Genomic DNA, 72,089 nt, shown 5'->3' on the forward strand with positions numbered 1-72,089 from the left:
CCCCTAAATCAGTGATCTTTCAGAATCAACTCCATTTTAAGCCACAATAGCAAAGGTTGATTATGACCTTTCAGTGACAGCTTTGCTGTTATGTGTATAGAAAAAAATTTTCCTCTATTTCATCTATTTAAAATTGTCAGATTAATAAAAAAAATTGACTGCTTATAAATCAAGTTGAGTGAGAGAAACTGATTTAGAATCAGGCTCAACTTCATTAACTACCTGCCAATGTATTCTGAGTTCAATTACTCTCATAATCATTAAATTGTAGGAATAGGAAGGGAAAGTGGAGTCATGGAGGGAGGATTCTTGGAGTAACACTGGAAGCTGAGAATTGATAGAGAAGAGTAAAAAGGGCCATACTTCTGCCCTTGGTCCTTTTTTTCCTGATTGGGTAACTATAGGCACCATGCCCATCCCTGAGTTCAAGTTGTATTTGAACTGAGTTTAAAGAGCAGTTTTCAGTTCTGTCTGCACAGTCATTAATTAGATAGATGTGGCTTAAATACCATTAACAGAGAGATTAAAGGCTATAAAGCTTAAGCCTTTATCTCACACCTAGATTCCTTGGAGTTCCCAGCTGTAGTCAGCAAACTTAAACTCCAGCTGCTGAGGACCTAGTGAGAGAAGGCCAGCCTGGGAGGTTTAATTAGACTTTGGAGAGAGTTGTAAATTTAAACTGAGAGCCAAGTCATTTGTTAGTGAAGGCAGTGAATTGGAAGTGCCACTGCAGGTGGGGATATAAGATCAGGTACTTGGAGAATTTTTGCCTTTTTTTTTGGCAATCAAAAGTCTAGGAAATGTCCCAGAGGCAAAGCAGAGAGGATATGATATATATATATATATATATATATATATATATATATATATATATATATATATATATATATATATATATATATATATATATATATATATATGAGTGAAGTTCATTTATACACCCTCCAAACTCCCCATGCACACCTGAGTATAATAATAATAAAAAGCTGTTATTTATATAGTGGACAGTGGCTAGAGTGCTCACTTATCCTAGAATTAAGAAGACTTAATTTCAAATTTGACTTCAGACATTAACTGAGTGACTCTAAGCAAGTTACTTAACCTTGTCCACTTCAATTTTCTCATCTGTAAAATGAACTGGAGAAGGAAATGGCAAATAACTCTTTATCTTTGCCAAGAAAACATGAAATGGGGGGTCACAAAGAGTGTGAAGTGACTAATTGATTGAACACATATAATAATATAATAGTGCTTTAAATACCTTCCTTAGGGTCACACCACTAGTAAGTGTTTAATTATGGATATATGAATGGAAGGATTATGAACTCAGGTCTTTTTGACTAAAGGTCCAAAGCTCCAACCACTATACAAACTATCAACATTTTTTCCATTCACCTTTATAGTAAATTATTTTGAGTTTAAACAAATAGAAGCTTGGAAGTGGGTTGGAAATTTCACCATTTATAAGTCTAAGAAATTTTGAGGTTTACAGTGGTGAGGAGGTAAAGACCATTTCTTCTACTTGGCAGCCATCTTGGTCCTCCAGTCATGATTATAATTGTGGCAAAAAATACCAGATTCAGAGAATCTCCAATTCTCAGTATCTATCCATTAGGGCTTATGAAGTCTAAACTGTACCTGAAAGAAATAGCCTTTCCAAAATATTAAAGTCAATATTCTGTTAGGTTGGAAAAATAGAAAACTTGCAAGTGGTATATGATAGGTAGCTTTCTTCAAGTAACTGAGGGGTTGTTGATGAGCACAGGATTAGACTTGCTTTGCCTGACTCTAGTGGAACAAGACTAGTAGCATTAAATAGAAGCTGCTTGGGGACAGATTTAGGTTGGAAAAAGGGGAAATAATTTTAGATGTACAGAAGTTAAAAAGCTGTTTGTGAACACAGTGGGTTTCTACTCAGTTGAAGTCTTCAAGTGAAAGCTGAATAACAACATTTTGGAGGTTCTGAACAGTATAGGCAGACAGTGGTGTCCTCTATTGTCCAATCAAACTATGAGTTCCCTCACTCCCTTTTTTTTTTAGCAATTAATGAAAAGAGATTTGGTTATAATGGAAGACCATTCCACAATGAAATCCATCAGAGATATCCCAAATTATTTCACTCAGAGAAGCTCCTTTGCCTGAGTTGCCTATTATCACCTGCCAAACATCAAGGAGGCCCAACCCTGAGGATCTGATTTCATCACTTAAAGGAGAAGCAAATCAATCCACTTTTGAACTGTTCTAATGATCAGGAAATGTTTCTTTGATTCAAACCTAAAAGAACAATCTCTTCCTCTTTTGATTAAGATTCAAAGTTTTGAAGAAAATTCTTAGATTTCCCTGAGCCCTTTTTTTCTTCAGGATAAATTTAACTCATCTTTGCATGTGTAATAGAAGGAGTGACAGGGGAACAGGGGGAATGGAAGGAGAGAGATGGAAATAGGGAGAGAGAGAAATGGGGAGAGAGAGAGAGAGAGAAGATTCTTCTTCCTTTCTCTTTCTCTGGGAGAGAGGTAGCCAAGTCTTGTCTCCCTGACAGAGGGAATATGTCTCCTCAGTGGATAGTTCTGGGAGATGGAAGAAAAGACCTGCAGAGATTAACTTTGGTAAGATGACCCACTGCCTCTCTTTTCATCCCATATATTGTTGAGAAGCAGGATGGATTCTTCTTCCTCTGGTCTCCTTAGGGACACCCACTGTCACTTCCTTTCAGAAACCTGAGGTCCACCCCACTATCAAGGAGAGATGTTGTTCATTGGGTTAGGCAGTTTGGATCACTGGGATCCTGATCTAACCTTCCCTTTTTAGGGAGAGATGTGATTCTCCCCAAATCTTTTGCCCCCTTTTCTAGTATCAGAAACCAGACAGACCTAATTCTAAAGTAGTAAACAATTTTGGGGGGTTCACACAGGGAGGAGAGGTAGGGATGTAAGGCAAGGAAAGTGGGAAGTAGAAAACCCTAACACTTGTCCCCTCTGGCAGACTGGACCCCTCAACTTCTCAGGGTTCAAGGCTGAGTGCTTCCTTTCAAAGTCCCTGTCTATGGTATTTACAGATGACTCTGTGCTGTTGTTGAAACCAGGGAAGAGATGTCCAGGGATTCACAGGGAAAGCTGTTGATCGCCAGAGAGATCTGGCTTCTTCCCAGTTTGGGAGGTTTGCCTCCTTCCTCCTGCTCTCAGCTGAAGAAGGGCCTCAGGGACAGTTGGAGCTCACCCATCCCCCCTCTGCTCTCCAGCTAGAATCCTGAGTTTCTGCTTTTCTTTTCCCTGCACCTCTCCCATGCCTTGGATTAATTGCTTCCTTACACGTGTCATGTTGTTTTCAGCATCTGGAATAACATCACTTTTTATTTTGCCTTTCAGAAAACTTTTCTTCCTTCATGATATAGCACAGGTGCTATGACCTTCTCTGATCCCTCTAATTATTAGTCTATCATTCCCCACAAAATTCACATAAGATTTTATCTGATTTCTCTTTGGCCTCTGTCTCTCCCTACCCTGTATATTTTGTCTGTGGAAATGTTATATACTTATAATAGGACCTAAATTCCTTGTATAGATCTTTCAACTTTTGTTGTTATTGAAATATATAGCATTTTTAGTCCCTTAATAGTCTAGTTGCTCTCCTCTTCATTGTCAATTTTCCTCTTAAAATGTGATACTCAGAAATGAATAATTTGTTTCAAATATGGCAATCTCCTGATCCTCTGATGATTTCAAATGCGGAAGCATGATATACCAGAGAGGACTCTGGCTAGATGTGTGATCATATGTAAACTCCTAAAACTCTCTCAACTTCATTTGCCTCATCCATAAAATGGTGATAATAACTATAGCACATACCTCAGACAATTGCTATGAGGAAAAAGAAAAATAATGTATGTAAAGTACTTTGTAAATATAAAAGCTATATAAAAGTTCATACTTGTTATAGAATAGATATATCTCTAGCTATGTGTGCATATATACATAAATATGAAAATATGGGCATGTATAATGTTGCTATAGAAACTGTTCTCTGAATTCTGCTAGCATCATTCTGCATAAGCTCATAGAGACCTTTCCAGTATTCCTCTTAAACTGTCTATTTTGTCATTTCTTATGGCTCAATAATATCTCACTCTAGTCATATACAATAATTGTGGATAGCCATTTTCCAGTAGAATAGTCCTTTATATTTCATATGAGTTCTTCTCCTCTTTCTTTTATTTCTTAAGGTTATGGCCATAGTAGAGATATTACTAGGTCAAATGGTGTGCAGTTTTGTAACTTTTTAAATGTTGCTTCCAATTGCTTTTCAGAATAGCTAGATCATTCAATATATTATTTTCAAGGTCTATCAATTCCAGTAGGAGATTCTCAAGCCTAATTGCCAAGGCCTTTAGAACAATAAACAGAAACAATCCTAAGTACTTAACTAGGGTCCTCACACAATTCTTTCTGTTTTTTTTTTAATTTAACTCTTTAATATCTAGTCTTGGATCTTTCTATTAGACATCTGACTTTAATTTATGATGAATAATTCTTTTGTTGATTTATTTAATCTCTGAAGCAGACACTTGCATTTTTTAAATATATGTAATGCCTATTACCATTAACTACCAAACAACTGTGGGATTTCAGGTTCAGGACCATATTAATTCCAAATTTCCATTCTCCCATATGAATAATGTGTGAAAGGAAAAGGTATGGAGGTAAAGGAAAGCTCTGGGGAGTAAAGGTCAATTCTTTCCATCTAGTCATTTTTCCATTGTTTTGATTTAGTTAGAAAAACCTGAAAGAGCTTTAAACTCATAATTATCAGGAACTCCTTATAAGAAAACTTTGACCCACTGACCCAGTCTTCTGTAAATTTTAGGAGTAATTGCCTGGGGTACTTCAAGATTAGATCATATTCCCATGATGGTCCATAGCTATTAGATGTCAACGACAGGAAGGATTTAACCTAGACTTCCTGACAATATCTATTGCTGACCGAAATAAATCAATTTTTTGCTTATGTGAGAATCTTTTATACTTCTGGAGATCAGTATATTTCCCCTTGTTCAATTTAGATCAAATATCTCTAGAACCTGAAGTTGAAACTAACATGCCCTACTGTAATTCCTAAAAGACTATATTTCTTAGGTCATTTTGCCAACAAAAAAATGAGGCTGCTTGATTGTGTACTAAGGAATTAATTTAGATCTTGTCCAGGCATTAGTTTGTTGATTAAATAATTAATCCTGATTTCCCTACTTCAGTTCTTGATAAATTGCTTGTTTTTGGATAACTGAGGAACTGCTGACCACAAATAATTGTTTCATTAAAACAGCAGATTTTCTGCTCTTTAGTTAAGACATATATTCAGGCTTTCTATGGTGAATGTCTTCAGTTTAAATGAAATATTTCCTTACTGTTAAGTTTTTGAGAGACTCCAAAACAGTGTTGGTACTTTAAGAAATATTTGGACTTCAGAACAAATGTGAACATACCATTGGGAATCCTGAAAGGTTGAAAAGGTAACGATTTCAGTGAAAAAATGGAGTAAGAACACAACTCTGGCTATAGAGATGAGGGAAAATATTGATATATTTTATAATATTGTTGAACATGAATAGAGTCCATAAAAATGACTGTGCCTTTGATATAAAAAGTAACCTTCCAGTTATTTAAAATGTAATAAGGCCCTGACATTAAAGATCAAGCAGAGTGCTTGCACCCATCGCCTCTCCCTCTCCCCAAGTCCTACTGACTATATCACCTGCTCTCCTGCCCATCAGTCCAATGGGAGTGCTTCCTACCTCCCCAAGGTAGAGTAAGGTGGGGACGCAGTTTGACTGGCACTCAGTGGGGGGAGGGGCACAGAATGTGGTCTGAGGGGTGGGGCCTGGCACTCCATCTCTAAAAGCTTCCCCATCACTGCAATATACATTCTCATGTTCATTATGTTGTGAAACAAATACATATTACTTACACTAGAGAAAAATTCATGGAGGAAATAAGAGTGTCATGCTTCAATCTCATTCAGATTTCATATAGCAGTATAGCTTTTTTCATTATGAGTCCTTTGGAATTGTCTTGGATCCATTTATTGCTGATAATAATTGAATCATCTACAGTCAATAATGATACTTTATTGCTATTACTGTGTACACTATTCTCCTGGTTCTGCTCACTTCACTTTGTATCACTTCATATTAGTCTTTCCAGGTTTTTTTTTTTCTCGTGATCACCTTGTTTTTCATTTCTTATAATGTAATGTAGTATTCCATTACAATCACATACCATAACTTATTCAGCCATGGGCACCAATTTACTAAGAAATGACAAAAAAAGCAAAAGTCAGCTATTTTGAAAAGAACACATTTAAATGGTGTCTTCTTGATTCACTTATCCATGTAGAATTTAACAAAAATCTTCATAATGAATTGTGTACCAAACAAGTTAAAACAAAAGCTTTCACAACCAATTCTCTCTAAAACAAAACTTGAAAGCAACTTCTTGGTGTTTCCTTGACAATGCCAATGTGGGAGAAAGAAGTCTGCTCAGTGAGGAATCATCTGTGACTATTTTAGATTGATGTCAATTGCTGCAAAGGACAGTAATAGACTGATGGAGTGGCACAGTTTGATCTTGAAATCCTATAGACCATTTGCAATGTCATTGTCTTACTCAGCAGTGGTGTACCCCTCTGTGGCCTCAGCAGGGACACTGCCAAATAACTGAGCAAACAGACCAGGTTCAACAGCAATAAAGGAGCAGGCGAAATTGCTTAGTACAAATAAACCATAGAATTAGAAAGCTCTACAAAGAAAAAAACAAACAAACTTAGGAGTAAAGACTAGAATGCAGCAATATAGTTCCAAGGGCACTTGAGGAATGAGGTTGCCAGAAATAAATTGCCAGAATATTTTACTACTTTGCTTAGAAGCAGCAGGATGACCAAAAATTATTATGACCTATTTTTAATCTTTTGTATGTCCATCATTAGCCAGAAAAGACAATCATGTAGTGGATTCTGTACTATCAGGCTTACCTTGCTTCTGACCCAAATGTAATATCCTCAGTTACAAACACTAGAACACATGTGGGGAGAAGTACTGTGGATCAGCTAAGACACAGCTGTGATCTATAGTCAGTACAGAAGACTGCAGACACTAGAAATAGTATGGAATAGAAGCAAGAGCACTGAGTTTGGAGTCAGAAAGATAGTCAAGAGTTCAGGTCCAGGATCTGAAAATAATTAGTTATGTATTATCAGAGAAATTAATTTAGCTCAGAGACACTACCTGCCTCATAAGTAGGTTAAGAAGATAAAAACTGAAAAAGCTCATTTGTCAATTAAGAGGTTGTTAATAATTTTGGAAAGGACAATTTGGATTTGAAGCTAGATTTCAGAAGGTTTGACAATGCTGATCACAATCTCTTCCTGGAGATGTGCTTTTTTCAATTTTCATGGATTTTTTTTTTCTGTTTCTGAAAGTCTGTTGACTCTTCAGTATCCATTGCTAGATCATTATCCATGAGTTATGTTTATCTAGGAAAGCTCTAAAATGACTCCTTTTTCTCTATAGTATCCCTCTCAGTGATCCATCAGTTTCTATAGGTGCCAATGCATTTCTAAAATTTTGGCCATTTCAAATTGGATATCTAATAGGCATCTCATATTCAAAAAGTCCAAAATAGAACTAATTATCTTACTTCTACCCCACCTAATCTCCTTTTCCAAAGTTCTTCATTACTATCAAAGCATTACCAATTTCCTGCTCACTCAAGCCCCAAGCTTGTTGTCATCTTTGACTCCTCATCTTCACTCACCTAATATTTGTAATCTTTTCCCAAATATTATTTTCTATCTATAAAGCAATCATTAAATACATCCTTGCTTTTCTGTTCACATGGCCACCACCAGAGTTCAAGTCTTCATAGCCTTTCTCCTGGACCATTGCAAAAACTTTCCAATGGGTCTACTGACCTGTATTATTTTTCTGCTCCATTCTATCCTCCACACAAATGCCAACATGATTTTTTTCTTAAGTTCAGGTAACCATTGCCTACTTATTTTTCTGTCCATTCCACACTTCAAAATTGAACACCATAACTTCACATTGTCTTTCCTTTGCATGGATTTCTTCCTTTCCTGATATCTTTAGCTTAGTTTCTCTGGCTTCCTTCATATCTCAGTTCAAATCTGACTTTCTTCAAAAGGCTGTTTCTTAAGTAAATTGAACACACATTTTTGTTGTTGTTGTTGTTCATTGCCCTTCTGATTTTTTTTTCTCTTTGGACAATTTTGTCACATATTGCTTCCTCAAAAACAGAGAATTCTTTAATTGGATTAAAATATGTTAATTCCATAGAAAATGAGTGACTATTATATTTTAAGTCAGTAAAAATACTAATTTAGGAATCTTAATATTGATCCAGATATGTCCATTCTGATGATCTCATTTAAGAACCTTAGCATGTAATGGTTAAAATGCTATCTAATTTATTTTTTCAAATATTAAAAGTGCCAAGTAAGCTTTTGACAAGAATTGGATAACAATCAATTTATGATTAAGTTCTCTGAAGAATCACTGAAGAGCTTATACTTCATATTTTTGACCAACTAAAGTCATAGGAAAACAAGTTAAGGAGGCTTAGATGTATGCTTGTCCAGATAAATTTAACCATACTTTCTCTTACAGGTGGGTCACTGAGGGACCTGCACGTAGGGCTAACATAGTGATGTATAAAAGAACATTGGATTTTGAATTAAGTAGAACTGTATTACCATAGAGAAGTCTAATTTTTATAACTCAATTTTCTCATCTATAAAATGCCTTACAACTATATGATCTTAAGAATATTGGGCTTGTTTAAATACTTAAATTTGAGAACTTTTTTCCACGTAAAGGATAGAAATGGTAATTTGAAAATGAAAATATAAAACTAAGCTGAAACTCCCTTTTCCTATTCTTCCTTGGAGAATGTCTTGTTATGTTACTTCCTTACCCCCATCACTATCACAAGTCAGCTTTCCCAAAGGATCAGGCTTAGGTTGATAGTCCTAAAGCAATACAATAAAATTATTTCTTCTGCCAAAGAATCACATCAGACTACTTCTCTCCATTAAGCACACACTGAGTACAATTTTTAAAATTTGCTTACAAACTTAAATCAACAAAAGATTCATTTTCCCCCAAATGGATTTTGACTGCCATACTTGAAATTTTAAACAGAATGTAGAAAAAATAAATGAATGTTTGCAAGCAATACACGTAAATTCCCGTGAAAATTAATATTAAAGGCTAAACCTTGTCATAAATTCTGCCTCACTCTAAATCCTTTTCTTCTAAAGAGCGAAATTGTAAGAATGTTCATGTGTGTATATGCATGTGCATGTTTTAAGATCTGATTTACAACATTGCTTTTATCACATTCCAAATATTACTACCCTTTTGTATATCTCATCAGCACCATTTTATGAAGATATCTACAATACTCTTTAAAGTTAAAACAATAATTAATGAAATACTATGCTTTTGTCAATGTGACTATCAAAATCATGTTATTTGAAAAAAAATCATGTTTATCCAAAATCAATATCTAAAAAATATTCAGAAACAATGAGGAAATGGGATTCTGCAGAGATATGAACCTTGTGTCTATTCACTATGGGTCCAGAGGAATAATAAAAAATATTATAGAAAGGTTGATCTAAAAAAAAAAAAAGTAAACGTCTTACCTTTCTCTCCTGACAAATCTGTTGAAATTAAAGACATCAGAATCTCAGTAATTAATACTCACTCTTATTGTTTATGAATAGCTTATGAAGTTATGATCTCACTTACCACTTACAATATCTTCATGTGGTATGTAATATAGTACAAGTCATAATATCCCAACCTCATCACCTCTCACCCAGATTACTGCCATAGCTTCCCATTTTCCTTGCTTCTAAGCTTTCACCTTTTAATTTTATTCTATACATAGCTTTCAATTTTTTTTTTCTTGAGGAATAAGTTGTAAACACCACATTCATCTTCTTAGAAAACTTTATTGATCCCTTATGCCCAACCCTACAGGAACCAGGGTTCCTCTTGAGGTCCAGAAACTTAAAAAAAAAGATAATTATTTCAATGTGATTAGCTTCCTTTTAGTCTCATATATTTTACTTTGTGCATTTAAAATATGCTAAGATGGGATCCATAAAATTCATCAGATTCACTAGACTGCTAAATCTGATAATACAACAGAAAAATAGTTAAAGAAGAAATCCAAACCTAATTATAAGGCTCTCCATAATCTGAAGACATTTTACTTTTAATATTATTTTATATTTTGTTGTTGTTCAGTTATTTCAGGCTTTTTGTTACCATATTTGGGGATTTTTTTGGCAAAGATACAATAATGGTTTGCTATTTCTTTCTCTAATTCATTTTACAGACAAGAAAACTGAGCCAAACAGGCTTAAATGACTTATCCAGAGTCTCACATGTAGTAAGTATGTCTGAGATAGATTAAAAAACTTGTCCAGCATTGAATACACAGTGCCACCTAACTGTCTTGGAGATGATCAAATTGATTAAGAAGAACAACAAGATGAAAAGACATGAAATTATGAAGAGTGAAATGAGTGGAATGAAGAGAACACAGCTTTTAGAATTAATGTTTAAAGAATAACCTCTCATTGTCCATCTATGGAGAAGGAATTGATGAATAGAAACATGAAGGACCTAGTTAATAGTTAATATGTACATATATATACATATATATATATTTATTTTTTATTTTATTTTATTTTATTTTGCCAAATGATACCTACTCTAATGTGGGGAGGGGAGAGAAGGAATGATAACTGGGAATTTTCATGTAGCCAACAAATTAATTAACAAATGTATCCATTGTGAATTGAACAATATGTGATCAATAGAACACAACACATACAGAAACTAATGCTTTGATATTATTATTAGACGTAGATCAAAAAATACTAACTTGCACATTAATTTATCTGTGGGGGGTTTTGAATGAATATTCTCTTATAATAATGACTAACATGGAAACACGTTTTGCTAACCCAGATCAAATTACTTACCATCTCTGAGAAAGGTGGGAGGGAATGGAGGAAGGGAGACAACTTGAATCTTACAATTTCAGGAAAACATATCTGGAAAATTGGTATTACATGAAATTGGGAAAAGAAAGTATTTTTGAAATTAAAATCCATCAATGAAACATTATTTAATACCCTTACCTTCCATCTTAGAATCAAGAGTGTGTATGGGTTCTAAAGCAGAAGGGCTGTAAAGGCTAGGTCAATGATGATTACATGACTTACCCAAGGTCACACAGCTAGGAAGTGTCCGAGGACAGATTCGAATCTAGGGCCTTCTGTCTCTAAAACCACTGAGCCACATATCTGTCTGCTAAAACATGTTTTTTTAAAAGCCTGGTTTCAAAACCCATCTCCAACTAATTGTCTGTTAATACTTTAGGTTCCTAATATGTAAAATGAGGGAGTTGGACTTCAGAGACAATCTAATTTACCTTTCTTTACAATCCCAAGCTTAGCAGTCCCTGGCACATAATAGATGCTTTAATATTTATTGACTGATGATGACAAAGTAGATGTATTCTAATGTAATGGCCAATGGGGCTGTATCATTGAATATTCACAGTATACAGTTACTGATTGGTCTGTAATTTAAGACTTGGTAAGCCAACTTCTAGAAATATATAATGTAGATAATTGAAGAGTCCTGTCCCCAATTCAAAGGATGTGCAGGTATTCTTCAGCTGTGCTTACTGGGTTGGAAAATCTTTTAATTGTCTGCAAGGCTGGAACTGAATGTGCATACAAAGATATAAAGGGACAAAAAGCCTGCTGTTTCCCAGGTGGTTTTGAGTGAGGACAAAGAAATGCTGGAAGGCTCCAAGTTGAGAAAGAAGTCAAAAGGACAAGAAACTTGAGATTCTTTTTCTCAGGGAAATAGCTAACATTGTAAACTTTTGATTATCATTTCCATACAATTGCAATACAATACAATTCCAAAACTTCCCAATTGAAGTGACTTTCTGAAGAGAAACCTGATCAGACTTTACCTCAGTTACTATTGCCCAGGAGTGAGTCAACCTGACTTTCTCTCAGGGGGCTCAGGCTGCCAAGGCTTGAGTTTCCCCGCAAACTTGAGGAGGGAGGAAAAGGGTTTTAGATAGAGACAGGGACCCCCTTTTCCCATTTTCTTTTTCCCATTCTTCCCTGCCCGTTATTCCTTTTGTATTACCTGATTGAGTTAGCATTAAAAGTTATCTATTCCCCAAGTTGAGTGTGAGTGAATGGATCAAGGGGAGACCTTTTGGTCTCAAGTAGTGGAGGGGGGGGACAAGAGGGACAAGAGTGAATTGGGGAGAGCAGCTTTAGCTAAGGAGGGAAGGCAGAAGGGGGGAAATCTTCAAACCCCCTCTCCTTTCTCTGAGCCAACCCGTTACATCTGCTATCTCCCCTCAACCCCACTTTGTGGAAGGGGGTTCTCTTCTCTTTTCCCCCTCTCCATACTGAAAGTACAAGCTTCCCCATTGGGGCACAAAACTTCCTTCTTTTATTTTTTTTTAAGACAAACAGAGACCTTCTTCTTTGACCTCTCAGAGTCATTTGGTTGTAGGAAATTGCCATTTTGTTTCATTGTCTCTTTCAACAGCTCCAGATTAGGTTTATGTAAATTTTTAGGACTTTTATTTGTACAAAATTCAATCCCTGTGCCCAATCTGCACTGAAAAAAGTTTTCTAAATAAGTTTTTACTTGCTTTCTGCTTTTTTCATGAATGGTTACCTTGCTACTTTTGTCTGAGTCTCTTATTTCAGTTTTTATCTGAGCAATGCTATTTTTAATCTATTCATCTAGCTCCTGTACCTGTCTCTGCTTTTCACTTAATATTTTGTTTGGTTTTCTCTCATCATTATTCACTGTCTTACTACATTTAGTTTTCTACATCACCTTTGCATTTTCTCTATTCTGCTCTTTCTCATTTTGCTCCTTACTTTTGTTTTGTACCAGCATGTCTCTCACTGTTTTGCACCTCAAGCACTACTCTCTATCTCCATGTATCAACCTAAATAAATTATACTTTTGGTTTCATAACTCCCTTCTCATAACCTCTGAATACTTGGGTTTAGTCCCTGCATTAATAGCTACATGCATTTCCTGAATATTTGAAGCTTCTTTAGTTGATTTTAAACTATAATGTTTACAGCACCTCTCTTTTTGCTGTTTATAATGTTTAACTTGTATGTTCTTGTTATTTATTCCATATTTCTTTTTGGAAAAGCAATCTTTTATGGGGTGTCCAGTCTTATGACAAAAGAAGCACTGTTTAGTTTCTGTTGGTACTTTCCTTTGCTGGTAAGAAGTTTTTGTTTATGTTTTGACTGTATTTAAAATTTTAATTTCTTGAATTTCTTTTTGCTTCAAATTCTCTTCTGTGTCATATAATTTTTATCTTAGCTCTGTCATCTATTTATTCTGTTCACTATGGCTCTCAAAAAGATATAATGCAGCTTCCCTCAGCTCAGACAATGTGACAGAGTCATATTTACGAAAGTAATTTTTGAAAAAAATTTCTATGGGGTGGTATACAACCCCTTAGAAATTGCCTTCTTATATAAGCTGCAGATTCCTCTGAGTCTTTTTCTATTCCCATGATAGAATCTGAAGTTTTGGAGAGATCAATATTGCATTGGAGGGAGCAATGTTGCAAATAAATGTTGCAGGGTGTTCATTTTTTTCCTGTACTAATTAATCAAATTTACCCCATGTATTTGGTTTGGATCAAAACATTTTAATTGCCTGGAGCAAATCCTCCCTACATTTCCTAAGATACGTCATGCATGCCAGGTTAGAGAAGTCAAAATCTTCTCTATGCTCTTCTGTTGGCCAGCTAGTCAGGGTGCTGCCAGATCTAGTTCTTGCAATAAACTAATGGTGTTTATGGGAGCTAAAAAATTCTGACAGAAGGAACTCTAAAGCATCAAAACTGGGTTCAAATATCCAAAATGCCCTTTTCAGCTCCTTGTGTGATCTATGGGGCTCAGAAATAAATTGTGGGAATCTTTTAAGAATGGAATCAAGCTCCTGGGTTGTGAACTGTTTGTGCACTTTTGAATGTAGCACTCCATCTGTATCTGAGATTTTTGTGATGTCTTTCAAAGAAAATATTTTTCATCATCTTTGTTGGTACTAGAGTCCTTGTCTGTACCCTTGAGTTATTTTTATTGGCCTTGTCCTTATATTTAGATCCATTGTCTGCCTCTCCATTTCTCACTGTGACCTGATCCAAACCCTTCTTTAAAAATTCTTCACATAAGTTTTTTACTAGAATTTCCAAGTTAGTATCCACTACCATAATTTGTGCTGCTGTCCTTGATACCATGAACTTATAGATGTTTTTCATGTAACTAAAAGTTTGTATGGCAGCCATGGTGAAGATGTATGCCTGAGTGATAATTTGCCATAGGATGGTATTATTTTGAAATGGTATAGTCATAAGGAAAGATGTAATGTTTGATATGTACCCTTTTTTCCAACTTTCTCAGTCACAAGACTGATGCCCTTTTTCCATGAACTATTCAGGGACAAAGAACAACAAAACCCCAACCTTTTAGAACATCCTTTGATTTACTAAGGTTATCAGATAAGAAACTATCTTCAAATGAATATAAATGCATGTGTGTATGTATATATACACATGTATGTATCTATGCATAAATGAATAAAATGGATGTGTGTGTATGTATGTATGTATGTATGTATGTATGTATACATATATACTGTCAAATATACTTCTGGAAAACCCAAGTTTGCCCCATGATCTTTAGGAAATTGCTTTGGGGGAAGCACCTGACTGACCTGAATGATTTGACTGAGCCTACCTCTGAACTAAACAATAGACTTTGAGGTACTTAATGATCCCAGTTTAGATATGATTAGTAGTCAATCAAGTCTTAGTTATCCTTGTTTTGTTTAAAAGCTTATCTACATTAACCAAGTAATCTAGTCCCTGACTGAAAACATCTTTTTAGGTAGTGCAAAGCATCAGCCTCTTCCTGTCAGTCAAGCTCTCTCTTTCTTTGTATCCAATGTAGAGTTAGCCAATCATTATTCCCTGCCCTTTGTTCCCCCAAAAGGTATTTATGACCCTACTCTTTGGAAAATCATCTTTGGTGATGACACTAAATCCAGAGTCTCAGAGCTTTAGCTCTGTGTGGTTTTTAAGCACTTGATTCTGTGTGGAAACTAAAGATTACATACTTGTCTCTTACCTGATCAAAGATGTGGTCTTGCTGACTACTTTAGTGGTTCTCAGTTTTTCCTAGTTAACAATACATATATACAAATTCATCTGAATTTTAGAACTATTTTAAATCTAAGGTAATGATTAAAGTATATTTTCTACATGAGAATAATACTGCCCACACATAATGACAAGCATTTTATGATTATTTTACTTCTTCAGTATTGGGTACACCGTAGGTGCTTCAGAAAAGTGATTGCTAATTTATTGACTGATTCCTTTGCCAAAAATATTTTAGAATTTTTTCCCTATAGGGATGTATCTTTGGTGTTATACTGGAAATTTAATTTTATGATAAAACTTGTATCCTTTTGGCAGAAATTTATTTAGTAGTCAACTTTGCTAGAATGTTTGTTTTATAAAACAGGGTTTACCTCTATGCAAGGAGAAGAGTTTTTCAATTAGATTATTTTCCAAAAACTTGGGAAACATTGATGTGTTCCAGTTATATGCAAATTTAATATTGCCATCTGAATATAACAATGATTCACAAAACTGGATGGACTAGCTATACTCCACAGGGTTTGCAATATTCTCAAGAGTTGTCATGAAATAATTAAGACATTCTCAAAACAATTCAAATAATCAAAATAAATAAGCATTTTGTGCAGTTGGTAGGGAAAGAGAAGTTATGATCAAGGAAACAAATACACATCACAATTCCCTAAAGGTTAGGAATACCTACAGGCCAATAAGAAGGCAAACATTTATATGTGATAATGGAATAGTATAGGGAAATAAATCATTACAAATCATTTTACATTTTTTTTTACTTGACTAACCTCCTAGTGAATGTGGGAAAAAAAGTGTACTCTTTAAAATATACTTATATATCTTAATTCATCCTGTCTCATAAACAATAATTATATAGCATAAAAGTAAGATATATCATGTAAAATGATGATGTTAAAAGAAACTTAAAAGAAAAATGGCTTTTAATTAAGAATAAGTATCACCATAGTCTTCTCCAGAGATGCTCTCTTTGTCTTTTTGATGACATGCAGATGTTGGTCTTGGATTGAAGATGGCATAGAAAATATATACTTTGTGTGTACTGGTTGCTTTCTTCTTTACTGAGTATACTATTAAAACTTGATGTTGCCTGCTTTGTTCTCTCGTCCCTCTGACACTTTCCATCATTTAAAGGAATCATGAGTCCATGATTGGTATCCAAAGAGACCTATCAACTATAGAAAAGTAATTGCTAAGGGTTTTTACAAATAAACTGAAAGATAGGGACTACTTGGAAATTTCTGAATGCATTGTTTGCATTGTGAATATTTATTACCTCTCCTTGGGCTAATTGAACATTTCATTTGTATGAAGTAATTATTCGGGGAGCTGGGATTCTGCAAATCCTGGTGGTCGAATATAGGACTGACAAAGTGACATGGCTTATTGGACTGGAGTTCTGGGTTCCCCATCAGGATGGGTGTCTCCTGTGACAACATGGCAGAGCTAGTGCAACATGGCCCCAGAGTTGAAGCTGATAGGGTTTTTAAACAAGTACAAGAAGCCCAGTCCCTCTCTTGATTTTTGTACCTATCTTTGCAATGGGAGAGGGAGGGGCAGGGTATTTGGCTCTCTGAGTCATCTAGACCCATGGTAGTAAACCTATGGCACATATTCCAGAGAGGGCACACAGAGTCCTCTTTGTGGGCACACATGCTGTGGCCTACCAGAGTTCATTACTAGAAAGGCAGAAGAACTCAGATTGAACTTACTCTTCCCTCCTCCACCTGCACCTAAGGACATTTCTCACTTCACCTGCCCCTCTGCCCAGCATCTCAGTGGGAGTGCTTCTTTCCTCTCCTATCTGGGATAAGGTGGGGTGGGTGGTTATGCCAGAGCACACAGTCTCTAAAAGATTCTCTATCACTGGTCCAGGTGCTGATTTATCTGACCTGGTAATTGTAATAGAGGGTGTATTTAGGTGGTATGAGAGAGAGGGATAACTCTCTCCCTCAAGTCAAGGAAAAGAAGGTATATCTGTTATTAAATTTGACTAGGAGGGAGAAGGAGGGTGAGTCTGTTTGTTCTCCCCCCTTCAGCCCTACCTAGATATGGTCCCTCACTAAGCCTGTCAGGTTACTCCCCACTATTACTCTGTTTCTCTCCAGCAAGCTCTTCCTCCCAGGGGAAGAGAGGTCTCTTCACTCTCTCCTCAGTTGTAAACTGCCCTTTATTCACTCTTTAGCCAGTTGTTATATAAAGCAGAATTTATTCTATGGTAACAGGAATGCAGGATGAAATAGAAAAGGCTGTATAATTGATGCAAAGGGAAGAGGAAGGAGGAGTCCCTAATTATCTAAACCCCTTTCCCCAAAAGTTGAGATGACTTGAGCTTAAGAGCCTCAAGCCCCTGAGGGATTCAAGGTGATGAACCCTGACTTTTAGCCCTGCCCAGCAGGGTTCAGGAGCCTCAGTTCAGGAAAGGAGACTGTGATTTCTTCTTGTGGACTTTTTTCTTTTCAGTCTCTGTCCACTTGTTGGAGGTTTTGGGGGGATTCGGGATCAGGGGTCCCGTGAAAGGAGAGGCTTCTTGGGATCAGGACCCAGTCAAAGACTGCATCTTCTCTGTAAATGTCTCAAAGCCAAAGACCCTGGCTCCAACTGCCTCTCTCTGGATTCCTTTCCCCAAGATTCTAAGACTTCTCTGCACATCCCCTGCTGCTGTTGCTAGGATCTTTGCAATGAACTCCATGCTCTTTCTATGTCCAAAAGCCTCTGGATTTCCTCCTCTCACACATGATCTTTGAGAAGTGGAAGTCTCAGGCATCCTGCAAATGAAGAATCAGACCTAGAAATATTTCTCTCTCTCTCTCTCTCTCTCTCTCTCTCTCTCTCTCTCTCTCTCTCTCTCTCTCTCTCTCTCTCTCTCTCTCTCCAATGTCCCTTTCTTTACTAATAAATGCTTATAAATCTGGTAATAAATCTCCAGATCAATTTTTATTTATAATACCATGCAGGCATAACATCAGAATGACAGTAGGCTGGTCAAGGAATTCTTTAATTTCTTACATTTTAGCTCTTTCATTCACTCCATGATAAAAATTTAGAACAAGGGAAGGTAAACTATGGCATGGATTCCATGGAAGAAATCTGGCAATATACCAATGACATGCAATTGAACAGTTCAGTTAAACAAATATTTACTAAATTTTTATGGCCAGAATACTTTCCAAATTCTAGGAAGATATATATTTAAATTAATACTCATGGAGGTCAAGTTCAATCCCCCTCTGACTTAGGAGTAACTCAAGATGATGGGAAACTCCTTCTAGTATGTTGTCAATGCTTTCACGTTTTCCAGAGTTATCATTGTCCAGCTCTTCCAAATACTGTGTCCAAGGCTTTAGGCAGTTTTCAGAATGGCCTAGCACACAAGAGTTCCATAGGGATATATGTACAGTCAAAGGGAACACAAACACAGTTACATAAGGAATGCCTTCCAGAAACATGGAGACCCTAGAGTTCTACTACTCTGCTACAAAGAACTCTCACCTGGCACTCTTCTTCTTTTTCTGGTCAAAATTGTAGTCTCTGTAGATCCCAAGCCCCTACTTTTATCTTCTGACCACAGGAAGACAGAGTGGTAGGCAGGCTGATTGCCCTAGTTGTGGCTACTGGCACCACTTAATTGATTTCACATTCCCCTGGCTTACATCTCTTCTTTTGACTGTGGTAAAAATGGAGCTTGTAGTCTAGTAGGAAGATGGGCCATATATATTACAACTACCAAATAAATTTATGGAAAATTGCATAAAAGGTAGAAGTGCTATGAGAGGCTTGGAAGGTGAGGAAAGATTCCTGGATAAGATAAATAATTGGTGATCTCCAAGGTCATAGTTTCAGTAGTTAGATGTTAGCATTTTCTTTTAAATTTTGTCTTTGTCTTTGTGTCTCTCCTTGGTTTCTCTCCTGGTCTCTGTGGCTCTCTTTTTTCTCTCTCTTTTTCTGACCCCACATACTATTATTTCACCTTATCAGTAGCTGAAAAGCTATGGTCAAAGAAAAAGTGAGAAATTTGGGAAAACATACAAATTGTTCTTCTAGCTGAAAATATCTTCTTAAAATTAGGAAAATGTTTATACCAAATTTATGGAGTTTCCAATAATTATTATGTTTACCCAAAATGCTTTGGGCTATCATAATTTTCATGAAATATGCTCTTATATTTATTCATGTCAACTTTTCTCCTTTTAACATTCAGCATATTTTTTCCTTTATTTGACATAATAAACTAAGAAAACCCAAATCTTTCCATGTACACTTAAAACAAAAAGATACTTAAGCTGTAATAAAATGAATACTGGTTCAAAAGCTTTTCTTAATATCATTTTGAGGACTCTCATGTATTGATAATAGCTAGCATTTTTAAAGCACTTTAAAGTTTGCAATGCAGTATGCATGCTATCTCCAAATTAGAATTCCCCCTCCTATTCTGTAAACATAATGCCATATTTTTTCAGTTATTTTAACTCCATCTATTTTAAGACAACCCAATTCCCACCAGACTTAATTCCCTCATTTTACTCCTTCTTATTACTAATTTTCCTAGTGTTAACACATTATTTAATGTATTAGTTCCTTTTTTATTTGTTTCTACCAAGCTATTTCATCATTTCCTTCTTTCCATTCTAGATTTTTATTATTTGATACATTGCCCATATACTTAGTCTTTCTTTAGTTTATTTATTGGGGAAATAAGATTCTAAAGTATCTATTTTAAGTTCTAAACGGTTTCGATATTGTCTTGTAAATCTTATCCGTTGGCACCTTTTTTCTTTTCTCTTCTTTGCTTTTCTATTCTCTTTTTATAATCCTTACAATTAATATTAAGTATTAGTTCCAAAGCAGAAGGGTGGTAAAGGCTAGGGCACTGGGGTTAAGTGATTTGCACAGGGTCACACAGCTAGGAAGTATTGGAGGTCAGATTTGAACTCAGGTCCTCTGTCACTATTCACTGTGCTAGTTAGCTTCCCCTGCCCCTCCTTTTCCCTTGTATCTCCCTCTTAGAAATAACAATTCCTAGGGTGCAGCTGGGTGGCTCAGTGGATTGAGAGCCGGGCCCAGAGATGGGAGGTCCTGGGTTCAAATATGACCTCAGAAGCTTCCTGTGTGATGCTGGGCATGCCACTTGACCCCCATTGCCTAGCCCTTACCATGCTTATGCCTCAGAACCCAATACACAGTATTGGTTCTAAGGTGGAAGGTAAGGTTTTTTTGTTTGTTTGTTTGTTTGTTTTTTTAAGAAATAACAATCCCTGAAGATTGAAGAGTATATTATCCTACAATAGGAATTTTTATATGTTCAGTTCATTTTTAACCTTTGCTTTTCTCATGGCAATTTCCTCTCCTTTTTCCTTAATTCTTTCCCATGTCCATGTGCCCTTCCTCTCTTTTAGGTGTCAATTACCCCCTGAGAGCTGTGATTCTTATCCTTAGATTGGATGAGTGGTCTCTCTAAGCAATAAATCCTTGCAGATTATACCCACCTTAAGATCTTCCTTTTTAGAAGATCTCTCTTTTTCCATGGGAGCATTTATCAGTGACAATTCTTCTTGCCATTTTTACTCATTTTCAATCCCTCCCTTTGTCTCCTAATCCATTATACAGTAAGTTCTCTTCTTCCTCAAAGATTTTAGGAGTTAGTTTCCCTTCATTTTTAGCCTTGATTTGACTAGAGTATATCACATATTCCCTTCTAATCTCTTCTTCCATGTGTCAACTTGGAAAAACACAGAACTACGAAAGTAGTCAGAAAACACAATATTTTAATCAGGAAAGAGATAGGTTCATAATAATCAGCTGCTACATAGAACCAAATGCCAAATACTACCCAGAGAAAATCCTGGGGCTCTGGGGACAGTATCTCTAGGAGGATCAAGTAGCTAAAAGATTTTCCAATGAACAATAGAACTTGGTAAACTTATATACCCTTGGAGGAACTGAGGACAAGGAAGTATGATTGATTGGCATTACCATAGCTACAGGGAAATGAAGATAGGATTATTAGGGAGAGGTTCATACTTTACAATGGATACAAAAGGGAAAGACTCAACCTGTGATAGAGGCATGAGATGAGAGAATTTGATAAGACCTATACAGTAACCACACAGGAAAAGTCTGTAAAAGAAATTAAATCATTCCTTGAAAACTTTTTCCAGTGTAGAGTAGATAATGGGATTGAATTATGCAAGAAGAAATACACAAGTTAATCTAACCTGCATGCACGAAGAGATACACATGCAAAAGCTTACCCACATGCATGAAAAAAAAATTGATACATTCTAGAATGCATGAAGATTTCAACTCACTTGTAACTTTTCACTCTCACACATACGTAAAAAACCTAACTTGCACATATGTTCGTGGTTTGTTCATGTATTTCTGGGTTCCTGATTATTGCAACGGATCCTGATTTGAAGAACATGAGTCTTCACTCAAGTCTGGACGATGGTGAATGGCATGCAGACCAGACGGAGGACCGGAGTGGAAAGGAAGAAAATTTCTTCACGCAACATGACTGGACATGGAAGGACTTTGGAACTTTGAAATTTGGAACTTTTGACCATGAAGGTTATGTAAGGATTTTTCATACATGTGAACATCACATATATATTTGCACACACATCCTACATAGCAAAGTAAGATATTCCATGGATTGGGTAAGTATACAACATGCATGACAACAAATGAACACACTGACAAATTTCTGTGGAAAATTCAAACAGACTTTTCTGCATGAGTTTGCACAGAAATCTAAAAGGATGAACATATGTAAAGTAGTGCTAAGTTACTAATTGACTAACGAACTAACTTTTAGAGTAAGTTCATTAACAATCTAACTACTAACAATAGTAATAGCCTAATGAATTTATGTTAGGCTTAGGAAATAGAGATATAGTTTTATAGTAGAGAAGTTAGATTGTATTATAATTTTAGGTTAGCAATTGTTAGTGATAGGAAATTTTACTTAGTAAATATATATATATATAGACATAAGGATAAGACATTTGCATGTTCAATATGTTATTGAAATTGTTGTAATAATTTGAAATATTGTTACTTGTTTTGTTATGGAAACTATATTCATGCAATTCCCCTACCTAAATCATTTTCCAAGACCCATTTCTTAGCTTAGCATTTAGATAGATAGAATAGCTAAGATAAATTTAGGAGTTTGTTATGGGGGGTGGGGTGGCATAAGAGTATATTTCAGATAGCACAGAGTTAAGATAGAATTGTTATTAATGAGGTAAGTATCATACAAAAGAAAATGCAAGTTGCATTTGTTTTTGCCTAATAAAAGGGGGGGATTGTGATAGAGATATGAGAGAGAGAGGTTTTGCAGGACTTGTGGACCAAGGTCCCCAGGAAGGGCAGTTGGGTGTTTGCTGACCACACTCTGAGAGCAAAAACTTAGCTGCTGGACTTTGTCTCTGACTGGGGGACACATACTCTTCTCCCTGGAGGTTTGAAGCTGGCTGAAAGGACCCTGGAGGAGATGACTTGTATTTTGAATTTTGTCTCTGACTGGGAGACACACACTATCTCCCTGGAGGTTTGAGGCTGGCTGAGAGATTTTGTGAGGCTGACTTGGCTTTTAGACTTTGTCTCTGGCTCTGAGCAGTGGAAGCTGATCCAGGAGAAGCTTTGAGTTGGTGGTCTATAAGAAAGTTGAGCTGGCCAGGAAAAAGGAGAGACTTTGAATTTGTTTCTTTCTGCAGTTAAGCTGAGAGATCTGGCTGATTTGTGAAGAAGAAGAAAGAAGATCTTGAAAAGCCATTGACCTCCATCTTCTAACTGTCTAAGAGTCACATTTGTGACTCCCCCAGACCCTCAATTTTATCTCATTTAAGATTAGGGAAATTCCTCATCTCTCTTACCTCAGTTTTCCATCCTATTATCCCAATAAACCCCTTCATTGAGAAAGCAACTAGAGTATCATTATAGTTCAACTCAGGTGGGAGGGAAGGAACCAAAGGCTTCAAGGAAGATTGGGGAGGTGAGGGAGGCAAGGGAGGGAGCAACTAGAGTATCATTATAGTTCAACTCAGTTCAACTCAGGAGGGAGGGAAGGAACCAAAGGCTTCAAGGAAGATTGGGGAGGTGAGGGATGGAGTGAGGGAGGAAGGAGGTTAGGAAATAGAGTGATCCATCAACAATCAGTAGGGATCAGTAGGTAAACCCCAGAACAGACCCCAGAGTGAACCCCAGGACAGTCCCTTATAAGCAGTGTCCTCAGTGCACCAGCATCCCTGTGTGGTGGCATCCCTCAGCACTTCTATTCTACCTCCATTACCAATAAGCAGTTTCAGGTCCCTGTAGCAGCCTCTCTAGTCACAGCCAGCCAGAAGAACAACAGTCATTGCTGCAGTAACAGTTTCCCCTCAGTTTATCCTCTCTAGTTCAACAAGTAAAAGTTTCCAGTTTATTCTTTATTACAAGCCAAGGGCTGAGCCACCTGGGAAAGAACTTTGATACAATGGGAGAAACTACCAGAACAAAAGGGTACTTAACATTTGATTAGGTCCCATTTGAACTGGGACCATTAAGTACCTTAAAGTCTATTGTTCAGTCTGAAATGGGGGAGGCTGGGACTTTCCTGGGGTGAGTTCTCAGGGAAAAGGGCAAAATTGGGGTTCCCAAAAAACTCAGTTGACACGCATAATTTAACATAAATGCCATTCTGTAATTTAGTCCCTTAAAAATAATAAAAAATTAAAAATACATTGATTTGCCTGTAGGTGGGAAGTTGTGAAGTTGAGTTGATGATGTATTTTTATCATTACTTTCACTTGACTTCTTTTACTTTTGTCATCTTGTATGCTTAGAATGAAATCTTTTATGTCCATATATCTCTTTTCATCTTGTTGTTTTTGCTTGCTGTATTTGTTAACTTTATTTGTATATCTGTTTTCTAAGGAATTTGAAGAGTAAATAATGTATCCAGGTCTGAGTTTCTTTCTAATGCATTGAATGTGACCTTGTGTTGCATCTTGAGTTCCTTTTACTATATGGAAGCCAGTATTCTACACTCCCCTGTAATATATGGTGGGTGTAAAAATAGTCTTTTGTTATTCAAATTTACTTTCTTTGAATGCCTTTCTTCTGTTTTCTTGAAAATTTGTCAGTGGTATTGTTAAATTAATCCATTATGTCTCCTGGGGTTTGTGACACAGTTTTTGTTTTGTTGATGTTGCATTTTACAATTATTTCAACTATTTAGACCATAAATTCATCTTTAAAAATTTTTTTTTTCTCTTCCCTTCTAATATTATTTTCCTTTTTGATTTACCTGCATATGCTCAAGGTTATTAATTGACTTTTCTTCCTCCTCAAATCTTTATAAATTTCAATCTTAAAAAACCACATATATATATATATATATATACATACATATATATATTATACTATCCTTTTTTGACTGTTTCTCTGGAGGGTGTAATTCATATTTGTCTACCCTCATCCTCTGCTCCAAGTGATATGTGGGCCAGACAGAATTGGATCTACATGAATACTGGGCTTTTCCCCTCAGGCTTAGGGGAGGGCCAGGCTACCACAAGTGCATACCCCTATGTTTTTAACTTCTCTGACTTTTTGGGGGGCAGGTGCAGGTTGAGCATGGTTGCACTGCTATGTCAGTCTGAGCAAATTATATGGTTTTCCATGGCATGAGGAAGAAAGGATGTATGATATAGGTGTATACTGTTTCAAACCTTTGGGTTCAGTTGAATATCACTGATGTAGAAGCATGGTGGAGAATGGGGAGTGGGTGGTGAGTAAACATGTTGGGGGTCATAAAATAGTTTTCTCTGCTTTTATTTCATTTAGTTGTTACTTCATTAGGGTTTAATAATAGAGTCCTGGTGTCTAGGACAGTGAAGGTAGAACAAATTACCTTATTTCTTGTGTGTAATTCCTACATTGGGAAAATTTTGAGAGACCATGATGAGAGAAAATGTAACACCCCCCCCCCCCGCCATCTTATTAGTCATGGGATACAGAAGTCTATATACATGATCACTTTGAATTCCCACAAATAAGGTACTTTAAGATAGGTAAGATAAATAAGTTGGAAGACAAATGTTATTGATAATCCTACTTTTCACCTGAGGAAACCGAGGCTCCAAGAGGCTATGTCTTGTCCAGAATCATAGGACTAGTAAATGTTTAAAGCAGGATTAGAATTCAAGCCTCTTTATTATATAGAATAATGGCTATAGAGTCAAGGTGGCTTGAATTCTGCCCCTTAGAAGACTTGTACTTTGTGTAACACAAAGGCCTAAAATCAAGAAGATAAAATTGGATGAAATCCCATTCCCATTTTGTATAAATTATGGATCCTGGGCAAGGAGGCTGATATACCTCGATCTATTAATTAGATGCTTAAGTACTACATTTATTTTTATTAAAGAGAGGGGCCCCATCAGTGTTCTGTCAATTCCAGCAATTAACCACCTTTGTATGTGGGCTACAAAGTTGTATTAGGTTCTCAGATAGGATGAATTCTCCAAATTCAGAAAGCAAAGAAAATTTCAGGTTTCTTGAAAAAGAAATACAAATGATCTATTCTATAGCCTGAAGCTATACTTGTGAAAGAAGCACAATACTTTGCCCCTAAGAAGCAGATGCTAATCTATGTTTGAGAAAGAAAATGAAAGAATGAAGCACTTTCTCTCCATTTTCTTCATTTAGTTTTATGTGAAATAACCCAAAGTGCTTTAGAAATGAACCTGAGGTTTTCAAAGAAGCCTATATACTATGAATTCTCTTAAGGGGGATACTGCCATAATCTTCAACATAGAACATTTAATTTACTTTAATCTAAGAATGTATTTTAGACATTCAACATGTTTAGAATATTACTGTAAATTCAAATCAAATAAAAGGATGTCACAACTTTAAAAAGTTTGAGATTTATTAGACTAGAAAGGGAAAGGAAAGTAGAATTTCAAGGAAGTATAGATTCTTCTAACCAGCTTTAAAGTCAAACTTGGATTCTTAATCCTACTACATACACTGGATGAGCAGCAGCCCCAGCATAGCTGCCAGATCACCAGGTCATTCCTAAGTCTGGGTTCAAAGAGTCTTTTTGGTTCTTATCACAGCTCATGTGAATTCCAGGGCAAGTATGAGGTCTTAGAATAATGAAATCATGCCTCTGCTCCTGGATATTATGGGGAAATCCTCTTGACCCTTTCCTCTCCATCCCTCTTCAGATCCCCATCCACAAACGTAGGAGTCTGCAACACCCCCCCACACCCCCACCCCACACAAGTATACAGTATTCACTGACTAGCCATAATTCAATAAATACTTTTTAAAAAAATGTCTTCTCCCTACAGCATTGTGCTAACACCACTGAGGAAATGAAGATATAAAAAGGCACATATAAAAAGTTCCTACCCTCAGAGTGAGTATAATGTAATATGGGGAGAAATGTATATCAATAAATATAAGTAATTTAAGAAGGGGGAGTCACAAGTGATAGAATAAGGGAAGGCTACATGGAGAAGGCAATACTTGATTTGCAGCTAACATGCCCTAATAAAGTGAAGTGTTTGAATGGAAAATAGAGCCAATGATGCCAAAATATCAAAATTTCTCCTGGATATTGCCGTAGAAGCAGTAAGTTCAGTCAAATGCCATATGGTCATTGAAACACCTTGGGAACTCACTCAAATGTCTATTTAGTTTATGTTATAAGATCTCCCCTCAAAAATAGATGGAAACTTTAATCAAAAAAATCAAATGGAGACTTTAATCAAAAAGGAAAGAGGAGGAGAAGCAGATTGTTTTCAACCAGTTTGGTCTTATTACCTGATTCTCAGTTGGCCCACGTACCCTGACTCTTTTAGGTTCTGGCCATGTACCCAGTCTGGTGCACATTTCCATAGCTGATTTGCATAATATTCTCAATAGGGTAATGGGAAGTTTTTGAAGATATCCTTATAATAGAGAACATGCCAAGACCTCTTTTTGGCAGCACTATCATTCTATCTCACTTAGTCCAAAACAGTTTGTTTTTGGACACCAGGCAGGTGGCTCTAGTAGCGTTTAGAAAGCAGCTGCTCTCTAAGCTCTCCTTATTTTGATACTTGTGTTTTCCAATGGACTCATTAGCAGAGCCAGCTTGGGCCTCTGAGGTGGTGAAAGTGAGTGGGTAGTTTCAAATTTTTCCTATTGAGTTATTGGGACTGCTGGTGTTTTACTAGTCCATCTTATTCATTTCCAGGAGCATGAAAGGAAAGACATGGCATTAAACAGAACATGGGGGAAAAAAGAGATGAAAATGTATCCAGGCAAGAAGGAACATTCTTTTTTGCTGTATGAAGCATCGATTCCATCTTCTTGGGTGTAGTTGACATTAAATTTCAGACAATCAGCATGAAAGAGAATAACATTTTAAGAAAAATCCACATATGCCAAAATAAGCAAAATCAGTCTTTTTTGTCTTTTTGCAAACTTTTTGTCAATGCAGTGATAACAAACATTTCACAATTTATATTAAATTTCTGGGGAGTTCCAAAAGAGAAGAAAAGTAATTTGTAGAGACAGTGAACCAGGTCCTCTTGAAGGCAGTGTCTACTTTAATAGTAGCCTGGTCTGGAGTGATTTAGAAATCTATTCTTCATTATTTGATATTTATGGCTGAGTAATAGTGTTTGCTAACCTCCATTAGCTACAGGGTGGGTTAATAGGGATAATGGATGAGAAGGGACATCTTTCTTCTTTCTTTCTTCACAATGCCCTGACAAACACAAAGAAACAAACTATTTCTTAGAAATGTCACTGAATTCTCTTGATTTATTACAGCAAGAAAAGGAAAATTGATAGGAGAAGCCATCCCCACTGATCTTTACAAAAGTGCTTTAGCATTCTTTAAAATAATGGGTTATAAAGGCATCTGCGTGGCTCAGAAGATTGAGAGACAGGTCTAGAGATGGGAGGTCCTAGGTCCAAATCTGGCCTCAGATGTTTCCTAGCTGTGTGACCTTAGGCAAGTCACTTAACCCCCATCCCCCCCATTGTCTAGCCCATATCACTCTCCTACCTTGGGACCAATACACAGTATTTATTTTAAGACAGAAGGTAAGGGTTTAAAAAACATAAAATAATAATTGGTTAAAAAATAAAAATATCATGGAAAGGAAAAAAATATCAAGCTTTTGGCCTTTCTGTCTCTGAGATGGAACCAACAACAGTTGAAATGTTGGAGTGAAGATATTGACAAAGATGACAGTTCGTGGGGGAGGGGAGCCTGGGAGAGTGACAGTTGCTCTTGAGGTCTCTTTCCTGGCCCTTGGACTGGAAGGAGCACTCTCTCCCTGGATATGGATAGAAGTACCTCTATTCCTAGATATTTCCCAACTGTATGCTCTACCTGGATTCTAAAAAAAAGATTAAAGGGGAGTGGTTTGAACTGTAAAACTGTACTTTAGGGTGCTATCCCAAAGAGACAGGCCCAACCAGCCCTGAGGATCAGAACCTTTTCTTCCTCTTGCTGTCTACTGCTAAAGACTTTGAACTCAAGAAAGATAGCATAGATTAGCACAGACAGGAACAAAAGAAACCCTCCACCAGCCTGTGAGACCTGACCTCAGCTCAAAAGTTGAGAGAAACTCAAACCCAATCTAGGGAAATCCTGATTCCCTCTTCCCTGATATCTTTCCAATCCAAACTTATTATTAAATTGATCTTGAGTTAAATAACCCACAGTCAGATAAGAAGGCTATCATTTCAGGGGGACATAGAGGGGATAGAACCTCAGGACAGCCATTCAAACATATACGGTCCTTATCAGATCCTGTTGGGTGACCTTTGTGGAGGGGGGGAGTCTTGTCACTCAGGAATGTCCATGCTTATCTGCCCTGGGGTATCTTCAAATCAATCAATAGAGAAGACATCACCTCAGGCTATCATAGTTGACCCATTTCTGAGGAACCCCATTTTTCACAGACAACCTCTCAGCAGGGGGTATCTCTCCCCTTTTACCTTACCAGCAACCATATTCCCTCTATCCCTTCAATTCCTCCATTCCCTGTTACAAAACCTTTCTTATTCCCTGATACCTCTTCAATCCTCAATAATTCCTTTAGCTATTACAATATGCATTTCTTGTTTAAATATCCTGGTCATAAAATCAAACTACCTATTACCCACCTCAATATTAGTTTTTTTTCCTATATGTAGGTTAAAAAATATAGGTGAGAATCATTGGGAAAGTCATATTATCATAGGGGAGTCATCCTCAAGTATAGAAATAGATATGGATAATATATATATTTTCAAAATAGAAATTCTCTTTTAACAAAATCTGTGATGTTTATGCCATTGGAAAAAGTTTATTGATTTGTTTACATCATATCCAAGTACCCTTGAACGTGTCCAAGAAGAATTTATTTCATGCTGAAAGTCTTTCTTGTATCTTTAATTTTCAGTAGATCTGTGATATCATAGATATGGGTATCCCCTCTTACATTACAAATTGCAACTCATAAACCCTTTCCATCCTGACTCCTGTTCCTGTTTTTCCATATATACTACAAAGTAGATCCATTCATTGAACTAGAGGTCTGCCTCTAAGTTTCTTGACTTCATATGAATACCAATGTATCACTAGATCTGTCCTTCTGTTGGCCTTAGCTCTTGCTACTGTTAACTTGAAAATAACACAGAACTACCAAAGTAGTCAGAAAAACCAGTCAGAGATTTTGCCACCACACAGAGTCAAGTGCTAAATACCACACAGAGCCAAAGCTCTGAAACTCTGTGGATATATCCCTGGGAGAAGGCACCATGCTAGATGCCGGCACCATGCTAGATGCCAGCTCCTCCCTGGGATGACACCATGCTAGATGCCATCTCCAAAGAGGGACAGAACTAGGTGGTCTCTTATACCTTCTGGAGAATTAGGTATGAAAAGGAAAGCCTACAAAGACAAACTGCAAACAGGTTGCAAAGAGGTTGCAGCCAACCTCAGGGGATCAGAGAATGGTCAGTTATAATAATTTCAAAGGGAAGGGTGGAACTAAGAGTTGGGCTCCAGAGAAAACTTTAACATAATAAGAGACGCCTCTAAAACAAACAAAGACACTCAACATTGGGTACTATGTCCACAGAACCCACCCACACTAGGGTTCCCAAACAGTCTATAGTTTCAAACTAAAACAAGGGTGCCTGGCACTGGGGTTTCTCAAAGGGCAGGGGTAAAATTGAGGTATTCAAATTTCCTGTTGACACTACTTAAGCAGCCCACCTCTTTTTCTATTCATATATCTTCCTGGATATAGGTTTGAACTACCTTCTGCTGTGCAATTCTTGACTGGTAGAGTACTATTTACTCCCACAAAGAATTTCTCCTTTACCCTTTAGAAAACCATAGAATATATCATCATTCACACCAATGAGGCATCACTAAAAAATATTGTAGTTAAATAGTTAGATTTTTGTTTCAGGAAGAAATGTAAGATTATTTTTTTTAAATCACACAATTTCACCAGAACAGTCCAGCTGTCTTATTCTTTTTATATTCAATTTTTGTTTTAGTTCATTGTCTACATATCCAATATGTAAATGCTAATAGAAAAGCTTTTTAAGCTAATCATCCAATGCCATATCAATACCAATATAGTAGGAATATTTAATGTTCTCGCCTCTCTGCCTTTCCTTCTCCACACACAGTGTGTATTTTGAATAATTAGCTTTCTCATTTCAGAAGCTCTGTCTGCAGTGTTGCAGGGCTCGATATAACTATCATTGTCATCCAAACAGAAACTTCATTATATAGAATTTCTCTTCCCTTTGTACACTACTGGATGTCTCCCATGATAGTCCCAAGCAGCTCTGACAGACACATAGCCTCCAATTTTATGTCTGGCTAGATCTTAATGCAACAGAACATCAGTGTCTGCAGGCTGATATAAACTCTCCAACTCATGTCTACAAGAGTCTCTAGAAGGCTATGGGACTGTGACTCTCTGCAGTAGAGAGATGAGGAAACTGAAATCTCACAAGAACAGATGATTGTTAGTCCAGGTAGTCAAAAACCTAAGTATGCTTTTGCTATGGATATGAAAGATTGCAACAAGCAGAGTGTGAGGCAATATGGGAGACATCCACCAGTCCCTTGTATTTCCACCTATGCAACAAAGTGACTTCAATTATTAGTACAGCTGGAGATTGAGTAATTATCTTTTCTGTGGTGTGAGGAAGAGAGGTGGGAGGGCTTTTAGGACTAAGAGCTGCCATTGACATTTTCAGGGTGAGAAGTAGAGCCTTTAGGGCCACTACAGAAAAAGATGATAAGTAACTGTTCTTACTTTAGTGAGTCAAGAAACATCTTTAAAAAATCATTATGTTCCAGGAACTAAGCTAGGTGCTGGGGAGTGTGGGAGTAAAAATGAATAAATACTCCTAGTATTTAAAAATATATATGATTTTAATATTACATCAAAAGAGGAAAAAGAAAAAAGGTTCTTTCAGTGAAGTGAGCAGAGCAAAGAGAGACAGAGACTCACACCTGTAACACTTTACCAAAGCACAAGCCCAGAAAAAAGAGGTCCACAGTGTGGGTCACAGTTAAATTTATCTCCTAAGTGGCATGGGCATTGTACCTCCAGAAACTATTATCAGGGAAATTCCTCTGTACCCTAGGCCCTTGTGACTCCCAACCCAAAACATCTGAACTTGGAGATTACCCTCCTTTGATTGCCTCATTGAACTAAGATGGCCAAAGAGATGTACATTCATCCTCCAAATCAAGAGAACCACCCCCATGGCCTCAGGCAAACCTTCCCCCAAACCCTTGCTCCAGAGTCATGTCCTCCTTATTGAAAAGAATATTAAAACCTTGGAATTGAGGCTTTGGGGAGCAACCTGGAGGGTTGCTCCACTCATGCTGTCTTTCTGGTTGAAAATTCAACATTACTAATAAATCTCTCTTTACTTTTAAGCTAAGTTTCAGAGTCTTGCATTCTTGTGAAAGGTATCCTTCCCAAACTCTAGGAGTATACCCCTACACTACTCAACACTAAACTTACTTACTTAAAATGAGGGCATAACTTAGAAGGATGCTGGAAATATAGCTCAGGTATTGCAAATTTTCCATCTGCACAGAATACAAAGAAAGGTAAAAGATAATTCCTGCTCCTAAGGAACTCAGATTCCAATGGAAGAGGTAACATGAACATTTATGTACAGATCACATTTAGGATAAATTGAAAATAATCAGCAAAGAGAAGGCACTAGAATTGAGGGAGGTTAGGACAGGCTTCCTAGAGAAGGTATGATTTTAATTGAAACTTGAAGGAAAGCCAGGAAAGAGAGCATTCCAGACATGGGGGACAGTCAGTTAAAATATCCAGAAATGGGATATAGAAGTATCTTGTGTTAGGATCAACAAGGAGGCCAGCATAAGTGAATTGCAGAATATGTGAAGGGATTAAAAGGGTATAAGGCATACAGATGTATATATATATATACATACACACACACACACATATATATATGTATATAAATATACAAAACAAAACAAAGCAAACTCTGGAAATAGGCATGAAGGGAAGACAAGCTATGGAGGGTTTTGCTTGAGAAACTGTAGAGAGACTTTGGAGATTAAATATAGAAAGTCAGACATAAAGAATGAAGCTGGGAAAACAGTAGCTACAAGCAATGTCTAGAGAGATTATATCAAAGAAGTAGCTGATATTGCTTTTCATAAACATAAACATAAACATAAACATAAAACAACAAGCTCAAAACAAAAAAAAATAGAAGCCTTCCAAATCCATCTCCAATTACATTAATGATTATGAAATGACAAACCAAGGAATCCCTGTGGCCACAGATGATAAGAAAATTGTGCCATCTTAATCTTATACACAGACAACTCATTAGAAGAAAGTCTTTAAGGCTATATCCTGCTCTACAGTGATTAAAAAAATTACTCAAACAAATATAAGCACAGTTGAATCTTGTAGTTCTTTCACTTTTGTATAGAGATAGACAATTTTCAGAAGGTTTTATTTACATAGAAAGGAGTGAACAAAGGGACTTGTGGTATATAATAATTCACCCTCTGAACCCTCTGAACTAGTGAACAAAACTATCAACATTCAGTTGTGAAGTGACTTCAGCTCGACCCTGAACAACCACTGGAAACCCCATCATTTATAATAACTTTGTTGTGACTTACATGATTCTATAGGTTGTATACCAATATAACTCAGCATGAAAGGATCATCCTAGTTAACCTAGTCTCTATTTGGATCTAGGCAAAGATGTTCACTTGTAGGCAACTATTTCACAGTGTCAAGAGGGTTTTACCCTGATTTGAGAAATGTGAGCTTATTCTCATTCAAAAAATGTTACTTTTGATACCACACTGTTTTTCTCACTAACTTGGTGTGTTCTCATGATAGGTGGGAGGTGTTAGACCCTCTGTGTATAACGACCTTTCAGTCAATTGTGTGTCTTTAAAGATGTGCTTTGCTATATGAAACTGTTTGCAAAAGTCTGCATGTGTGCTTATGGTATCTTCATCAACGTTTCCAAAAAGACAAGTGAATTATAATAATAAAGAATTTTCTAGAAATGAGAAACTAAACTGAGTTTGGCAGATGAAGGGATTATAAAACTTATTGTTAGAAGGGACATTAAAGATTATTTAGTTCATCTTTTTCATTTTTACAGATGAGGAAATTTATGCCCAGGAATGATTAAGCAATTTGCTTTACATCATATAAGTAGTCTGTGTCAGATCCAATCATAATTGCATAGACATATAAAGACACATACATATCTTTAATGTTGGATTAAGAATTCACAATTCAATTTAACAGTCTCTAATAGGATTCCTCTTTCTTATTAAAACTATCTTTATTTTGATTTCCTTATTTCCATTAATATATCTATTATTCTCTAGAAAGCCAGGTTGAAAATCTTGGCACTGCCTTAAATTCTATCCTTTTCCTCAATTTTCATGTTTAATCTATCTCTATGTCCTACAATGACAGAATTCCAAAACTAGAAGGAACCTTAGGAAGCTTGTTGATTCTTCCTTCATAGACTCTCTCACTTTTTAGTCTAATTTCTACAGCCCTAGACAGGGTCCTCATGATGTTGTTTGAATTGGTAATGAGAGATCTAAATGTCTTAGCTTGGCAACCAATGACCTAGACAATTTATTTGCCACCAACTTGTTCTCACAAAACTAATAGTATTATTCACAATTCTACTGTTCAATGTGGCCAATTCATTGACTCAAAAATAAGCGTTCCTTGGTTTTGCTCCTACTTCCTCCCTTTCTGGAATTATGAAGTGCTGCTAACAGCCTACTTTCTCAAGAAAGATTTCCCAAACACTCTATCCCAAAGTGATTTCTTATTCTTCCCAATTCTATACACCTTTTAAAACAAGCCATAGTTCTACAGGAATGGATGCAAGCACTCATTTGGATATAAAAGCCTGTCCTATTTCTAAGTCCTATGATAAAAGATCTCTTCATAATCTTTTCCAACATTTTATGACCATCATTGATGGAATTTTCTCTGCTTATAATTATAATTTAATATGGTAACATTAGCAATACCATCTTCATTTATGAAGGACAAGGAGATTGTAGCATGTGTCAGTGTGAAAACTAAACAGGGACTGATGTCTGCCTTAGGCAAAAACAATTAGCACAAATTTTAATTGTGGTTCCATTTATACTTCTGGTGCCAACACTAATTTGTTTGAACTAAGATCCACTCCTTCCATTAGTATCATTAGTGGCTGTCAGTAAATAAAAATATGTTTGAATTTCCACAAGCATGTTTACATTTCATAAACTCTTTTATCTCCTAGGCATGAATCCCAGTCTTATTCAATATTTTTCAACAATGACATTTATAATTAAATCCAAGGGTCATACTTGAATAAAATATTATCTACTCTATGCTCTAAATAGCAACTAAGGTGAACAGAAATTGTTCTGACTTGTAGGTCTTCTGAAGTCTGGGAAAACATAACTGGGGTGGAGAGTAGAATAAAAACTTTTATTAAAAATCTTTATAGTCAAAACTATCAGATTATTTAGTGGTCTGTGGACACTATTACATCTACCTCATTCTATGTGAATAATAAAAGATCTGTATTATTTGACAAATTGCAAATTATTTAATAAATTAATCCTAGGGAGTTATTTGAGGCACAAAAAGGATAACCAAAATAATAAGTGGTAAAAAGAAGATTTAAATTTAGATCTTTCGGATTCTAGGTTTAAAACTCTACCAATCACATTATTTTGTCCTGTATGAAAAGATTAATCTGCATATAGAACGTGTATAATTATAATCTGCTCCCCAGGACTCTAAATCCTAGAATCCCACTTTCATTCTCACCTTACACCTTTATGTTTTAGAGATAAAGTTTTGTGTAGCTCCTCCCCTCTTTCTCTTCTCCAGGATCCACTGCTGGTGGAGATGGGGTGAAGTGAGAGGCAGGAGAATTTTACTAAGGTATTTTTACTCAGGTTTTACTTTTATTCTTTTTATTTTGTTCTACTTCAAGTGATTATTAATAAACCTTATACAATATAATACTTGGAGTTATTGGATATTAATTTAAATTTACAAAGGCACAATTAGATCAACCTTTGATTCTGTAGAATGAGAATAAAATTTTGTTTTTATTATCACCTATGGAATCACAATATAAATAAATATTCTGTTCATTAGTGTCACAAAATAAATTCTCATGCATAGACCTTTTAGCTAAAAATATAACATGTTCTATAGTTTGAAAAGTTTTAGAATAGCTCATTATAACTGTAAAAATGACTTCCTCAAAAATGATTTAGAAATCCTTTCAACTGCTAGCTGAAGACGGAGAGGTTGGGTTTATGAACACAAACTAAACAATCACACACTCTATCACAAGGATGTCCCAGAGAATAAGAATTCAAAAGTTATTTTCAAGGATGCAGATGTCGATTGTGATACAATGTCATCACTGTTTAGCTCTTTGGAATATTTTGTTTTTGAGAACTCAAGCAGTTTACGGCCAGCTATGGCACATAGCATCATTACTATGGTTTACTACTGTAAAAAGGAAATTTAATTAAGCAGTCCCTCATCTACATTAGTTTAAGAATATCTTTAATATGATACCTTATATCTATCTAAGTTGCAATAAGAATATAGTCCCAGGCAAGAGCCTGTGTATGTAACCAGACTACAAGATAGTATTCTGAGTTATAATCTTAAATGTGTGTGTAACCATATTAATCAGAAGTGAGTTACTAGTTTAGTACTAGGTGTATAAATCCATCTCAAACCAAATCATGTAGGAAGTCATCCAAAAGGAACAGAAGGTCATTCAAAGGTCTTGAAGAATAGGTCTCAGGGACTCCTTGTTGGCTTGGGGATTTCTGGAAAGAAAGTTGGGGACAGTAATGAAATGAAAGTGTTTTTTTTTCACAATTTGAGGTCTTAGTTTTTTAAATGGGGGAAACTTAGAGACCTCTAGCCCTGTGATTTCACAATAAAGACAGATCTTTGCATTGAAGGGTCTCTCAATCTCCTTTTTTACACTGCAGTATGTTTAGAGGCAGCTAAGAAATTTAATGGATAGAGTCCTGGGTCCTGGAGTCAGGAAGTCAAATTTAAAACTGACCTCAGACACTCAATAATTGTGTGATGCTTGACAAGTCACTTAACTTCTTCTATCTGACTCACTTTAGTTACCTCATCTGTAAAATAGCATCTACTTCCCAGACTTTTTATAATGATCAAATGAGATATCATAAAGCACTTAGCACAGTGCGTGGCACATAGGGGGTGCTAAATAAATGTTTATCCCATCTGCCCACAATGAACTACAAAAATTGGAATACAACGGAAGGCAACTCATCCTGCAAGAGGTATTCCTCTATCTAAGAGAGGGGAAGAGACTTGATCTTCAGCAAAAATAACTCAATGTGATACATTTCCTCTTCAAGACCTTGGCAATCAAAGGTGAAGAAGGTAGAGAAAATATTACAGCTGAAGATGTTATGGTCTGCTGGAAGTCACTGCAGCTTTGTTGCTCTACACATCCCAATTGAGTCAGTACAAGGTATACTAACACTCTTGTTCCTGGAGATAAAAATATGCAAATAAATGATTTGCTATATTTAGAAAACTATTTGGGGGATTAACAAATTATGTTTTATTTTAAACCTAGAATTCCATGGTAACTAGAAAAAATAATTTTATTTTAAAATTATGGTATAAACTCAACATTTGGTTTTAGTGTTATGAATATAATAATTACTATATACCATTGTTATTACATGAAATAGGAACAGTCTTCCTGAATTAAAAGGGTAGGCAACACATTTCAAGTATACTGCAAGTGTTCATACCAACTGGTATGTTCACAAGGTGAAAAGGCAAGTTGTAGATATTTTATTTTTCTGAGATTGTTTATTGGAGTCTCTGTGGTGCTTTTATTTTCCAAGCTATTACTTAGATTGTTCAAGTTTTCTTCACAAACATTCCCTACACTCCCACTGTGAAAGTTAATATTTCTTCAATTTTCTTCTTAGTGATAGCTTTTGAACAGTAGGGATCCTTAACAATGAAACTATTTTCTTGCTGCTAAGGATGAAAATTGGTTAGTTGGTTTGGACATATGACCTAACTGTCTGAATTAGTATACTACAGAGGACTCTGAAAAACCAATCCAGGGGGCAGCTGGGTAGCTCAGTGGATTGAGAACCAGCCCCAGGGACGGGACGTCCTAGGTTCAAATCTGGCCTCAGACACTTCCCAGCTGTGTGACCCTGGGCAAGTCACTTGACCCCCATTGCCTAGCCCTTACCACTCTTCTGCCTTGGAGCCAATATACAGTATTGACTCCAAGACAGAAGGTAAGGGTTTAAAAAAAACAATCCAGTAAATAATCTTCTTGTAGTGTTAGAGATTTTTCTTTGTTTTATAAAGTTTTATTTAGTCAAATTATTTAATCAAATCTAAGATCCAAATCAGTGACTGGTTGGAAGGGAAATCAGAGATTGTTTAGTCTAACTTCTCATTCTAAAAATCTTGTCTTACTGAACAACAGGTTTGCTTAAAGAGCTTCAGTGAGGGAATTCTACTACCTTAATTACATTTTCAGATAAGTTTTAATATTAGAATGTTTCATTTTCCTCAAGCTTAAGTCTGTTTCCTTGCAATTTTTGCTAGTTATCCCAAATTTACCTTCAAAGCAAAACAGAACAACACTCATTCTTTCTTTTTTATAACAAGACTTCAAGTGCTTAAAGAAAGCTAGGAGGTTCCTGAAAAATCTAAAGAGAAATATAAATTATCTTGGTTCTTCAGTAAGTTGTTCAATGGTGTAATGACAAAGATCTTCAACATCATTGTTTCCCTCTTCTAGGCAATCTCTAGCTTGTCAATATCCTTCTTATAAAGTGACACTTAAAACTTAATATAAATCTTCCAAATGTGGTCTGACAAGGGAATGTTACTGTTGTGATCACTTCTATTATTATGGACATTTTATTTTGACATTCTCTCTTAATGCTGCCTTTGGCTGAGTTAGTTTGGGTTAGAGAGGGTGAGGAGAAGAGCTTTCCCTATGACACTCTAAATTCATATTTAGTGAATAATATGGAAATAGGTACCAAGTGACAACATTTGTACAACCCAGTGGAATTGCCTGTCAGCTCTCAGAGCGGGAAGGGAAATGGGAGGGGAAAGAAAATGAATCATGTAAACATGGAAAAATATTTTAAATAAACAAATTTAAAAATTATATTTTGCTTGAAGTTCATTAAATCCCTCAGTTTATTTTCCTCAGAAAAAAATTTTTATAGCTAAGACTCCCCATTTTGTTTATGTGAAGTAGAATTTTTGACCATGAGTATAAATTTGGCATCCAGAATAACAAAGTGTTTCAACGTCATGCTATATAAGAATCAGTTGAAGCACCTGAGGATCATTAGCCTAAAGAAAGAGAAGCTACATGAAGGCTACATGACGAACATTAGACTTGTCTTTAAGTGCTTGGGGGGTTGTAATGGAGAAGAACAATTAGATAGGTTGTTTTTGGCTCTAGAGAGCAAAACTTGAAGAAATGGGTGAAATGTGGTGGGTGAAAAATGAAATGGCTTAAATGGGCAAGGGACATGAATAGTCAATTTTCAGATAAAGAAATCAAAACTATTAATAAGCACATGAAAAAGTGTTCTAAATCTCTTATAATCAGAGAGATGCAAATCAAAACAACTCTGAGGTATCACCTCACACCTAGCAGATTGGCTAACATGACAGCAAAGGAAAGTAATGAATGCTGGAGGGGATGTGGCAAAGGAGGGACATTGCTGGTGGAGTTGTGAATTGATCCAACAATTCTGGAGGGCAATTTGGAACTATGCCCAAAGGATGCTAAAAGACTGTCTGCCATTTGATCCAGCTCATAGCACTGCTGGGTTTGTACCCCAAAGATATAAGAAGGAAAAAGACTTGTACAAAAATATTCATAGCTGCACTCTTTGTGATGGCAAAAAAATTGGAAAATGAGGGGATGCTCTTCAATTGGGGAATGGCTGAACAAATTGTGGTATATGTTAGTGATGGAATACTATTGTGCTCAAAGGAATAATGAACTAGAGGAATTCCATATGAACTGGAAAGACCTCCAGTTCATGCGGAGTGAGAGAAGCAGAACCAAGAAAACATTATATACAAAGACTGATACACTGTGGTGGAATTGAATGTCATGGACTTCTCCATTATTGACAATGCAGTGACCCAGAACAACTCATAGGGATTTACAAGAAAGAACACTATCTATAATCAGAGGAAAAACTATGGAAGTAGAAACAGAAGAAAAACAACTGCTTGATTACATTGGTTGAGGGGGATATGATTGGGGATGTAGACTCTAAATGATCACCCTAGTTCAATTATTAACATGGAAATAGATTTTGATCAATGCCACACATAAAACGCAGTGGAATTGCATGTCAGCTACAGGAGGGAAATAGGGGGAGGGCAGGGAAAGAACATGAATCCAGTAATCATGGGGAAATATTTTAAATTAATTAATTAAATAAAAATTTTCCCCATAAGATATGGATTGCTTCAAGTATATAATTGTGAGAAAACACCTTGTATCAATCTCTGGGTCTGACTGGGTTTCTGGGCAGCTTAACCTATGTCCTTAGTTAAGAGTTTAAACAGTAGGTAGAGGTGGTAGTTTCTCAGATACAAGTTGCTAGGTTCAAAATATACAATAAGGTTTTCTCACAAGTCTCACAATTGAATAAAGTTTTCTTAGAAGATAGAAGTTGGACTATATTCATAATTTAATAGAAAGGCAACTGAGTTAGCTTCAGAATTGAGTCACAAGGTATAGGCAGTTGCTGATTCAGTTCCCACAATTAAGCTTTTTTCCTAATCTCCTCATTTCTTTTTGTAACAATGAGACAAATTTTGCCTTAATTCAAGGAAAAAACTTATACCTATCATTTAGGGCATTGGAGATAGAATAAGGTAAAATGTAGCAATCTTATTCTTAATTAAGTCAAACTGACTTTGGGGATCATTACTTCCACTCTCTAGTAGTTTGCTCAAAATTGAAGTCAACTACTTAAAATCTTAATGCTTCAGACTAATGTTTTCATGGGCTTAAAAGGATTTCTTTCTTAAATTTTAATGATTTATAGAAAATTTCAACAGTCTTTCACAATTTTTATCACTATCTTTCCTAGTGGTCAGAGGACATCTTCATTTTTCCTTTTCCTCAGTATAGTTAAAGTAAAGTTATTTTTTTAAATGTCCTTTATTTTCCTCACTACCCTCAGCTAATTCTGAGCTGCAGAATTCTGGATATTATTCTTAGGTATCTATGCCTGATTTTACATTCATCTTTGAATATCTGTTATTACTTCCGCTTTTTGTGTATGCCTCATGAACATTTGGTTTTTGAAGTATTTTCATTTGTCTCTTTTTTCACCCTTTTCTTGCTCATCAAAATTATTTTTTTTGGAGCTTACCATACTTTCTGGATTGATCTGAAGAGAAAATGACTAGATAGGAAGTCAGTGAGAACATATCTATTCATACTGTGAAACTGAAATCTTTTCTCCCCAAGTCTAGAACATACATCAGATTAGGTCTGGTGGTTCTCTTCTCTAGTGTGTTGTTATTCATTTTTTTAGTTGTATTGACTCCTCATAACTCATGCACCATAGCCTGCTAGGTTCTTCTGTCCTCCATTATCTCCCAAAGCCTCTCCAAGCTTATATTTTTTTGCTTCCATGACACTTTATCTCAATCTCTGCTGTTCCCTTTACTTTTTCCCTTCATTCTTTTCCATCATCATTCTTTTTTGAGTCCTTTCTACTCATTATTTGGCCAAAGTATTTAAAGTTTAGCATGTGTAATAGAATTTCTGGATCCTAAAACTACTGTTCCCAGCACCCCATTCTCCTCACATTATGTGCTGATGTAGGAAGGATATACATTTTGGTATAACCCCACCTCTCGCTCTCTCTTTCTGTCATGGCTTTGGTGGAGCAGGCAAGGAGAACTTAGTCACGTGGTCTTAATTTTGTTGGGTAATTGCATTTTTTATAATTCTATTTCCTTTTATTCCTCCTACTTCAAGTGATTATTAATAAACTTCATAAAATATAATTCCTGGAGTGTTGGATATTAAATTAAATCCTACAAGAATTAGTATCTTTCTAATGAATGATCTGAATTAATTTCTTGAAGTATTTACTGACTTGATCTCCTTGTCATCCAAGGGACTCTCAAAAGTCTTTTCTAGCACTGTAATTTGAAATTATTGATTCTGGAGTGCTCAGCTTTCTTTATTGTCCAACTCTCACCATCATATATTACTACTAGAGAAATCATAAGCTTGATTATGTGGATCTTTGTCAGCAGAGTGATATCTCTGTGTTTAAGTATATTGTCCATATTTATAATAGTTTTCCTTCCAAGGAGCAACAGTCTTTTACTTTTGTGACTAGAGTTACCATCTGCAGTGATCCTTGAGCCCAAGAGCATAAAATCTGACATTGTTTCCATTTCTCCTCCCTCTATTGCCAGGAAGAGATGGGAACATTTGCCAGAGTTTTCTCTATTGTACATATTATTATGACTTTTAGAAATTGATATGAATGGGTTACTTCCCCTCAAAGATTTCATCATTTCTCACTTAATAATGAATTATTCTTTGTTGGTGAGGATTATGACCAGAATAAGACTTCATTTTATTTGCTTTACCTTTTGAAGGATAAAATTTTTATAAAAAGAAGCCAAGGCATTAATAGATGTTTTACTTGGGCAGAGAGAGAAATCACTAACTATTATACTTTTGACTTCATCATCATCATGGACATCAGCAGATGGCCAGGCAATTGAAAACTCATCTTTATTATTATCATACTTCTATTCTAGGCTTATGATCTATTTTGAGTTCCTCACTGATTTCCTTCTTCTGGATGCTCTGAGGCAGAAGTTCTCAGTGCCTTTTATACTCTTAAAATCATTGAGGACCCCAATGGGCTTTTGTTTATGTGAACTATACCTATTGTTATTTATCATGTTGGAAATTAAAATGGCTAGTATTATTATAAAAGTAGTTTAATCTAACAGATTACCTGAAAGTGATGACACTATGAAAATTACTTTATAATACAAGGATAAAATCACTTCTATTTCTGTTGATATTAATATTATACAAAAACCTTTACCACATATTTGGTTCCTGTATTTCCTCATATAAGCATATCATCTCATTTAACAATGTGACACTTTCTCCTATTCATTTTGAGTCAGTAAAGCCTTTTTGAGCTGTACTCTGAGTTTGAATACTATCTGCTATGTCTCAGTAATACCTAGATACTTGACCTGTGATTTCATTGATACAAGGACCTTCAGATCAGGAGACTATATAATAAAGCAGACAAACACTTTCTTTTCTATTTATGGTCTTTGAGAGCTGCTTAGAATACTGAAAGGTTAAATTCCTTGCCAAGAAATTAAATTTGCCTCCTTGAATTAGGCTATCTGCTATACCTTGTTTTACTGTTCACCTTGAGTCACTTTATATGTATTAAGACAGATGGAATTATGAGTGTATTTCTATTACATTTTGGGGGGGATCTAATCTTCTTTGATTTTTATAGCTTCTCTGTTGCTATTCTTCTTCATATTTTATAGCTACTCTCTTATAGTAGACATACTTAGATAGTTTCCCCTCTCTCATCCTTCCTTTTCAGGTTGAAGTCTTTTTGATGAAATAGTAAGACTCAAAGCAAATACATTTTTCCTCAGCCTTTTTAGATATGCATTATTCCTGGTGGAGTTCATAATTCCTATATTTTAAGCCATTGTCTAGAAATCTAACACTTGTTCTACAACATATTTTTAAATACATTTTCATTGCTATAATTTGATTTTTATGTCACCTATAACTATCATTGTATGCCTTCTACAATGCTCTCACAGCCTTTATAATTAAAAAATATTTAAAAAGAGCAAAAAAAATCAAGCAAAACTAACATTGATTTGTGTGTATATGTATAAAAATATAAATTTGCCATTATATACCATGATGTATATCCATAGTTTCCCACCTCTAAAAAGATGTTAGTAGAGAGGATATTATCTTTTTAAATCTGTTTTTCACTTCCTGAATATAGCTAGTAGCCCTCAAAGCAGTCAACATTAAAAGAAAAAGAGAAAACAAAACAAAAAAAAGATCAACTCTTAATAGAAGGTTAAAAAAAATCATGTAAACTGAAAGTTAAAAATAAACAACAAAATAGTTCTCTCCCTAATACAAGGTGATTCTGAAGATTTCCCAAGTACTCTCTGTGACGCTGAATGTTGTACATGTGGAAGGAAATAAGACTCCTAATTGGTGAATAGAGAGAGGGGAAATAAAAAAAGAGTCCCATAGAGATGGAGTGACAGGTCATGTGCAGACACTGAATTGTATACATAGGAAGTCTTTCCAAAAAAGTATAGAAATTTGGCACTGCACAATTACCCTAGAATCCCAGATGCTTCAGTCACAAGGACTGAAAAAAACAAGACTCTTTGGGACAGATTATTGTCTCCTTCATTGAATTGTGATTTAATCTTATTATCTCATTGAAGAACTCTTTTCCTTTTAGGAATTCCATTGCCTAACTCATCTATGTAACCCAATCAATTAATCTTTTACTATATATATATATATATATATATATATATATATGTGTGTGTGTGTGTGTGTGTGTGTGTGTGTACAGACTTACATATACATATATATGTGATAGATATGTTTTCTCATGCTCTATATTGTCTTTTGTGTAATTTGTGTATAGGAGAAGAAAGCTGGGTTAGACCAAGTACACACTAAAGAAATCTGAGTGACACAATTTTGAAAACAATAAATTACTGATTTTCAAGATCCCTACAGACGAAGATATTGGATTATTGGATTTTTATTGGATTATTGGATTTTTGGATTATTTTATTGGATTATTGGAAAAATTATGAGTAGTATTTTTAAAAAGTGATCAAGAACAAAGAAAGAACTTTTTAAAAGGTTATTTATCTAATTAATTAATTTAGAGTATTTTTCCATGGTTATATTATTCATGCTTTTTCCCTCCCCTCCTTCCACCCCCCTCCTATAGCCAATGAGAAATTCCACTGGGTTTTTATTGATCAAGACTATTTCCATATTATTAATATTTGAACTAGAGTGATCATTTAGAGTCTGCATCCCCAATCATATTCCCATTGAACCATGTGATCAACAGTTGTTTTTCTTCTGTGTTTCTACTCCCACAGTTCTCATAGAAAGAACTTCTGATTATGCTGCACTGTTGTCATCATTATAAACTTTTTATAGGAATGATCTGCATATACATTAATATCATTCATGATTGAACTATTAGGAGGATATGAGTAAGTTTTAATGTATGATAGCCTAGGAAGAAGAGGAGGAAGAAGATGAAGATGAGGAGAAAGATGATGATGATTAGGACAATGACAATGAAGAAGAAGAAGGAAAAAGAGGAGGAGGAAGTGCTTACTAAAGATGTCTCAGGAAAGGGGGAAAAAAGAAATGGATAAACAGAAAGTCTCTGAAATCAAGAAATAGAAAAGGGAAGATGAAGCCCCTTTAAACTTTAATTTCTTCATTGGTAACCTGAACTTCAAACAAAACAAACATTGAGCTAAAAACTGGCACCACAGACTTCTTTGCTAAAAATGAGCTTAAGGTTGTAGACATCCACTGCCTCCAGAAAGTTTGGCTCCATGGATTTCAAAATCACTGAATAATATCGAAAAAACTCTGGAACTCAATGGCTCCAAATTGCTCAGTTCTGAAACTGGAAAAAAAAAGAATGAGAAAGATCAAGATGCAAGGATATTCCTCATCAAGAATTTGCAATATAAAGTATCTTAGGAGGAACTCAAGAAAGAGATTATTTAAAGATGCTATTGAGGACACATTGCAACAAAGATGGAAACCTTAGTAGAACTGCTTATGTTGAATTCAAGTCAGAATCAGATATGAGCAAGACTTTGGAAGAGAAAAGGGACTGAGATCAAAAGATGGGCACAAATTCTGGACTGCATGGGGGAGAAAAATCAAAGACAGGAGAAATCTAAAAGTGAGAACAATTCCTGGAGGAGGAAGAAAGAACAAATCCTAGAGTGGGAACAACAACAAGCTGTGAGATTCCAAGATGATGGTGCTGAATAACTTTGACAACAGCAAAAGGAAAGTCTGCAGGAAATGTTTTGGAAAGTCACATTCATCAGTATGCCCCAGATCAGACAAGGCTGGCCTGAAGGGTACACATTTGTTGAATTTACCTTGGTAGAGAATGAGAAAGAAGCTTGGAATTCTTGTAACAACATAGAAATTGAAGAAATTCATATTATGATTGTCTTTTGGACACTGGAGCATCTAGATCAGTCTTGGTGAGCAAACCAAATGCAAAATGTAACTCTATTGGCTCTCTAAATGTAGTAGGTGTATCAGGAATACCTCTAAAGGTCCCAAAACTTTCTCCTTGCACAGTATGCATGGGACCCCTAACTGTAGAACATTTTTTTGGTTAATGCCTGGATCCCCCACAAATTTTCTGGGAAGGAATCTACTATGCAAACTAAAGGCCACAATAATTTGCACTCCAGATGGCTCTATGTCATTGGAAGTACCTGAGGAATTTTAAAATTTACTCCCCGCACTTCTCTCAGAGAGCTAGGAGGTGAAAGAGCCTCCCACCATTGCAATACCTGCTGATATACTGGAGTCTCTTTGGGTCACATCTTCTTCCAGTGTAGGCTTACTTAAATTAGACATCTAATTTAAGATGTTCCTGTTCAGATTAAAACTAAGTGTAGTCCACCTCCATCCATTCCTCAACCCCATGTTTTCCCTCACCTTTGAAAGAGCAGTAAATGTATAATTGAAAATCTGTTACACTACTGACTTCCTGTCCTTATGTACTTCCTATAGACAGGGGAAATTAGGTAGGGATGTCGAGGGTCCTGCCCTCTCTTTGGCTTCCTGTCAGCAAGGTGATGGTGGTGAGTGGAGATTTTGAAATAGGCTAATCAGCCTTGGGTATGTGGTCTTTATTGTGTATCCTTTTTATTCCTTGATTTCTTTTTCTTTTAAATTAAAACTCTTACCTTCCATCTTGGAGTCAATACTATGTATTGACTCCAAGGCAAAAGAGTGGTAAGGACTAGGCAATGGGGGTTAAGTGACTTACCCAGGGTCACAAAGCTGGGAAGTGTCTGAGGTCAGATTTGAACCTAGGGCCTCCTGACTCTAGGCCTGATTTTAAATCCACTGAGCCACTCAGTTGCCCCTATTCCTTGATTTCTAATGATCAGTCACTTCTCTCGCCCATCTGATTGAGCCCATGTTCTTCAATTCCTTGCTGATGCCTCTGGAATTATTGCTGCTGATACTGCCTGCTTCTGCTCCTGATCATCCTCCTGATCTCTGGACCCAACCCTGACTGCTGTTGTTGGTCTTGCTTGGCTGCTGGTAGCTGCCGATGTGTCTTTGGAATTCAGAATTTGGAATTCAGAAACATGGCGCAGATATCCAGGCAACTGAAAAAAACTGGGGTGTATTTTCCTTAGGCAATGATTTGCCTCCTAACTCCTTCTCCATGAGGCTGGGAAAACTAATGTTTTACCTCATTGGGGAAGGGAAGAAGGAAGTTACTCTTCCAAACAGAAAGTAAATTACAAGCATGGCACATTCTATGAAAAAGCAGTGCATTACCTGTCTCAAACAGCTTTCAGGTTTAGTATTTTTTTTCATGAGTGCACTGATCCTTTCACTTATCTAGTCTAAAATTCAGGGGAGAAATTCATTTCCCTACAACCCTTTGCCATTTGGGCCTACCCAGTCTCCAAGATTCATCTAATTTGGGATTCCTTCACACTATGCTCAGCAAGGAGTTCTCCCTTGCTATGGGAGATCCAAGAGCTTTGACAAAAGGTATCTGAATGGATTGAGAAAGGAACTTTAAAAAGTCTGGAGGTGAATATTTTAAGCCCTTTCAGACTCCATTTTTTAATGAAAGTCTCTGTATTTTATTGTATTTTGCTGATTGTTTTGTTTAAGATTTAATTTTGTTGTTTTAAGTTCATATATTAATGTATTCAATACTATTCTGTTACACCAAATCATTTTAATCTACTGTGTTTTAACTATTAGATATTTTCTGTTACTTTTCCCCTATAACTATTGAACAAAATATTGTAAAATATCATAAAAGCCCATAACCAGCTTTTTCTTCCATTTTGGCTTTGCTAAATTGTCACATAGGTGATTATGAACTCTATCAACCTGGTTAACAACTTTTAGAGAATTTAATGTGCTAAATATCTTAAATTGATTTTAAGGGGTCTTTAGACATGATTTTAGAATTTTTTTCAAAAACTCTGACTGATCATTTTGCCTACCTCTGAGTTATTTGCAACAAAAGGTCTATTTTAGTAGCTGAAGTGAAGCACTAAGTGAAGCACCATCTCCCACATTTATAAAAATGTGAATGGATGGGACATAACAGTCTCATACCAAAGGAGTTGGGATGGTGATCCCAAGGCATGGTTCCCCCTGGATGGATCCCAAGAGGAAGCACTTCTCATTTATAAAACTCTTCTGCTTATTCTACCCTCCCACCAGAATAATCTAGATTTTTAGTGATATTTTTAGGCCCAACATCAATAGGCACAGAGGTTTGGTTTTTTTCTAAACTCCTCTGCCACATTTATGTAATGATGGCAGTACTAGATTAAAAAAAATCTCAGCCATGGTTGAAATATTGCTATACTTGAAAAATATGTGACAAGTACCCATTAGTTTTAAAAGTTACAGAGTAGACTCATATGAATCATAATGATAGTGGGTTTGTTTGCTATTGTCATTAAATGGACTATTATAACTTTGGGGATTTTGATACTTTTTGAATGTGCATTACCTGTTGTATTATTATTCTTTATAAGTACTGTTACTTTGTGAAAATCATTTGCTTGAACTCACAGTGGATCATGGCCAAGTTTTAAAAGGAAATGGATCTCATTTTTTGGTGAGAAACCTTTGTATTCCTCCTTTCCTTAACTGACACAGTGTGTCAATGATTATAAGCTATATATATATATATATATATATATATATAATTTTTAAAACTTTTTTATTATTGATTTTGTTTGTATGTGCAATATACTATTTCAGTTTTATTTTTTCTCTCCTTTTTGGATTTGAAGCACATTGTCATCAGTATTGAGAAGATTTTCTTAAACTTTTTTTGATTTTGTAGTAACATAAGTTGAAATATATATTTGCTATACTATTAATACATACTGTAGCAAGTGAAGGTAGAAGTTGCAAGAGTGATTGACAGGTCTTAAGACTTAGAATCTTTCATGAGCTAATTGGGTCAGAGTTCAAAGAGGTAGTTTCCAACTGACTCAGTCAAACTGAAAGTGATGAAGGAAGGTGTGTAGCTGAGACTCCCAGAACAAACCACCTATTAAGCAACTGGTCTTTGAGGAGTGAGGCTGAGGGTGAGAGGAAAATGTCCACTCTTCCTGATGGACAGATTGACTGGGGAAAAGTCCTCTACCTTGCTAGGACCATCTGAGGACACCACAATTGGGATCCTAATACCTGACCAACCATTGACTCTGTGTATGTGAGATTCTGGGTTTATTTTTAATAGTCTTTAGTTAAGATAGTTAGACAGTATAAGTTTAGATAATCAAACACAGTGAGTAAAAAATCCAGATGATCTCCTTCCTCTTATTCCTTCCCCCACATCTTCCCCTTCTCTGTTAATAAACTCAAGTTATTTAAATGTGATTTTCCTCTTTTGTATAAATCCTTTTCCCTTTCCTATAATCACCATAACAATACCCAAAAGATTTAGATTATGGAAACCTGAATTTATTGATAAATATTATGGGACTGTGATTAATGATTGTGTCTTATTCCAGGAGAAGGGAACAAAGGAGCCATTATATAGTGCCAAGAAGCACAAGGTCAAAGAGACCAACCAATCCTAATGGGGTTGATGAAAATCTTCACAGTACAAAGGAGCACAAGGTCAAAAAGGACCAAACCAATCCAGGTAGGATTGATGAACTTCTAAGCCAATATGAAAGGACTTGTACATAGTGTGAGACTCCAGGTTGCAGTGCTTGACATATATTAAGATGCAGGATACCTTGTATCCACACTCTTTGTGAAATACAGACAAGTACTGATGTTTGGCTATCATCTTAGTTCCCCCTATCCCCTGAGAGTGAAGGTAAAATCAGTCCAGGGATTGACACTTCCCTATCACACAAAAATCTAATCCTTTTTTCTCTCCTAGAGTATGGCAACTTTCTTTAGTCCTGGCTACTGATTGGATAAGTGCATAATTGCTTAAATCATTTTAATTGGTCCCTGATTCAAGAAACTGCTATAGGTTTCTTTTCCTTAGATTTTTTACCCATAAGACTTTGATACTTGATCTTTAATCGAGAAGTTATTTTTTCTCTTTTATTTGGATTTTTTGATGTTTTTTATTTCTCTTGCCAAGTGATTCAAATACCTCCTAACTCAGCCATGCATTCCTAAGTGATCCCTGTTCAGTGAACCCTCTTCAGAGGGGAATGTATTATTATTATTATTCTAAATAGCAAAGTTTAAATTCTTTTTGAGAGTAATTTTAGGTTAAGAAACATGATACCTCTCCAAATCCAGACAGTAAACTGTTTGGAGAAGACATCATGAAGATGCCTCCACAGACCACACACAGCACCTGAAGATCCAGAGTGAACTTTGGGATGTGGTGATTTGAACTGTGTGTGGTTGAATACATTTGTTTTTGTATGTGTACTCTTACGTGGAAGGACACTGCCTCCTAATTGACTTTTTGTTAATGCACCTAGAAATCATTGGTTTTGTTCTCTTTTCCTCTCATCCTCAAATTATTATAATTTCAAAGATGATTATGTTTACAAGATCCAACTCTTATTACTATGTGGAAGTAGTGAGAATTTAATTAAATGATCCTCTGATTATATTTATGAACTAAAGTATATGAGACACACATATATGTATATAGGATCATATACACATATGTAGACATATATATGTATGTGTATACACACACACACACACACACACACACACACACACACACATATATATATAATCCAAAAGGAAGAATTATTGCCTATAGATTCTGAAGTCCATGCTTCTGGTTACATCAAGCTCTTCCCTCTTCCATGAGATCTGTGATTATTCAAAACAAGAGCTCAATAAATCACACAGGGGGAAAATCAGATAGATAAATATGTAGAGAGGTAGATAGGTAAATAGATAAATGAAAGATAGATAGATAGATAGATAGATAGATAGATAGATAGATAGATAGATAGATAATGGATAGATAGACTAGTCCATATTATGCAGTTTTTTCACAATCCATTGAATTATTCTATTGATATGTGTGTGTATATTGAAATTATGTTGTAGCTGGAGGTTTTTTATTAAATATCCAGATTTATATATGAGCAAGAAAATGGGTTAAGTTACATTTGAGAAATTACATTGCTTTTAAAGCTTTTTCCTTACAGGGGGGGAAAAATATATATATATATATATATGTGTGTGTGTGTGTGTGTGTGTGTATGTGTGTGTATATGTGTGTGTGTGTATATATATATATATATATATGTATATATATATATATATCAGTGCCATTATTCTTCCTGTTATGCTGCATGACTTTTAATCATAGATCATAGTCTGTGAGGAATCAAAATTACAGTTGACCTATATGCAATAGAGAGATATATGGTGGTCACAAGTGGACTGCAGCATATAGCAAGATGACTTGTGGGCAAGACATGCCATGTAGAATATAATCAAGGAAAAATATGATCAGAAAGGAAGATAGCTTGGTAATATAGGAAGAGATGGGAACAAAGAATGAATACTCTAAGAGCTACAATAGTACCCATGGAATATTAAAAGCTCCAAACCAAAGCCTCTTCAATGGATGACCTATGAGAAAGCATGTACAAGAATTGCATAGGATGAGAATGAATGAGACTGATTATCTGATACTCTGGTGGAGACTCCCATCCAATTGAACTCATATTGATGAGATCAGTTACATTGAGTATTTTGAAATATTGACATTTTCTCACCCCTAGCACTGTGCCTTGCATATAATGGTGTCTAATATATCTGTATGAATTGTTTGTTGTTCAAAAATATTACTGAATTAAATATGCTCATCCTTTTTATGCAAATAAAATTATTTTTGAAATATGCTATTATCCCTCCTTATCTTATTTCCTATTTATTCCTCTCTTTCCACCCTCATTTTCATGTCACTTTCTAGATTAAGAACTTCCCATGGCAATATATTTTTGGAAGTTAAAGACCAAATATCTTAGTCAGTTTCTCTTCTTTTTCTCCTTATTGCTCTGAATTTACCTCTCCAACCCTTCTCTTGTCATTTTGTGATTCAGTCATGTCTGACTTTTCATGACTCAATTTTGTTTGCTTTGGTTTTGTTCGGCAAAGATGATGGAGTTTTGCAATTTCTTTCTCTAGTTCATTTTACAGATAAGGAACTGAGACAGAGGATTAAGTGACTTGGCCAGGTTCACACAGCCTGAGGTCCTATTTGAACTCAGGGAAGTGAGTGTTCCTGACTCTAGAACCAGCACTCTATCCACTGTGCCCCTTAGTTGCCCAAACCCTCTATTAGAATTCTTCTAATATAATATTTTAATATTTAATATTAAATAAATTAATAAAATAATATTTAATAAAATAATATTTTATTTCAGGCTAATCTTACTATGTAGTGTTCCAAAAGGTTTTGGGTAGCTTTAGGCTTTAGCAGCTTAAACATGCACTAGAATTTTTTGGAACATTTATTTCTTATTGTAGTTCAGATTCTGAATTTAATCTCCTATTGGTAGTTTGAAGCCTCCAAATATGACTACTACTTTTCCCCTTAAGGTTCTAGGAAAAATATGAAAGGTTAGGAATGTAGTAGTCATTCTGAATTCCATACTATCTCTCATCTCTTATATCTAATCTATTGCTAAGGACTTTTGATTTCACTTTCATGATACCTCTCCAGTATGTTTGCTTTTCTTCTCTGACGCTACTAACACTCTGGTACAAGCCTTCATCACCTCATGTTTGGATTGCTGAAATAGCCTACTGGTATGTTTGTGTGAGTCTCTCTCCACTCCAGTTCATCCTTCATTTAGTCACTAAAGTGATTTCTCTAAAATCCAGGTCTGATCATGCCACCTCCCTACTCAGTAACCCCCAGTGGCTCCCTATGGTCTCCATTAACAAATGCAAACTGCTCTGTTTGATGCTCCAATCCCTTCCTACTTTATTTCCCTCCTTCCTTTCTAGTCTCCCTATCCCCTTACTCCACATTGTATAGTCTTTGATCCAGTGACACTGGGAACCTGGCCATTTGTTCATATACTCCAACCATATTCTCTGCTCTGGGCATTTTTTCTGACTATATGTATGACCTTGAGCAAATTAAATTACTTAAATCTATTTACCCCAGTTTCTTAATCTGTACAATGAGCTGGAGAGGGAAAGGGCAAATCATTCTGGTGTCTCTGCCAAGAAAACCCCAATTAGAGTCTGAAATTATTGAATAACAAAACAGGTTTTGTTGTTATTCCCATTTTGTATGTGGGTCTGATGAAGCTCAGAGAACTTTAGTGACTTGTCACAGCAAACAAGTTTTTGAGGTAGGGGCATGAACACCAATGTTTTATCCATTACACACACTGCCTCTTCCTTGTGATAAGTTATAGCCTTATAAGCCTGAGAACAGGAGCCATATTTGTTTGTCTTTTGCTCCCCATACAAGGTCTTTGCACAGTGGAAGGCACAGAAAGGGAGTAATATATGTGAAGTCCATGGTAAGTCTTTGTAAATTTTAAAAATTAATATTTAACACTCCAAGTATTATATTTAATAATACTTATTAATATTTAACTTGAAGCCAAGGGAAAGTAAAAGGCTAGAGAAACCGAGAGAGCTTACCAGCCTCCCGTGTGGAAAAAAAAAGAATGAGTGGGAGGAACCACCTCAACTATGCACAAACAATGTAATGACATGAAAGGGAAAAGGAAGTTTTGGGAAGAGGAAAGAATGCTGGGAGTAGAAGTCCAAAGGATATACAATTTCCACTTACACATTTTGGAATGAAATGAAAAGTGTTCCACATTAGACTGGACATTAGAATTAGAATTGGACAGACCTGGGTTCAAATCATATCTAAGATACTTACTAGCCATGACTCTGGACAAGGCATTAAAATTCCCTTTGTTTCTCTCCATTTCCTAATCTATAAAATGTAAGTCATCTGTAAAAGGAACTACAGAGTCCCTAAAATTATTTCAGCTCTAAATCTATAATGCTATGATTCAGAGGTTGCTTTAGAAAAATAGTTACTTTGGGTTCTTAAGTTCCTAACTGCTTACAATAGTGCAACAAACAGGGCCAATGATGAAAGAAACAGCTGGGTTTGTTGGTCTCTGCATTAGAATTTGACAAGAGATTCAGTTGCTAAACTCTGCAGGAGGAGGGAGCTACCTATTAGGAAAATTGCATGTCTTTATTCAGCAGGAATAATGTTTTTTCCCCCCATTGGGAGTATTATTTGGGAGGAAAATACCCAACCACACCAGAAAGCAAACTAATGATCCATAATTCACGCTTATGTCATCTGTCAGCTAAAGAAAGTAATTTTGGGTTAAGAATATGCATATTTCTTGGTGGTTCCTGAATGAATCTGATTCAAAATGCTTTTCTCTGTGCATTTGTGCAGGGGCCTGAAATCACCTCATGTTGAGTAATGCTTTAACTAACCATTAACATGATTCAAAGAACAATCATGCTGTAGAATTTCTTGTAAGGGCCATTATTATTTGGTGACTTATAAGGCTGAAAGAGATCAGCATAGCTCATGAAGGTGGTAGAATATTTGCTTTAAAATATTGCTCATAACAAAGGAATTTCACAGCGACATTTCTTCAGCAAGGCTGATTGATAGTACCATATCCTACATCTTATGAAGTGCTTAGTAATCAGGTCTTCAAAGGCATTCAGCCTTATGAAACAGAAGGAAGGGCGATTGAAATGACAGTATTCATAACAAACGTTCTCCAGGGGAAGGTTTACATAATCACGGGAATAGAAATGAACATTACTTGCCATTTATTATTTTGGAATGTCCCTCTGAAGTGGTTACAAATGAATCTGTCCATCTATCCTTTGCCATAGATAATTCTCTAATACAGCTCATCTGAACAAGCTATTTTGAAACCTCCATCATCATAAGAAGGATCTGGACCATGGAAAGTATCTTTCATTCAGGCAATTAATGAACACATTTTAAAGACATTCCTCAAGTCTGAGGAATAGGAGGGATATATTTAATACTACATAGAGTGTCCAGATCTGTGAAATACCTAGAAAAATTTTGGCCAGAGTGATTTAGTCATAGAAAGAAGTGTCACAGAAAGACAGTTACCTATAGTATGTGTAAAACAAAATGTCCCTTTTTCTTGCTTAACATATTTGTCTGAACTATCTACATATATATGTATAGATATACATGTTGATATAAATAAAAAGCAGGTACAATTCTGAATGATTAAATACATTCTTAAGTAAAATGACAGTATCAAAACTAAAAACTTTTTTAAAGGTCCAAATGCCATAGGATTAATATCCTTTAAATTCTTAGTCAACACACATTGCATTGAATAGAATTTTCATGTTGGTAAATCACATTTTTAATTATTTCAAGTTCTCTTCTGACTTCTGTGCTAAAGCAGTGATTCTCTGAGGGAAGGAAAGATAGGGATTTCTACTACCTCTATCAGATGTTCTCTTACAGTTTTTTCATGCCACCATATTGTTCAGAGAGACTATTTTAAGCAATTTTAATTTGTTAAGAGTTTGGTTCTCAGTCAGGATCCCTGGATCTAAGTCTAACTTTATAGAAACCCTGTAGTGCAAGTGGTGGGAATAACACTTAACAGATTTAGGAAAGTTGGATTAATGTCCTGAGAAAGTGGGAAAGTGGGAAAATATTCTGACTCTGATATTGATTAACCATACAGTCTTGGACAAATCATTGAGCTTTAGTTTCTTCATCTGCTAGGGTAGCCATAAAAAACAGCTGTGCACATTAATTTTTTGTATTATTAGAACATTTAGAAAACCTCCAAACATTATGTAAATAGAGACTATGGGCAGCTCTTCAAACAGGTTGTTGTCACTGTAGCTTTCTTCATTTGCTGGGATTCTCAGAGAAGAGGATGTAGCTGGAGATAGTGCTAAACTTCCGTTAGATGATCAGATCTTCAATATTATTCCACCCCACCTTTGCTCACCTTCTCTGTATTCTCTCTCTCTCTCTTTTAACTAAATGGTTGAAATACTTTCTTAAAGCTTTTATGTAATTAGATTCATTGTGGCTCATTAATAAATGCATGATTGGAAGAGGAGGAATGAACCTTCCACTCTAGAACTTCACTATTAGCTTTTCTCCTTCTCAGTCTCAGTAAATTTGGCATGCCATAGTTCTCCAATTATCATTTCAAAACATTAAGCAAAGTAGCTTCTTCCACAGTCCCTCAAACTGATGTCTCTGAGTCTAGTTATAAATCAGTCTATGCTTCCAAAATATTTTTTTCAGAATTACTGAACTGATTTTATATATATGCCTTATATACACACACACATGTATAGAAACAACTTTAGAGCCATATTGAGAAATATTCAAAGGTGCCTAGCAAGGGGTATATGGTATTTTGCCAAAGGGCATTAGCATCTATGGATCTAGAAAGGACTGCATCTTCCTGGGTGAAGAGACCATGCCTTCTCCACAGGATATCTGCTTTCTTCCTATCATCCCTGTGCATCATTTCATGATCCTCTCCTAGCATCAAGGTATAGTGAACAGCCCCTGTATTTCATCATCAAAGTTGCTGCTTTGTATAGCTACCACTCTGGCACAGCAAGATTCCTGGTGTCTAATTCTCTCAAACTGTCATAGAGTGCAATCATTCAAGGTCTCTTCTCACGAGGAAGCCACCAGCCTAGAACCCTATGAATCCAGTTGTGACTCATTCCTGCTTTGTCTTTCCCCTCCCACTCAGATGAGGAAGAGAGAGAATACCCTTTCTTATCAAAAGATTTTAAATTCCACACTCTTCTCAATCTTCAGTTATTTTTGCCCCAGATGAGATCATATTTATTCATGGTGCTGGTAAAGAGAGAGTATAGCTTTAAAAATTAAAAAAAAAAAAGTATGTTAGACTAGGCCAGGGGAGATCTGGGTTTGAATACCATATCAAACACTTTCTACACACAGAGTTTTATGACGTTTAAAATGATACATAACTATCAGTTGTCATTTTTACTATCTCAAAAAATGACTGAGGGACAAACTCCTAGTCATTAAATCTTTTCTATTTAAAGATATCTGGAATTTTGAACAGGTAAATAAATAATTGCTTTTATTATAAAAAGCATGAATGAAATAAAAGTATTTGGCTGTATGCTTATCTTCTGCAGGTTGGTAAAAGTATCCATAATATAATTTCAGTACCAGACACAAAAGATAAATCAATCAACAAACACTAAGCACTCACTTAAGGGATTTATAGTCAGGGTCTCTGGATCTCAGTCTAACTTGATAGAGGCTCAGTAGTGCAGGTGGTAGGAATAGCACTTGGCTTAGATTTAATTTGGATTCATTTAATTTGGTCTTAAAAACTTGGATTTAATTTGACATTGATTAACTGTATAATCTTGGACAAGTCATGGAGCCTTCGTTTCTTCAGCTACAAGATAAGCATAAAACCCTGCTGCATTCATTAATACCAAGGATGAAACTGGGGCACTTCACAAAGAGTGTATATTTCAATGGGAGAGACAACAAAATATATGCATATGAATGCAGGTCATCATCCCTTCTATACCTTTTTTCTTTTAGTAAGGCTGTTTATACATCTCTCTTGGGGGGGGCGGGGATTGTCAAATTGCTTCATATTTAATTGTTTCACAACAAAGGCTTAGAGAATTGCATGATAGGGGAGTTTTGATACAATCAGGTCCATTGGATTATTCTCTCCATAACTTTCAACCAGTTGATATGGTATATGTGAAAACTTTTGCCAAAACATCAGCTATACAAGAAACTGAAAAGACTTCCTCAGGGCTAATGATTGGGAGCTATTTAAGCACACCTTAAATATAGGTCTTCTAGGTCTTCTAGACTACAAGGCTTAGTCCATTTATTAAATAAAAATAAAGAGAATAAATACAAAGTAGTTAAATGTAAATTAGATTAGAGAAGGAATTAGGAAAGACACATAAAGAAAATGCTGTTTAAGCTGTCTAGAAGGGAGAAAAGTGCCCTATGAGTCAGAGGTGAGTAAGGAATACATTCCAAGCTGGAGGGATGATCATTGCCAAGGCATGAAGATGGGAGATCAAGTGTCATATGAGGGGAACTGAGAGAAAATCACAAAATGCAAAAGATGTGGTACTATTTGATGAGATCAGAAATGTAGGTTGAGTGAGATTATATTAAACTTTAAGAGCTAAACAAAGGAATGTCTATTTCTACACTACAGGCAATAGGAAACCATTGAATTTGTTTCATAAGGAGAGTCACATAGTCAGAAGTGCAGTTAAGGGAAATCATGGTGGAAGTAATGTGGAGGGTGAATGGAAGTCAGGTAAATCTTGAGATAAAAGAGACCAATTGGGAAGCAGGGAAGAAGTGATAAAGACCAGAACTATGGTGGTAGTTAAGTAGAGGGAAAAGATGAAGTTTTCAGATGCACAAGACGTAGAAGTAAAAAGAACAATATGATGTGGGAATGTGAAAAGTCCAGGACAATGCCAATAAGAGTTACAACTTGGGGAGACTACCAGGAGGGTGGTATTTTTGGCAGAAATAAAAAAAGTTTTGAAGAGGGGAGAGTTTTGGAGGAAAATAATCATCCATTAAATTTATTATTTAATCAATTATAAAAATACTTATTTTTTTTTCAATTTGGGACATATTCAACTAGAGATATTGCTAGGATTTCAAGTTTGAAATGTCCATTAGGCAACTGAATCTTACAGGAGAGACCAAGCGTGATTTATGTGTAAAAATATGTTCACATATATATGTTTATATAATATAATAGGTAATCACCAGCATTTTTATAGAAATTTTAAGTTTGCTAAATGTTTTCCAAATATTATTTAAATTTGTACTCATAACAACTCTGAGGGATAAGTACAATTATTGTATTTATTTGAAAGATGAGGAAGCTTGTTGCATTGTGGGAAGAAGACAGAAGAGGACAGAAGATTATCTCACTCTCCAAACCTAGTCATTTCCTGTTCATCCAAATTTACATCTGCTTGAATTGCATGATATTCCCAGGAGTTCACATCTTTAACACCATAATCAGCTTTTTCAGTACTCTCCTTGGGTTCTCTTTTCTTCTTGCTTTTTTCAAAGCTAATCCTTTACAACAATCCACAGCATACTAGTATCTCAAATTTTCCAAAATATTAGCAAATATTTAAAAATAATCTAATTCCAATATTAAATGAATTATTTAGAACAATTGGCAAAGAATATTCTTGCTAAATTCCTTTTGTGAAACACATATAGTATTGATTCTTAAACCAGGAAAAGCAAAAAGAGAGAAAGAAAATTATAGACCAATTTAATTAATGAATATAGAATACAAAAATCCAAAATACAATAGTAGGCAGGAGATTACAACAATATATAACAAATATTATATGTCATTACCAAATAGAATTTATATCAGATATCCAAGGATGGTTAATATATGTAAAACTATGAACATAATTGATTACATCAATAAGAAAAGAATAAAAATTTATGTGATTATCTGAATAAATACAGAATAATCTTTGAAAAAATGCTTTAAAGCTCTTTGCTTTAAAAAAAAAACACTTGAAAGCAATGGTAGAAATATATTTTTCCTCAGAAAGATAAGTATTTACTTAAAGCCATTGGCAAACATTATCTATACTGGGGATAGAGCAGAGACTTTCCTTATAAGATCAGGAGTGAAACAAAGATAACCATAACAAAGATAATTGGTGATAACACAAATACTATTTAATACTGCATTAGAAATGCTAGCAATAAATAAGAGAAAAAAATAAATTGAGCAAATTAGAATGGGCAAAGAGGGAATGGAACAAATGGAATATACTCAAGATTCAAAAAAAAAATTATTTGAAACTATCAAAGCACCACCTTTTAAAATAAACCCATATAAATCATTAGCATTTCAGTATTTCACCATCAAAGTCCTGCATGAAGACATAGCAAAATCACCATTAATTTAATAAAATATCAATGAGTACATATGCCAAAACAAACTCAGAAACTACATGAGAACAATTATAAAACACTTTTCTACAAATAAATTTAAATTAAAATATCACTTAAATAATTGGGGGGAAGCAACTATTCATGGGAAAGCAGAGCCAATATAATTAAAATAATTCTACCTCAACTAATCTAATTAATAAATGCCATCCCAATTAAATTAGCAAAAAAATACTTTTTGAACTAGAAAATATAATAAAATTCATTTGGAAGAACAAAAGGTCAAACATGAATGGAAATAATGAAAAAAGGTAAAGGAAGGAAGCATAGTAGTATCAGTTTTTAGATTTAATTATAAAGCAGAATTTATCAAAACTATCTGGGAATACTATTTGGCTAAAAGTAATAAAGAACTGGAGAAATTCCAAGTGAACTGGAATGACTTCCAGGATTTGATGCAGAATAGAAGGAGCAGAACCGGGAGAACATTGTACACAGAGACTGATACACTGTGGCACAATTGAATGTAATGAACTTCTCTACTAGCAGCAATGCAATGATATAGGATAATTCTGAGGGGCTTATGAGAAAGAACTCTATCCACATCCAAAGAAAGAACTGTGGGAGTAGAAAAGACAGAAGAAAAACATTTGCTTAATCACATGGTTTGATGGGGATAGGATTGGGGATGTTGACTCTAAATGATCATTCTTTTGCAAATATTAATAATATGGATATAGGTCTTGATCAATGACATATGTAAAACTCAGTGGAATTGATCATTGACTACAGTAGTGGGGATGTAGAACTGGAGGAAAAGAACATGAATCATATAACCATGGAAAAATATTTAAAATTAATTAAATAAATAAAATTTAAAACTATCTGATATTGGCTAACAAATAGAAAACTAGATCAGTGGAACAGAACATATAACAAATTGGAATTAAAAATCATAGGAAACTTCTGTTTGACAAAAGTAAAGATCTAAGCTTTTGGGATAAAAATTTGCTATTTGTTAACAAATATTGAGAAAATTGAAAAGCAGTTTGGCATAAAATTGATATAGACCAATATTTAAACCATTTAAAAGATAAAAATGAATACATGATCTAAACAAATGATAAGAACAGATAATGTGTTACCTTTCAATTTTTTGGATATGAGAGGATTCTATGAATAAATAGGAGATAGAAAGTAATGTGATATATATATATATATATGAGATATTTGTGAATACATTACATTAAAAGTTTTTATAAAACTAATGTAGCCAGGGTTAGAAGAAAAATAGGAAATTTGGGGGGATGGGGATTTTATAGGGTCTCTAAGATAAAGATCTATCTAACACATCTAACACATACAGAGAACTTTGTCAAATTTTTTAAAGAATATGAGTCTCCAATTGATAAATGGTCAAAAGATAAATACAGACTGTTTTTGGATGAAGAAATAAAAGCTATATACAACTACCTGAAAAAATTCTTCAGATCATTATTGATTAGAGAAATGCAAATCATAGGAAATATGAAATATCATCTTATACCTATCAGATTTACTAAATTGATAATAGGGCAAAATGACAAATATTGGAGGGATGTGGAAAAATGTGGATACTAATATACTGTGATGGAATATATTGTACCATAACAAAGTATAAGCAGGTTCATTTAAATAAAACCTAGAAAAACTTACATGAAATTAAGAATAGTAAATGAGAAGAATCAAGCAAACAATACATACAGCAGGTTTTTATATTTTTTTTTCCTTTTCGAGACATATGGATAGAATTTTAATAAAGATTTTCTCACTTTATTCAATCCATGTTCTCTCCACCCTTCTCACTCTCAGCAGGTAATATGTTATATATGCGTATTCAAGCAATACATTATTTCCACATCTGTTACATATGAAAGAAGATGTATATTGCTTACATGAGAAAAAAAAACTCATGAAGGAAATAAAGTGGGTATACTTCAATTAGCTTTGATTCTACCAGATCCTTCTATGGCAGTGGATAGTCTTTTTTCATGTTTTTGTTTTTGTTTTTCTCCATTTCATGAACATTCATGGTTTGTCCACTCTAGTGGTCAATACCTTATGCATTGAAAGATTTCTCACCAGGGGAATATTGTGATTTCTGAATTTTTCTAATGTGTCTTTCTTGTGTATCAGAATACTATTACTTGCTTCACTATGCTTCTTGTCAAGCAGTTTTTTCTTGATGGATTCCAGAAGAGATGGGCTGAATATCTGTGCCCAGTTTTCTATTTGACTCTTAAAAGCAGTAGCATCACACTAAGGATCTGTAATCTGTAATACAAACCTGATCTGTAGTATAAAGTCAAGTTCACAAATGTTTCAGAATTTCCAACAGGCCCACAAGTATGAGATTCAGAAGGCACTAAGCCCTTGTTGTCCATTGCTCTGGTTGACATTCTTCTATTTTGCATTTTTTCCCAGTCCCATATTGCATGAATGATGGGTTGAAAGTTGAAAGAGTAATTGGCACAGTGGATAGGCATAGAGTCAGGAAACACAAGCTTAAATCCAAACCCCAAATACTTATTAACAGTATGACCCTAGGTAAGTCACTTAATCATGTTGGCCTCAACAAGCTGGAGAAGGAAATGGCAAACCACTGCAGTATCTTTACTAAGAAAATCCCAAATGGAGTCACAAAGGGTTGGACATGACTGAAACAAGTGAACAACAGATGATGATTATCATTATCTTCAATTATCATCATCTTCATCTTCATCATCATTTAGCCTGACTAGTACTTTGTTCTCAAAAGTATTCTCAGACAATATTTCTCCTGAATATCCCATTCAATGCCATCAGATCTTATAGAAATCAGACAGAGATAGAGTATTCTTAACATCTTCCAGAAACATATGCTATCTAAGCCTGTGTTCTTACTAGAAAAAATAATTTAAAAGTCTGACCTTAGGTTGAAGGATGAAGAAAACAAACATTTGGGTATTCTGAATATATTTACATTGAATAATTTTTTTTCAATTTGAAAAACCTTTGGGCTCCATTTAACATCTCATTCACTAGATTTTGTTGTAATTAAATAGGTCAATCTTCAGAAATGCCTTTAAAGAATAAATATTAATGTATGAATATGGCTTTTATTTTCTTCCTCAATATTAGAAAACATCTATTCAAATTATAGAAGAGTTTTAGATGAAGTTACTGTGCTCTAGACAGGAGGAGTTTATGTGTCTTTGTTTGTTTATTTGTTTCAGCAACCAAAATAGCATTTATCCATGCTGAGGGTATTATCCGCATACAAAGCTAACTGTTCCTTATTACTAAAGGTCTTGTAGTGTTTGTTTTGAAATGTCACAGAATAGTTTAACAAAGGCAAGAGTGTGAGAAAGGCATAATTGTGTTTTTCATTGCTTCACATTACAACCATATCAGGCCTTTTGCCTTTTCAGATTCTTCAGCCCTGGAAATTACTAGGTGATTTAACATTTCCAATAGTTTTCCTTTTGGGTATGAAACACAGGAGTCTTGTTGCAGAAGTTAATTTCATACAAATACAAAACCATATATCTTTAAGTGTCTTTTTCTAAGGAATTAAAAGAAGATACTTGTTCTAATTTCTCTTACACAATCTTTATTTCCAAGCAGTTTGAGACTCAAAAACCAGAGAATGTAATTTGATGGTTTTATACCACATTTCTCTTGGGTATATGTGCAGGGAATTTTATTTCATTTTTTGGGTACATATTTATTCTATGCTCAATCATAAAGAACATTTTTATTAATCATCTTAAAGAAATAAAAAAAACTTATTTTAATATTCAATTAAACTTTAAAAATATCAACAAAAAATTCAAAATTGTCATTTTTTTAATAGTAGAGTATATCTGGGTAAACCCAATTCACCCAATACATGCACATATATTCTTGATCTTTCCTAGAACATGTACTGTGCTGTGTATAACACATCTTCCTGGTAAGGGAAATAGTGGACAAGGCAGATTCTTATTAAGATTCTTGACTAAGTTTGGCACCAAAGGCAATTACAGAATTGAAGTCACTACAAAATTTGAGGAAATACTTTAAAATGGATAAGAAAATGTCTCAGTGATAGCAAATATAGTTTAAAGCTAATAAACACTTCTATGAAAAATACTAAGAATGATCTTCATATTAGTCATTAGAAATAACCTTATTTTCCATTTTCATTCATGTAAAATTCTGACACTGAAACTAAGCTTTTCCTGGTTGAAGAAAACAATGGCAGCAGCAGCAAAGCAACAGCTTCAAAAGCAATAGCAATAATAAGAACTGAATATGAACTTATCATAGTAGGATTTCATATTAGTCAAATTACATCTGTGCAGTCATGCTCCATCTTTCCCAACTGGTCCTGGTCATATGACTCAGTCCTATTTTGGAAGGATCTCTGCTGGGAGCTGGGTTGCATTTGTAATAGTTCTTCCTTTTGTCTTACAGTGAAAGTAAATTTCATTCACTGCTTCTTGCTTTACTTCTTTGTTTTTTGGATGCTTTTATTTTGGTCTTTAGTCTTTTTCTATTTTTCCTTTTTTTTTTTTTTTTTTAGAAATGTACTTCTTTGCTCTTCCTTTCTGCAGCTTTAGCTCCTATAATAATAAACTCTTTCCTGACTATCTGTTCTTAGGAGATTGCATTAAAGAGGCTATCTAGGAAGGACAGGGGTAAGGGAAAGTTCTCTTACTCTTTAGAATGATAATGTTCTTCTGTTAATTATGTGATTAAAAAAAACACACAGGCTTCATGCAGTGCATAGATTATTAGACTTTGATTAAAGAAGACTGACATATACTAGCTGGTTGACCATGGGCAAGTGACTTAAGCTTTCACTAGATCCAGGTGACTCTAATAAAAGCAGAATATATGACTATCTGAATTAGTGGAATTTATTGCCTCTCTTCCTATCCCGAGTTACTTAAATAGATAAAATCAGGCTCTAATAATTTCCTTATTCTAGGTTTTAAAGTTATGCTACATTCTTCTGTATTTGAAAATTCATTCCTGGAGAGTTTGGTTGGTTGGTTGTTTTTATTTCCTTGTTCTCTCTATTCCCTAAGAATATATGGTCCAAATTATAATAGAAATTGATAGGAAAATATGCTAAGATTTGCATACTTATCACTAACTCAACTACTATATAAAATGAGGGACACCTGTATAAATCCTCACTTTTTCTGGAGACAGAATGTAGCTAGAGAATTCTTGTCTATTCTTTCTTTTTTTCCCATTTTTGTCATATTAGCCATTTAGGCTTACCTAGAAGCAATTAATATTTCTCCAATTATTTAGACCTCACTTTATTGATGTAAAAATGTTTTATAATTATATTCAGTTATAATTCCTGGGTTTATACTGGCTGGAAGACTCCCAAGAAATTTATATTATGTGCAGTTATTTTATTTTATTTTTTTTAAGCTCTTACCTTCCATCTTGGAATCAATACTGTGTATTGGCTCCAAGGCAGAACAAGAGTGGTAAGGGCTAAGAAATGGGGGTTAAGTGACTTCACCAGGGTCACATAGCTAGGAAGTATCTGAGGCCAGATTTGAACCATCTGAAAGGCCTGGCTTTCAATCCACTGAGCTACCCAGCTGCCCCATGTGCATTTATTTTAAATGGACTTTCTACTTCAATTTCTTTCTGCTGGATTTTGATAGCAATATTTAGAAATGTTTATGTTTTATGTAGTATAGTTTATATTCTGCAACTTAGCTAAAGCTTTTGATTATTTTGATTAATTTTTAGTTTATTTTTCCAGAATTCTCTAACTATATGATCATATCATCTGAAAAGAATGATAGCTTTGTTTTCTCATTGCCTATTTGAATTTCTTCAATTTATTTTTTATTTTCTTATTGCTATAGCTATTTTTTCTAGTACAATATTAAATTGTGGTGGTGATAATGATCATCCTTGATTCACCCTAATCTTAAGGGAAAACCTCTACCTTATCTCTATTATAGATAATGCTTCCTGATGCTTTTAGATAAATATCATTTTAAGGAAAACTCCACTTATTCCAATGTTTCTGTTTTTAGTAGGAATGGGTGTCAAAATATTTTCTTTTTTATATTGAGATTATCATATGTTTTCTGTTGGTTTTGATTTGCCTATTCCTTTTAATAGAAGATTTATTCTTATAATATTGAGGCTATATGTCTTAATATTAAGATTGAAACTTAAAGACCATCTAAACTAATCCCTTTATATAAAGTGAAATTGAAGCCAAGAGACTTTAAGTAACTTCATCAAGGTCACATAGCTATTACATATTCTGTAGCTTCTAAAAATCAACTCTTAGAAATCTTTCCAAAAAGAACTATAATGTAATGACTTAATTAGTCAATAAATAATGTGGAACAGAAAACAGGAAAATGGAATAGGATAGCATTTCCAAAATTGTTTTGCTCTGTCAGGGAGTTACATTTGTATATTTAGGCCAAATAATCAAGAAATCAAGATATGGAACTCCCAATCACTGTGCAGGGTCTTCATATGGAGACTTTCAGAGACACATTTTCATTTTACAATTTCAAGTTAATCTCCAACTAAAATGAAGCAAAACATTTTTCCTCCACAAAGAAACTCAAATCTTTGGAAGTTATGTTATTATCAAAAAATCAAAAAATGTCTATTTATTTTGCTAATTTTAAATCTGAAGATCAACATCATTATACATCATAAACTATTGTTTTGTGCCAAAGAAAAGTGTTGAAAGTACTCAAGAGGAAAAAAAAAGTTTTTCAGCAATTTATAAGATTCTATATATCATCTAATATAGTTATGTATGTTATTGTTGTTTATATCTGAAAAGTCTTCACAGATTACTAAAAGCTCTTAACAGATTATCAAAGGAAATAAAGGCCAGAATACTTTTTTACTTCTAAATTTGCATTTTGAAGAAAAATGATGAGTCATTAATAGATACTACTATTTTTATGTTTAGGCACTGAAAAATGTAGGTTGTCTAAATGGTCTTAATGCAGCTTTAATCATTTATAATTTTAGAAGTTTGACTGCTAATAACTTTCAAAATTGATATTTTAATTATTAAAATTTTAAATATCAATTTTCCTATCAAAATTGAACACAAATATAATCTTATACTATAAATTATATATTGATTTTTTAAACTTTGTAAAAAAAATGATAGGATTGCTTAGTGACCAAAAAAAGATTATATTTGCAATCCTAGTCTTAGTCATCCAAACAATGAAATTTTGATGAACAAAAGGGCAATTTTGACATGATCCCAGAAGGAAAAGCCTCTTGTTTTTTCACTTTTTATTTTAAGTTTTTATTTTTCCTAGATTATATGTCGATACAATTTTTAATATTTGTTTTCTGACATTTTGTAATCCATGTTATCTCTTTCCTTCACACCTCTTCCTCCTCCCCAAGAAGACAGGTAAGATGATATAAGTTTTACATATATTATCATATAATCAATATTTCTATGTTCATCATCTTGTGAAACAAGACACATACTGATTCCCCAAAGGAAAATGTATGGTGGAAGTAAAGCGAAGAATGAATGTTATGTTTGAATCTATTTTTAGACTTGTCTCTTCTTTCTATAGTGCTGGATGTCTTTTTTTTTTTGTCATGAATCCTTTAGAGTTCTCCTTGATCTTTACTTTGTTGATAGTAATTGTCACTCATAATTAATCATAACAAATTAGTGTTGCTGTGAACAATGGTCTCCTAGTGCTGTTTGCTACACTTTCCATCACATCATACATCTTTCTAGGCTTTATATTTTCCTCCTCTTGTTTGTCATTTCTTGTTCAGCTATGCTCCTAGTTAATGGACATCCCTTCAGTTTCCCATCTTTGCCATCCCAAAAAGAGCTGTTATAAATACTTTTTTTCCCAGATACATTATTATTCTCTATCTTTAATCTCTTTGGGATACAGACCAAGGAAAAGTCTAGTGGATAAAGAACAGGTGACTGAGGTGGCCAAGCAAAGCCCTTCATTTAGCTATCAATCAGATCCATTGGTCTGAGAAAATGTCACAAAATTGTCACACATGAAATTCATAATGACAAGGTGCTCCATCTTTTTAAAATTAACATCATTATTCTTCAAAGTTTTGCAACACTAGGTAAATGTTAAAGAAATTCAAGTGGCTGAGCTTTCAAATGATGTTTATTGCAAGTTTATAACATATATACTCCTGATGTTTTAAAACTTAAAATTACATTAAAGCTTTTCGAATACTGTGTAATAAACTGAGGGAAAAAATCTCCAACATACTTTAGGACTCTCATGTTTGGCAATAATGAACAAACCAATGCTGTATTTGATTGATTGGCACCATAATTATTGGCTTTTATAGTCTTGTTCATAAAGGATCATTCTAAAGTTAGACTCATTCTAAAGTTTGTTGTAATTTCAGTTATGAAATATCCATAAACTTTCCTGGTGTTTAGGATGACTTCTAGCTCTAAATCTTACTCCTATGAAGTTTCTTCTCTGCAGCAAAGTACATAAATGCAATATCTTTTCCTGCCCCCCAAGTTCTATATTTCATTTAAAATGAACCCTCTGTTGTTTTAAGTTATTTTTAATTAAGGCAGGTAATAACCTCTTAAATGCTTTAAGGCATCCCATATAGTAATATAAGAGTTTTCTAGAAAGAAAAAAGGAATTTCATGAGGGAAAGAACCTTTGAACTTATCATTAACCATGAATCTTTCCCAATAGGTTATTCTAAGTCCATGTTTTTCATCACAGAAACTACTGGATTAAAAAAAAATGTAAAGCCAATCTTTTGGTTATTTTGATGACTGGATCTTAGAAAAATCAGTGTGAAAATTGAATATTAAGCTAGTCATTCTTTTCCCCAAAAGAATTTCCATGACAAGTTTAATTTCAAATGCAGTCTTACATACTTCATGTTTGGAATCAATAATTTTAGCACGAATATCTTATAGTCTAGAAATATATCAAGATTTCTAACTCACCCATTTTCCAAATACCAACTTTAAATTAAAAAAGAAAAGCCTTTCACTAAAAATTTGTGCAGTGACTGGATTAGAAATTTAAATAATCATACAATGATCATAAATGATTCATACAATGTCCTAGGCTCAAATTACTTTTTTTTTAACCTAATTTATGTTGCAAAACATTATACTCCTCATTTTAATTTCTGTGATGAGAATAAGAAAGGATATACATGTTCAGGTAGGGCATAAGCAAAAGCTTCATGGAAACAGTAACAACTGAGCTTAGCTTTTAAGAACTGTGTTGCTCTGAATGGCAGAGATAAAAAGGATTGCATAGGGAATTGCTGCCTTTGTGAATTCATGGGGGATGAGATGAATGTTAGGCACAAAGAAGAGCTGCTAATCAAAAATAGATAAAATGAAGAGTCAACATATTGAGGCAATATGAAAATAGACCAGAAAGGTAGATTGGAATATATTTGTTGAGGATTTTAAATGACAACTTATAAATTGCCTATTTTTCCTTAGACATGATAGGGATAGACTGAATCCTTCTGAATAAGTGTAAAGGCAGCATGATGAAAACAATAGAGTTATGGACTTGGAGACAGGAATATGTGAGTTTAAATCTCACATGTGCCATTTACTAGCTGTGTGATGGATATGAGATATTTTACAGAGAAAATTTATAACTGTTCAAATGATAATGTATGGTTGGAAGAAGGAAGATGACTCCAGTTTCAAAACTGGTGACTGGATAGTATCAACAATATGAGGATAATTTGGTAATACTTATTCAGGCAAGAATATTTAATTTTAAGGATGTGCATGAGATTCTAGTATGGCATTCAGGTAGGAAGTTATTGAAATGACACCAGCGTTCAGGTGAGGTTAGATATATAGAGTTGGAAATCATCTATATGCAAAAGAGGAGAGAAGAGAAGAGGTCTCTGGATAGGAACTGTGGGACACCTAACACCTATGCATAGAGGAGAGCAGATGAATGATGACTATCAAAAGAGATCAGTTTCTATTTTTGGTTCTTCATGTTACAATCCTTTCTTAATTTTAATTTATCTGTTTCATGAGATCCCCCCTCCTCCACATATACTTTGTTAGATCATATTAATTAGTACTCTATATTTACTACCTTGTTCTATAAATTATAATTTAATGTGAATGATAATGCTGCTGTAGCTGGTATCAGCTTGCCCTTTCTTTTATTCCTCCTCCCAATTGGTCTGAGGCCAGCATGAAAAGGAAAAGAATGGGCAGGTTTTAGAATTCTTGGAGATTTCCTCAGCAAGTGGGAAGCAAGGGGTAGGTAAAGTACTAGGGTTGAGTTTTGCTTGATCTCCCATGGGCTTCTTTGTTTCAGGGCATATTCTCACCTTGTCAAGTTTTCTCCAAACTCTGCCTCTGCTTCTTCTAGTCTGCTCTAGGACCATAGCTTCCCAGTCCTACAGCACATGGCTCCCACAGCAATTTTAGTTATTATTCCAACCTGCTCAGTTGGCAGAGGAACTATGCCTGCTTCTTCCATGCCCCCAACTTCCAGCCAACTGGAAAGAAAACCAAAATTGGAGGTCACATGGTTAATGTTCTCTTCCATGTCAAGTTTGTGAAAATTCAAGGTTATAGTTCTTTCCAAAGGTAAACAAAACAAAACAAAACAAAACAAAAAAACCAGAAACCTAAGGACTTGAGAATATGCATTCCATAGGGACACCCCCTCCCATTCATTTCTTAGTTTAAATAAGACATCCTTTAAGCCACCTAAATGCCACTGGAAAGTTAAAAAAAAAAACTGCTTCCCTCCCCACCAGTCCATATACCCTTCTACTCCCCTATAAGGCACAAATCTATTCTCTGACTCAATGGATTGGATTGTTCTTCCCTCTTTGGGTCAATTTCAAAGCACGTAAGAGTTGAGTATTTCCTATCTCCAACCTCTTTACCCTTCCAGTGTATTGATGTTTCCCCCCTCCCGCTGTGAGATTCTTTGTGACATAAATTTACCCTCATTTGTTTCTTTTCCCATTTCTTTTAGTATTAACCTATCTTTTTTAGCTCTAGTTGAATATATATATATATATATATATACACACATGCATATGTATTTATGCAGGCTTATATCTATATACCTATTTATGTCTTGTCCTTTCATCCTATACAGTTTATCACCGTTCCCTCTAAGTATAATTCTTCTAGCTGCCCAGGTGATAACAACAGTTTTTAAGAGTTACCAATAACCTCTTTTCTTATAGGGATATATATCACTTTAACTTATTGAGTCTCTTAAATTTTTTTTGTTTTATTTTTTTGTTTTGTTTTTCTTTTTTCCCTCTATTTAAATTACCTTTTGATGACTCTCTTAAGTTCTGTGCTTGGATGGCAAATTTTCTGTTCAGTTCTGGTCTTTTCTTTGCAAATTCTTGGAATTCTTCTATTTTGTTGAATGACCATACTTTCCCCTGTAAGAATATAGTCAGTTTTGCTTGGTAGTTGATTCTTAGTTGTAGACCTAGTTTTCTTGCTTTCTGGAATATCATATTCCACGCCTTTTGGTCCTTCAATGTGGATGTAGCCAGATCCTGCATTATCCTCATTGTGGTCTGTGGTATCTGAATGACTTCTTCTTGGCAGCTTGTAATATCTTTTCTTTGGTCTGATAGTTCTTGAATTTGGCTATAACATTCCTGGGTGTGGTCAGTTGGGGATTAAGTACAGGAGGTGATCTGTGGATTCTTTCAATCTCCACTTTTCCCTCATTCTAGAATATTGGGGCAGTTTTCTTGAATAATTTCCTGTA

This window comes from Monodelphis domestica, chromosome 3 (genome assembly GCF_027887165.1).
Source record: "Monodelphis domestica isolate mMonDom1 chromosome 3, mMonDom1.pri, whole genome shotgun sequence".
Classification (NCBI taxonomy): domain Eukaryota; kingdom Metazoa; phylum Chordata; class Mammalia; order Didelphimorphia; family Didelphidae; genus Monodelphis; species Monodelphis domestica.